At 36.4% G+C, this 72,089-nt stretch overlaps 2 protein-coding genes across 3 annotated transcripts; both read left to right on the forward strand.

Moving 5' to 3' along the window:
- Positions 1 to 5,030: 5,030 nt before the first annotated feature.
- Positions 5,031 to 53,017, forward strand: LOC127808332 (O-fucosyltransferase 10-like). Of its 2 annotated transcripts, XM_052346834.1 has the most exons (11): positions 5,856 to 6,216; positions 6,372 to 6,478; positions 7,264 to 7,339; positions 7,599 to 7,666; positions 17,437 to 17,525; positions 24,268 to 24,465; positions 41,791 to 41,995; positions 42,104 to 42,271; positions 42,530 to 42,697; positions 51,656 to 51,846; positions 52,203 to 53,017. In XM_052346834.1, exons 2-11 carry the CDS (start codon positions 6,377 to 6,379, stop codon positions 52,396 to 52,398), a joined length of 1,461 nt encoding a protein of 486 aa, XP_052202794.1. In that variant the 5' UTR covers positions 5,856 to 6,216; positions 6,372 to 6,376; the 3' UTR covers positions 52,399 to 53,017. The 2 variants fall into 2 exon arrangements, with proteins under 2 accessions (XP_052202793.1, XP_052202794.1); XM_052346833.1 differs by lacking the exons at positions 5,856 to 6,216; positions 6,372 to 6,478 and adding an exon at positions 5,031 to 5,629 and having other exon boundaries at positions 52,203 to 53,016.
- A 2,161-nt stretch (positions 53,018 to 55,178) lies between these two features.
- LOC127807163 (protein SRC2-like) lies at positions 55,179 to 56,070 on the forward strand. Its single transcript, XM_052344823.1, has one exon. It carries the CDS (start codon positions 55,372 to 55,374, stop codon positions 55,831 to 55,833), a length of 462 nt encoding a protein of 153 aa, XP_052200783.1. The 5' UTR covers positions 55,179 to 55,371; the 3' UTR covers positions 55,834 to 56,070.
- The last annotated feature ends 16,019 nt before the right edge of the window (positions 56,071 to 72,089 follow it).

A 72,089-nucleotide genomic window follows, 5' to 3' on the forward strand; every position in this document is an offset into this window, starting at 1 on the left:
AATCCAACCTTGAGCGGGTGCTTTGTTTGCAAATGTCGGGCGAAAGTACCATATCCACCTCCTTGCTTGAATTTGTATACTTGATTACAATAATTACAAGATACATCAAATTTACCATCTCCTTTTGGTGTTTTCTTGAAATGAATATTAAAAATATCAGAAGTAGAAATTTTTCCACCTCCCTTTTGTTGAGTTTCACTCTCTTGTGTTTGAAAATTTTGAGCTTCAAACTCAACATTTTCAACATTTCTACCTTCACTTGCCATTTTTTTGAAAAAAGTATGATAATAAAAAAATATAATAATGATAAAATAATATAGTAACAAGTAATAAATAATTAATAATATAATTGAATAAATTGATAAATAACAAAATGAGAAGATTGAAGAAATTGAAATTAAAATATTAAATGAGAGACAAAATTGAGAGAATAATAATAGCTTGAGACTTGAGAGAGAGAGAGAGAGATAGAGAGAAAGTGTGAAAAATGAGTGGGGGAGGGAGGGGTATATATAGATAGGAATTATAAAATTTAAAAAAAAAAAAAAAGTTTGAGGGGGGGGGGGGGCTGTCCAACGGTCCAATTTGGACCGTTGGGGGGGGGGGGGCGCGCCGCGCACGGGGGGGAGGGGGGGGGGCCGCGCACGGGGGGAGGGGGGGTGCACCGTGCGCGGCCGCACGCGCACGGGGGGGGGGGGCCGGTTCCGCGGAACCGGAACCGGCGGTTCCGGTTCAGCGGAACCGGCGGTTCCGGTTCCGGTTCCGCGGAACCGGCGGTTCCGGTTCCGCGGAACCGGCGGTTCCGGTTCTCCGGAACCTTGAACCGGAACCGGACCGAATTTCGCCGGTTCGGTCCGGTTCCGGTTCGGCCGGTTCCGGGTCCGGTTCCGGCCGGTCCGGTTCCGGTTCGAACCGCCGGTCCGGTTCAATTTTGGCCATGTCTAGGGCCGGGCGGCCCGCGGGCCGCCCGGCCCAACCCATGACAGGCCGGGCTTTGGCCCGACCCGTTACTGTTCATACGAGCCGGGCCGAGCCCGGCCCTCATTGGGGGGCCGGGCTGGGCCAAAGAAATTGGGCCCACGGCCCAGCCCGTCTAAGGGCTCGGCCCGTGGCCCGTTGGGCCCTTATGGGCCAGTAAGGCCCTTACTCATTTTTTTTTTAATTTTGTTATTCTTTAGTAGTTATTGATATTAGATACTAAAAAATTTAATTTCACAATATATATAAATAATAACCATCAATTAATTTATTTAAAAGTTAAATTTTTTATATATTTAAATTATAAATAAACATTCTCCTTTTTATATGTGCATTATTTTTCATATCAATTCACAAGAAAAATTATAAGGCATATAGAATTTTGAAATATAAAATAATGAAATAATATTTAAAACTTAAGAATTAAGATAGAAAATATTTTAAAAAGAAACAAATTAATTTTTATATATGTATTATTTTGATATTTATATATGTATATATTATATATATTATTTTTAAAAAAATTATTTTAAAAAAAGAAAAAAAAGGGCCAGGCCCACCGGGCCCAGCCCCCTAGGCCCTATGGGCTAAGGGCCCGGCCCGGCCCTCTAGCCCACGGGCTGGCCCGACCCGGCCTGGCCTTTTTGTAGAGGGGCCATGGGCCGGGCCGTATCAATGACAAAAGGGCCCGGGCCCAGCCCGGCCCTTTTAATAAAAGGGCCGGGCCGGCTCGTTTAAAAAGCCCGTGGGCTGACTCGGGCCGGCCCTTTTGACACCTATAGTTGGAGGTGACGATGTTGCTGCAATGTTAGCAATAGAGGTAGATAAAGAGATAGGAGAAGAAGAGAGTGTGTAATGTTGTAAGGGATATGAAGTTGTAAATATCTGAAATGTTTGAGGATAAATTTGTAATTCGTTTGGTTAATAAAATAAGCTACTAAGAGCTTATTTAAAAAATATGGGGAAGGGAGGAGAAGTAACTTATCTTAAATGTTGTTAAAATAGTTTATAACCTTAGCAATGTTTAAACTGTTAAATTTTAACAAATGCATAATAAAATATGTTATATAACTTATAAACTAATTCAATAACTTATAAGTGGTCAAATCGATAAGCCAAACACCCTTTGAGTTGGGATTGTGACTCCACCTCTAGCTCCGATCCCCAACTCATTACTATGTTATTGTTTTTGGAGTTCTTGAAGCTTACACAAGCAACCGTAATGATTTGTTTGGATTCGGTTTCCCTTTTGTTTTTTAAACGTTTCTTTCTAATCTTTCCAAAAAAAATAAAATTATCATTTTTTTAATTAATAGGAATTGTCATATTTGATTGAGTGTTTTTTTTTTTAAACAAATATCTCATTTTTTAAATGATCTTTAGTGTTTAGTTTTGTTATTGTTTGGATACAATAATAGATTTATTTGTTATGAAATTCGTTTTTAACTCTTCAAAATTCTTAAGAAATAAAACGATTAGATGACACATAATATTTTTTGTACAAACCCTTCAATATTTAAGTTAAATTATTGAGAATACTGGAGAATTTGTAGAACTTTTGAATTAATATTAAATGCGTACCATTTCTAAATGTGAGCTCACTTATTTTTAGAAGAATTTTGAGGATTTGTGATAAACATATTTGGTATTTTGAGATTGATTAAGATTTGAATTTTTGTGAATAAATTTTATCTATTACGAGATTCCATGAGAATTTTCAAAATTGTCTTATTTGCATTTTTGATTTTGGAAATATCTTATAAGTAGAGACGGATCCAAAAATTTATGTAGAGGGAGGCTATTTTTTTTTTTTTTTTTTGAAATGTAAAACTATACACCACATATTTGGGGGTGGATTGTAATTTTTTTGAGACTAATTTATTAATAAAATTATTTTTTTAATATAAAAAACTAATTTTAATTGTAGGTTGCCTTGGGCTTTAGCCCAAGACAACTCATGTTTAAATCTGCCCTTATTTATAAGGGAGGGCTCTCGAAGACCCTTTTCGTGAGAGTCTCTTAAGACTCTCTTACGAACCCTTGGGTCAAGAGGGGTCTTCTCGAATCTTTTGGTCTGAAAATCTTTTTATAATACTTTTACTTTATCTTCAATATTTAGATTTGTTATTTTGTGAACTGTTTTATTAGGTTGATATTTATTCAAATGGCGAATCTTTTTGTTCCAAGTCTTTTTCTCTCATTGTCTCTTTTTAGATTCTCCTTTGAGTTTCTCTTAGGTCTCTTGTTGGATTTATTTTATTATCTTGATCCATTTACATTAAATTTGTTGTGTAAACTTTATCTGGGCACTCTTAAAGATTTAGTAAAAAAATATTAATTATTTTGTTTTCAAAAATAGCATGAATATCTTTTTAAGTTAATTATATAATAATATTTTCCTCCAATGTCACTATTTTGATGTTATTAAAAAATTTAAAATTACAAAAATACCCTCAATATTTTCTCAACCCCAAGAAAAATATAATTTAAAAAAAAAAATGGTCATTGACACCTCTTTGCTATATTTCAAGAACGTTCTTTTATGTCCCTAAAATATAGGTCGAGTAGTTGGATGAACAATTTATCAATGTCAATTCGGTGGGTTGCGAATTTAATTCTCGCCCTATGCAAAAGTCAAAAATCTAACATGTGATTTATCTCCCTTGACGTAATAGAGAACACGAGCATCGAAGATTGCGTAACAACAATCATCCCAAGATGGCTCTTTTATTTTTTAACTTGACTCTTATAATAACTTTAAAATATATATTTTTATAGAGCATAAAAATCTAAGGAAACTTGGACATATATTATTGGGGCTGCAGCCGGTGACCTAAAAGCATGTTGGTTGTGACGTAATTTACGGTTAAAATTTGGGAGTCGTCTCGCTTCATCATTTGGGTTTTATGTTGCCTTATGTTATTATTAGTTGAATTTAAGCGACAAAGAGGTTTATAATGCTACAATAAAGTTTCAATTGTTGATTACATTAGTGTAGCAGACCGCTTGCCTTCTAACTGCATTTATTTTTTCATGATTGGTTAATTATCTGACACCCATAATACGTGCCACTTGTATATTGACACGTGTAAATATAAATTATTGTTAAGACGTTGAAGACAGAACAGTATCTATAATATATAAGAATAAATATCAACTTAGTTTGGATATAGATAATAGATTAAATATATAATATCTAATATTGTGTATAAGAATATAAAATACTTTTAATATTATATTTCAATATATTTGTAATGTTTACAATATTTAATAGTATATAATTTATTACACAATATTGAATGTTAAATATTATATATAGTATATTTAATTGAATATATAATGTTAGATAATATTTAATGTTTAATATTAAATATATCAAAATATTATCTATTTAATTTATTATTTTTCCCAAACTATTTATGATATATATATAATTGAATTGATATTTGATATTAATTCCAATTTAACGAATTGAATATAGGTTTGGAGTTGGTGACAGATATAAAGTAGACAAGTTGTCTCTAAAATTGACACTTTTGTATTTAGGCTTATTCTAATTTAAATTTAATATAAAATCTAAAATTTAAATTATTATTAAAAAATATTATATTACGTATGTTAGATAATATAATATTTACCTGATATAAACAAGTGTGAGATAGTGGCTATGAAGCCCCTTTTATTAGTTTGTATCTGACAAACTCGACACGAACAACATAATATATAATTTAATATCGATTATGTGTTGTCATTGTCATGTTATTTGTTAAATATAATGAATTAAATTAGGTGTTTAATGATTTTAATTACAAATTTAATATATTTAACTAGATGAATATACATATTATTTAAGATTGTTAACTTTTTAATAAAAGATATAAATTAGTATAAATTTAAAATATAATAATCTAAATATTTAAAAAAATAAAGAATGGGATAAAAAGTAAATATCGGATTAGTAATTAACCAAAAAGAATATTTTAAATCAGTGTAAAAGTAGAACCCGTTATGTGATGTGAGCCATATTTTCGTTGGCGTTTGATGCGATGGTAGCAGTATCAACACCGTCTACGGAGTACGGAAAAAGCTCCAGCATTCTCGCCTGCATCCCCCGGCACCCCCCTGCCCCCACTCTCTCTCTCTCTCTCTCTCTCTCTAAAAACATCACAGAAGAAAACAGTACACAGACTACATCACCGTCATCGCCATTTCCCATCACTTCAAACTCTCTCTCTCTCTCTCTCTCTAGAATTTTCTGTCTTTCTCTCTCAGTTGCATGGCCTCCAGTGGCAAAACCAAGACGCACCACCACCAAGGCGCCAACGGAGCTGCCAATGGCTACAGCAGCGACGGCAGTTCTCAGAGCCCGCCTCCGTCGCCTCGCCGTCAGTGCCGTCGCCGGCGCCTTCCCTACCAAAAACTCCACTCCTTTCCCCGCCGGGACAGTTTTCTCGCCGGAATAATCCTCCGGCGGGGCCTACGGTATTTGCTGTTGCTGTCTCTGCTCTATGTCTTGGGCCTGATCATGTGCCTCTGCCCCTTCTCTTCGCTAATGCATCCCCGTTCTCTTCCCGGCTCGCTCTACCGAAGCCACGAGATCTTCCACAAGCTTTGGGATGATATTCAGTCCGACAATTCGTCCTTCATTGAGGTTTGCTGATTAGGTTTTTCTCAATTTTGATTTCCGTGCTCTTTCTTTTGCCATTGAGAAAATTTACGGAAAAGAAGGCAACAGTTAGAGACTGGAATTTTTCCTTCCTTTTCAAATAAATGGTTATCTGATTGATGGATGGCCATCGGTCCTTTTCGCGATCTTATCTTTTTCTTTTTCTTTCCCATTTTTAATGAACCATTTTCGCATTCCTGTTTGGTTGCTGAGAAATAGTGGCAAGAGAAAACTAATTTGAATTTTGCCACTTTCTAATAATTGGCAATTAAGGATGATCCTTATGATCTATACGACTTTTTTCGCTTCTTTGATGTAGCTTTTGTTTTCTCATTGTTGTCTTCTACAGAGTAGGGACATAAAAGATGAAATCAAATACGTTTTTGTTCACTCGCTAAACTAGACAAAGTGCTAGTTAAATTTTGTATATGGAGTTCAGATGCAGTTTCTGATCATGGGTTTATTTATAAGTTGAAGCAAATCTGTAACTCTGCTAAAATTCTGCCCTGTATTGACTATGAAAAGCCTTCACAATTGGAGTTTCTGAATTTGTTTTCTTTACATAATTCGAGGTTTGTATTCATACCTGGTGCGACCTGTTTGGTGAATTGTCAATTGAGATACTGTCATGTACCAACACTTTGTTTTACTTCCGTCTCTTAGTTAATAATTCCTTTATCTCAGTCATTCATCTATCTTATATGTATATTTCATATTTTTTTTTTAGTTTGAATGCGGGAATTTATCGTACTAAGGAGCGAAGATAAAAACGCACACTTTCCTCACCAGGCTGCAGTATGGATGAAATTATTTGGAATGCCGTGGAACTTAATAGTAATGGGAGTTATTTGTCATGAAGTTTTTGTTTTCCAGTGTGCATGTATAACAAGTGCAAGTGGATTGCCAAAATTATTCCAAGATTTAGACATCTCAGAAGCCATTTTGCAGTGTTGGGATACAGAAATGGTTTAAATGATTTTACAATGCGGGTGGGTGGGTAGAGGGGGGGTGGGGGTGTTGTTATATGAGCATTGGAATTTGGGAAAAAGCAAGAAACAGAATAATTCGAAGAGGAATGAGAAATCAAGTAATGTTCTTATAGTTATCAAAAGATACTTTACAGTTGAGAATTCCAGTGAAACAATTACTAGTCATGGTTTCTTGCCAGGGAAAGTATCTTGTATACGTGTTTCGTGACTGTACTAAGATGTGCTGTTTTCTGTTTGTGTGTGAGCAGGGGAATCGTGGCTATTAACTGTATTAGAACCACGTTCTAGCTGTTACATACATGAATAGATTATTTATAATTTACAAATGTCATTTTTGACATCATAGAGTTCTTGAACTTGAAGTAAAAGGAAAAAGGAAAAGAAGTGATAATCAGATGAAGTAATTAACACTGGAAATTCAATGTCTGAAATATTCTTGTATTGTTGAAAGGAAGGCATCCTTTAAATCTCTTCTTACATAATGATACTCAAGTACCTCCATATTTGACAATCTTAATTCCAGGGTCATGCATATTGTTACAAGACATGGGCCGCCCAATAATGGTCTATTTTATTATAATATGATGATGTCCCTACTACTAGCTGAGTTCATATTTTATATTGTTGTAGTTGTCCTCTGTATGGAAATATAAGAGGAAGCTGAAAGAGCAGAAGCCTTGCCCAAAAACAACTGGCCAAAGATCTGGTATTCATATTTTAATTTTGATTATATTTCTTACTCTGTTTTTTCTTCTGGTATAGTTGACTTTAAGGATTTGAGCAAACAACTTTGTAATTTGTCCATCTGATAAACTAATGCTGGCCACTGGATAATGGTTCAATGGCATATAACATTTTAATTTGGTGATAATGAAGGTGACAACAACAACAACAACAACAACAACGTATCAAGCCTTAATGAAAATAAATTTCTCTTCATGAACTAATTATTCCATTTATTTTAGGGTCTTCTGCACTCAATCACTATTTGGTTGTTGAAGCTAATGGTGGCCTTAATCAACAGCGCTCCTCAGTATGTCCCTGTAACTAATTAACTTCTGTTCTAGAGTTATTGTCATATTTTAATTTATCTGGACTTTGAAATGCAATTGTTCATTTTTTACTCAAGTACTTTGTCACAAGCCTAATGGCATAAGTGTAATAAACCTACAGATACATAGCTATAGCTGTAATAACGGATGGTAGCATGTGATAGGCGGTTCCGCCTAGACCACTTGTAGGCAATCGGTTACAATAACAACTGAGGGTGTTAGCTTATAAAAGGCAGTGTATACCGAGGATGGGATCTATCAATGAATACATTCGGATCGTTCCCTCTCTTCTCTTTTCCCTCTAATTCAAATTCTCCCTCCCCCTCTTTCTCTTAAAACTCTCAGTTCTACCAGAATTGCCTAAGTTTTAGTCGCAAGACTTGATAATTGATATCAGAGCTAGTGGCCTCAACAGTGTTTGTAGGAGGAATTGCGAAGCAAACAATGGCAGATGGAACGAGACTCAAGCAAATGGAGACGAGAATGGAAGCGCTGGAGTTTGGAATGTCGTAGACACACGAAGCTATCACTCAAAGCAGGGAAGACGTGGCTGCAATGCGAGAAGGAATGCGAGAGGAATTGGTGATTTCTCATGAAGATATGCAACGCGAGTTGGAAAGGCATAGAGAGACGATGGACCAGTTCGGTCAAAGGATCAACATCATGTTCAATATGTTGTTGTCCTTTCCACAATTTTGTTTACCACCTGAATTTCCCCCATGATCTGGAGTTGGAATGAACTCAAATGGATCTAGTATACTTCCAAGGCCTCTAGGGGAATCGGAGTCTGAAGGAGTGCAAGGTATTGAGATGGATCTTCAGGTAAGAGATTTTCATTTATAATCTGGTGCTCACACGCTGATACCGAGGCTGGAGATACCATTGTTTGATGGAACAAGGCCAAGGTGGTGGATCTGTCGGTGTGAACGTTTCTTCCAATACTATAATGTGGCTGAGCCACAGCGAATTACATTGGCCACAACCTATCTTAATGATACGACTGATTCTTGGTTTCAAGGATGGTTCAAGTACAGAGGACTTGGGGTGAGATGGATCGACTTTGCCGAAGAATTGTGTAGGAGATTTGGAAAAAAAAATATAGCCGACGTGATAGAAGAATTCAATAAACTTAGACAAGAGGGGGTTGTAACAGAGTATCTGAAAAAATTTGAGGAGTTAGGAGCCTTAATGTGGAATGCTCAGCCAACACTTACTGAGCAATACTTCGTATCCAGTTTTATTAGTGGGCTTAAGGATGAGTTGAGATCAATGGTGAAGATGATGATGCCAACCACAGTTAGGTAGGCGGCAGAGAAGGCCAGGTTACAAGAATTGACATTAGAAGCAATCTACAAAAGGAATAGGGTCTCTCCTCGTACAGGTCCATTAATCAGTTTACCTCCTAGTGGACATGCTAGGGAAGTGGGAGCAACAGGGAGTACAGGTCCACCAAGAGAGAATCAACATACCTTGACTATCAGAAACCCCACTATGGAGCAGAGGAGGCAGATGAGGTTATGTTACAAATGTGGTGACCTTTACAGCCCTGGCCACTAATGTAGAAGGAAACTATTGAACATGGAAGGAGGTGAGGAGAAAATAACCAGGGAAGAGCAAGAAGGTATTGAGGAAATAGTGGAGGAGACCCCCCAACATGACCCTGCAGATGAAGGCGGGGAAATTTCGTTTCATGCACTTAAGGGGGGACACGCAGGGCAAATCATTAAAGTTGAAGGGAGAGTGGGTAAGAGAAGGATAATGGTGCTGATTGATAGTGGCAGCACCCGCAGCTTCCTCAATGAAGCAATTGCCACTGAATTAGGTTGTACACTCGTGGATATTGCCCCCTTATCCGTAACTGTAGCCAATGGTAGTAAGATGTACAACAATTACAAGAGTGTGGGGTTTAAATGGCTGATGCAAGGGGAGGAGTTCTCTGTGGATTTGAGAATTTTGGAGTTAGGTGACTGTGACATAGTTCTTGGGGTGGACTCGATTAGGATAGTCAGCCCTCTGACTTTCGACTTCAATAAACTAGAAGTCACACTTGATTTGAAAGGAAGAAAGCTGACACTAAAAGGGAGCCTCGAGGCAGGGGAATGTAAGGTGATCACAGGAAAAATGTTACAGAGGCTGTTATTTAAGGGGAAATGGTAGATATCTCAGATGTTTTCCATTCAAGCCATGGAGAAGGATAAAAGAGAGCAGGGGGGCCCTCCAGTCACTGATCTCTTTGCAAAGGTAACATTCCCTACTAAATTACAACCATTGCTTATGGAATTCAAAGAATTATTCGTGGAACCACACACACTGCCCCCAAATCGCCTGTTCAACCATTCCATACATTTGAAACCTAATTCCGAGCTAGTAAATGTCCAATCCTACCGTTACCCCCCTTACTAGAAGGCTAAAATTGAAAGACAAGTCAGAAGCATGCTCCATGCTTCCATTATCCAACCCAGTCAAAGCCCCTTTGCATCTCCCATACTTCTTGTCAAAAAGAAGGACAACACTTGGTGCTTTTGCATAGATTATTATAGACAACTAAATGACCTTACCGTGAAAAATAAATTTCCCATTCCCTTGATTGAAGACCTACTCGATGAACTAAATGGGGCTGTCATCTTCACTAAACTAGACCTGAGGGCAGGGTATCATCAAATCAAGATGAACCCTACTGATATACAAAAAACAACCTTTAGGACACACCAAGGCCTCTATGAATTCCGGGTGATGTCATTTGGGCTCACCAATGCCCCAGCCACTTTCCAGGCTCTTATGAATCACCTATTTGCCCCCTACTTGAGGAAATTTATTTTGGTATTCTTTGATGACATTTTAGTTTATAGCCCTAACCTCAAACAACACATATCCCACCTTAAAACCACATTTGAAGTCCTGAAAGTTCACCAACTGCATGTAAAGCCTTCCAAGTGTTCCTTTGCAAAGAATGAGGTGGACTATTTAGGGCATATCATCTCGGGCCAAGGAGTCAGTACAGACCCCAGTAAAATTGCAGTAATGTTGGAGTGGCCTAAGCCTTCGTCTATAAGGGAGTTGAGAGGATTTTTTGGGTTAACATGGTATTATAGAAGGTTTATACAAAATTATGGGGTGATCAGTAAGCCATTAACTGAGTTACTCAAGAAAGAAAATTTCGGATGGAATCCCCAAGCTGAAGATGCTTTCAGAACACTTAAAAAGGCAATGACACAAGCTCCGATTCTGGACTTATTGATTTTTCTAAGCCCTTTGTGATTGAGACAGATGCGTGTGACATTGGGGTAGGAGCAGTGTTAATACAAGAAGGAAGACCCTTAGCTTACATTAGCCAGGCACTGGCTGCTCGGCATCGGGGGTTGAGTGTGTATGAAAAATAATTGCTCACCATGATCATAGCTATCGACAAATGGAGGCACTACTTAAAGGGAGCCCCCTTCATAATATGGACAGACCACGAAAGTCTGAGACACCTTCTGCAACAGAGATTGCATACACATCTACAAAGGAAGGGGGTATCAAAATTACTAGGCCTGGACTATGTGGTACAATATAGAAAAGGGAAAAAGAACATTGTGGCAGATGCTCTATCACGAAGAGAAGAAGAAGGGACGTGTAAAGCCATCACAGCAGTGGTTCCTGATTGGGTCAAGGAAGTTACTGAGAGCTATGAGAAGTCCGAATGGACTAAATCCCTACAAACTCAGTTGGCAGCCAGGCATGTCAATGCACGAGGGTACTCTATATCCAATGGTCTAATCAGGTTTAAGGGAAGACTAGTCGTGGGGGATGACAAAGAATTAAAATCCAAGATCCTACAGGCACTTCATAGCTCTCCCTTAGGTGGGCACTCAGGGGGCAGAGCTACTTATTATCGAGTTCGGTAGATGTTCTTTTGGCCAGGACTCAAAAAAAGAAGTTACGGAGTTTGTGGCAGCTTGTATGATATGCCAATGCTGCAAGCATGAACAAGTGGCTTATCTGGGGTTGTTACAGCCACTGGCTATACCAGATTAGGCATGGGAGGAGATATCCATGGATTTTATTGAGGGCCTACCCAAGTTTGAAGGCTGAAACGCTATCCTAGTGGTAGTTGACAGGTTGACCAAGTTTGCTCACTTCATCAGCCTCACACATCTATTCACAGCCCAGGAATTGCCTGAGTGTTCATTGATACAGTGGCCAAACTGCATGGAATACCTAAATCCATTGTCTCGGACCGAGAAAAAATATTCACCAGTCACTTTTGGCAAGAACTGTTCAAAAACCTATGGGTGAGTTTACATATGTCATCTGCATACCAGCCCGAGTCAGATGGGCAGACCAAACGGGTCAACCAGTGCTTGGAATCCTATTTGCGATGTATGTGCTTTGCAAGGCCTAAGAGTTGGGGCATGTGGCTATCCTTAGCACAGTGGTGGTACAATACAAGTTACCACAACTCAATCAAGAAGACCCCTTTCGAGGCTCTATTTGGATACAAGACACCTACAATGCCCACTATGACTAGTGTCAATGAGGCTCGAACTCACGCAACATAATATTTACAAAGCAGATAGGAGATGCTCTCAATACTCAAACAAGAGTTGGCTACTGCTAACAACAGGATGAAACAGGTTGCTGACTGCAAATGAAGTGACAAAAAATTTGAGGTGGGGGATCAGGTCTTTCTAAAGGTTAAACGCTTCCTACAACCCTCCTTCTTTGCTATTACCCCCGCTAAGCTTAGTCCAAAGTACTTTGGACCATTTCGCATTTTGGAACGGGTGGGTAAAGTAGCCTACAGGCTATAGTTACCTCCCAAGGTGGAATGTCATCTAGTCTTTCATGTCTCCCTCCTGACGAAGTACATCGAGCCTAATGCTACTGTTAGCCTAGAACAGCCACCTGTCGCTCAAGAGGCCGAATGAGTAGTGGAACCTCTCACTATCATCGACAGAAAGATAGTCCATCAGGGCCCCTTGCCCCTCATCCAAGTGTTGGTCTAGTGGTCACACCGACACCCTGAGAATACAACTTGGGAATACCTACCCCAGTTGTTGGAACAAATTTCCCACGAGCTGCTCAATTACTCTCCTTCCTTGGGGACAAGGAAGATTTTAAGGGGAGGGGACTGTCACAAGCCTAATGACATAAGTGTAATAAACCTACAGATACATAGCTATAGCTGTAATAACGGATAGTAGCATGTGATAGGCGTACATAGCTATAGCTGTAATAACAGATAGTAGCATGTGATAGGCGGTTTCGCCTAGACCATTTGTAGGAAATCGGTTACAATAACAACCGAGGGTGTTAGCCTATAAAAGGCAGTGTATACCGAGGATGGGATCTATCAATGAATACATTCAAATCTTTCCCTCTCTGAATTCTTTCCCTCTAATTCAAATTCTCCCTCCCTCTCTTTCTCTTAAAACTCTCAGTTCTACCAGAATTGCCCAAGTCTCAGACTCGAGACTTGACATACTTGTCTCTTGAAATGCCCAAAAGCCGTGGCTCCATTCCCTCGCTCACTCACAACACAGGCTAATAGAAAAATGTTTGAAAGTAAATGAAGAACCAATTGCATGAATATTAACCATAACACTTTCCAAATTCTGAGATTTGATGTTACATTCACTATGAGATACACATGATACTTGAACTTTGAGTTTTGCTCGTACATGGTTCTTTATTTTTTTGTATCTAGGTGCTGATAAATGATTCTAAATCATGAGGTTTTGGTAAAATTGATAAACAATGATGATCCACTTGGACAATCAGGTTGCTTATGGATGGATGTACAAATGTAAGGATTTCATTTCAAAGTCACAAATGCAAATGGAATTTAGTTTTTTAGTTTGAGCATTGCTCCCTAAGGTGTAGGAAAGGGTAGATATGGTAACAAAAGATACCAAGTCTTAATCCTACTACATGGGGTCTGCTATATGAATTCTAGATCACCAATAAGTTCTATGTATGACCATATCATCTATAAGGCTGTTATAATCATAGGCTACCTAATGGTCTCTCACCAAATTTTACTTGGCCTTCCTCTATCTATTTTGCTAAAGATTTATTCCATTTTATCAACTCTCCTCATAAGAGCCCCTTTTGATTTTTTTCTAGCATAACTAAACCATCTTAATCTTATCTCTCACATTTTATTTTCAATAGGATCCACTCTAACCTTATTTGTAGCCATCTTATTGAACTTTTCTTATAGCTTTGATGAAATTTTACTACAATATAAAAAGCTAGATGCACTTTTCAATTTTAACCATCATCTCTTAATTCTACCGTAGTATCTTCATTAATCTCTCCATCTTTTTTGTACATTTGGTCCAAGATAAATGAATTGATCTTTTCTTGGGATGGCCAGATGTTTAAGGTTTATCACCCTTGTAGTTTTGCTAAACTTACTAATGGGGACAAGATAAGGAAATATTTTGTTATTTGTTTTAGAATATTTTTGTTTTTTTCTTTCCTAAGTAGTTTTTGGGAGATTATATTTGCATTCTGGTTAGGATACGACTTTGGTCTTTGATATGTTCCCTAATTAAGGAGAGATTATATTCTATATAAACCCCTTAGAGATGTATTGTTAGACAGACTTTGATTATTGAATTTGAATATTGAGAATTGGATTGAGTAATTGGGATTACTTTTGTGTTTTTGTTTTGGGTTTTGCGTCACTTACATTTCTAGATTCTAACATGTTCCTTCGTATCTTGAGTTTAGTATTCATGTCTTCTTTTATTTCATCCACCAAGATAATGTCATCTGCAAATAGCATACACTAAGATAACTTTGCCTAAAAATATTTTTAGTGAGTTAATTTATTACTACGGTAAAGAAAATTATAATTGGATCTTAGTATTTCCTAAGGGTGTCTTGACACCTTTTTTTGCTTCATGATACATTGTCTTTAATAACCTGTATATAAGCAATTCAGATTTTTTTTTTCTATGGGACCATCCATAAGGCTTCTTTAGGAATTTTATCATAAGCCTTTTCTAAATCATTAAACACTATATGTAATTCCTTTTGTTTAGATCTGTATTTTTCTGTTAGGTGCCTTGGCAAGTATATAGCTTCCATTGTTGACCTATCAAACATGAAACCAAATTGGTTTTTCTTTTTAATCTTTGCTCAATCACTCTCTCACATAGTTTAATAGTGTGGTTCACTAACTTGATTCCTCTAATTTTTTTTTGACTTTGAACAACACCTTTATTTTTATAAATAGGCAGTAAACTACTCTTCCTCCTCTTGTCCGAGATCCTCTTTGATTTAAGGATCAAATTGGGTAATTTTATTAATAAAAAAATGCCCTCTTATCTGCTTCTATTAGAATATTATTTGGTCCAATGGCTTTACTACTTTTCATCTTTTTCTATGCTTGCTTTACTTCATTTGGACATACATCTATAGAACATATTCTTCCTATCATCTTTAGAGTTATTAACTGTAATGTAACACTTGTTTCTCCACCTTCATTGAAGAACTTTTAGAGATACTCAGTTTACACCTTTAGGTTTTCATCTTTTATTCATTTTACTTGGCTCAAATTCCTGTCTTTTCTTCTCTTGCCTTAACTAGTTTATTATATATATATATATATATATCTGTTTCCCCATCTTTTTTACCAAGTCATTGGTGTGAAATTTCATAAGCTTTTGACTTTTCTTCACTAACTGCCTTCTTTGCTTCTTTTTTTGTTTTTCACCAAAATATGCACCTTTAGGTTTTGTTAGTACGATATTTATGTTAATTCTTGTTGTAAGTTCTCTTAGTTTTTGATTTTTTCTTATGCCTTTTCATTTCATCAGCAAGACTCTTTTTGATTTGGGACTTTTCTCTTTGATTCTCCTAGAACCATTTTTGGTATACTTCAAATATAGTAGCGATTTCAATCCACATTTGTTGGTTGGCCTCTCCTGCAGTCTAATCTCTTCTACCACGCAGTTTTTTTTTTTTTAATTGCTTGTTTTTTCACATTTTAAATCCCATCATCTGATTTTTGGGCTTCATTTGTATCATTTTCACCTCCATTTTTTGATATGGATGTCAATGATCATAAGTCTATGTTGAGTGGATAGGGGTTCTCTTGGTATAATGTTGCAAGCTTTACAACATAAGTGGTCCTCTTGTCTCCTAAGAAAGTAGTCTATTTGGGTAGTTGATAAGCCATTTTTATCTGTGATCTGGTGCTTGTCCTGTTTCTTAAACCGAGTTTTGGTTTTGATGAGCTCATTTGCATGGCAAAATCCAAAATAGCTTTTCTCATTATTTCTTTCTTGAAAGCCATAACCTCCATGTACATCTCTGTAACCTTTCCCTTCTGTACCCACATGACCATTTAAGTCATCTTCCGCAGTGATCTTATCCCTTTTAGGTATATCTTATACCAATCCCCTTGAGTCTTTCCACAATTTTGTGCTTATCTCCTCTCCTAACCCAACTTGTGGTGCATATGTGCTTACAATATTCATAGTCTCTTCCCTTAAAACAATTTTAGCTACAATAGTCTTATCTCCTATTCCCTTCACACCCACTATCCCATTCTTTGAAGTCTTATCCATACTAATCCTCACTCCATTCTTTGCCCTACCATTCCTTGGGTGCCAACATTTTTATCCAGATTCTAATAAGATTTTAGCATTTTCACCAACAAATCTTGCCCTTTGGAGACTCATAATATTAATTTTTCTCTTAATTTTCATGTCCAGCAATTTCGTATATTTTCATGTCAAAGTCCCCATATTCCATGATCTAATCCTTAATCTATAATCCTAAACTAACTTTACTTTGCATTTGTCCATGCAAATGGGGAACCCTTTCAGATTTAACACTACATCTGGGCATGTATGCTGCAATTTTAGCTCATTTTTCGTTGCATTTAGGTTTGATATTAAATATATAGGCCTTGCAGAAGATAAGGCATTGGATAAAAATGAATGCAAAATCTATAATTCATTTAGCCAGCCCCACATAGTGGGATAAAAGCTTGATATGTTGCTGTTTTCGAGCAATGCAGCACGTTGATAAGAGGCTTACACCCTACAATTTCCTTATTTGTCCAGAATCCATATTGTTTGATCCAACAAATTTTACGTTGGTTGTTGGATATCTAACAAAACCTTCCTTGTTTATCCGGGCTTGAGACTGTAAATAGGAATCTATGGGTGGATATAGGAAAGGGAAGATACAAGGGGTATTATTTATTTGAATACACCCAAATGAAGTTACAAGACTGTCTTGATCTAGTTGAACCTAAATCAAAGTAATTAACTCTACATCTATATTGCATCCCGAAAGTTGTCCCTGAAAGTTGTCAACACTAAATTCATATTTTTTACAACCTCCTATATCAATTGATAATCAATAATGATACATGTAAGGAAGAACTCATATAAAATATAACAAATGAAAAGAAGTCAAATTTGTACAATTATGTCCTGATCACTGTGTTAAGTTTGTCAACTATGTCCTGATCATTGTGATACATACCTCTGTATTTTTGTAAATTATTTGTTTATGCTTGGATTGTTTCTTGGAAGATGTGTGTGTGTGTGTTGTGGGGGGGGGGGGGGGGGGGGGGGTTAATTCAAAAAAGGGCAATTTTGCTTTCCTGTTTGCCCACTCACAAGTCTTCTAACACATCAAATTTAAATGCTGGTGATGTATCTGTGTGACGGCTCACTTTATCCAGAATTGATACTTCCCAAGTTCATTTGTTATTCTAATTGCTGTCTTTCTCTCCTGGTAGATCTGCAATGCTGTGGCTGTGGCTGCACTTTTGAATGCGACTCTGGTCATCCCTCACTTTGACTTTAACAGTGTTTGGAGAGATCCAAGGCAAGGAACTCTAATAATTCTTTCCTTATCGTTTCTTTTTTAAAATTATGTTGGAATAAGATTGTGAATTGTTTGATTAAAAATTAGAAGACAGTTGATTTAATAGTTTATTTATTGATGACAGGGCACAAGACAAATACATAATGTTTGCTTTAAGAGGTGGCACAAAAAAATCTAGATGGCGATATGCCTAGGAGAGAGTATTACAAGAGTAATGATGGGAGTATTATATACTCAGCAATGTTTGAGTTTCATAGTCAGATGGTCACTCACACTGTGTCCTCGAAACCACATGCGAATAGAGGTTGACCATGATAAATAGTTCTTTCCAGTCAATTTTCCAGTGGTAATAGCAGGAATATTAGAAAATAACAGCAGTCACAGGAGCATTTGCAGATGAAAATGAGCTCACCACTCTAGGATTCAATGATGCCATATCTCATAAAGTGAAGCAACAATAATAATCAACCCAAACCAACCAGAAACAGACCCAAACCAGATCTGAAGAGAATATCAACCGGGGACCATGACTGACTGAGATAGATTTGAATGCTGCAGATGGAGAAGGGATGAAATGAAGGGCAAAAGTCACAAGTTGCAGGTTTGGAAGTGGCAGATCTGAAGATCACAGATTTGGCTGCTGCTGAGTCGCTGGATGGGTCACTGTCACAAAGGGGGTTGGCGTTGGATGCAGGTCGTTGTCATCATATCGTTGCGTGACAAGGGGAGACGTGAGAGAGAGAGAGAGAGAGAGAGAGAGAGAGAGAGAGAGAGAAGCTGAAGCTGCAGCAGTAGAGAGAGGCGCGATAGAGAGAACCCACTGATGGTGAATAGGTTGTGGCGGTGCAGGAGGCGAGGCGAGGGCTTGGTCACTGGTGGCGAAGGGTGGCTGCTGCAGTGGCAGCACAGGAGGCAAGGTTAGGGTTAGGGTTTTTGTGACTTTCTCAGCTCTGATACCATGTTTTGAGAAAGAGACAAAAGTTAAAAATATTTTGTTCATGTGTGTTAGGTATATATACATTTTACTAGGTACAACTTAGGAAGCACCATGTACAAGTCTAAGCATGTACAATATTATAAAGCTAACAATGAGGACTCATGGTGTTATGGGAGGAAGGGAAGTAGAAATAAGTCACCTTCAGCTAGCCCGTTTGGTGAGGACCCATGGTGTTATGGGAGGGAGTTGGCAATGGTGCTGTGATCTTTGGGGGACAGAAAGGAAGCTGTCATACTCATAAGGAATAGGGAATTGTGAAATACACTGCTAAGAAGTTCGGCATTTGCAAAGAAAAACATGAATAGAAGAACTCTCTCCTTGGGTGCGAGGGGAGATTTGTTGGACTCCTACCCATTCTTAAATGCATGGAAATGTTGTAATTATGTTTCTATTGCAGTAGTTTTTTGGGGAAAGCAGGGCAAAATATGTGTAGTCCTATTTAGGTTTTTTATTATATATATTCTCTTGTTCTTGGATTAAGATATGTGTTGCAATAGTGATAAGAAAATTGTGATTGTGAGTGCAAGAAAAGAGCTCTGTCTTGAGAAAAGTATTGAGAGACCAAGGAACAAAAGTTTTGTAATCCCATCACATCATAGTTGATGTTTTTCATATGGAAAATGCTATCGGTACATCATTGTGTACACTTTGAGCTACACAATAATGTTAAATGTCTAAAATGCCTCTCACCCAAAACGGTGAGACGCATGACTAAAATATCCCTCATCCAAGGGGCGGTGAGATGTAGTGAGGCTAGGCGATAAGGCACGAGGGGTATTTTTGTCATTTGTGATGCTTGTGTAGCCCAAGGTATACACAATGATGTACTTATAACATGCTCCTTTTCATATGGACTAGGAGTTGTTTAGTTGTGAAAAATAACTGTAGTTCTCTAGAAAATTATTCAACAGAAAATGGAAGATTAGACAACTTGTTATAAAAAATTCTATTTGGAAAATGGAAATTTGGAAAAGATGGTATTCAAAAATTGAGCTAGACTTTCCTTAACTAATTTAGAGATTTGAAAAACACATTTTTCATAAAATTTTCCCAAAATCATCTTCATCTTCTTCTGCTTCACAAGTTTGACACAATAATAACCCCTATCTCTCATTTGAACATATATTCCAATTTTCTAAATTAGAAATTAGTTTTGTGCACTTTTATTATTTAAACTTGTTTTCCAAATTTTCAATAAAAAATGGAAACTATAGAGTTTATAGAAAAGTAGAGATATAAAACTAGAAAACATTTTCCACAATTAGATAGTGTCTCATGATTTTTCCCAATGTTACTAAATTAGCTTGGCCTAGCTGGTCGGAACTGGGGTTGGGCAACTGGCTGGTTTGGTCTTGCAAGTTAAATTGGAGTCGTCATATTTGTCATTTTTGTCCATGAACTACCAGTTGAATTAGGAACCAAATGAACTGAACCGATTCAACCATGGTTCATGGTTCTATTAGAGGGTGGAGAACTATGTTACATGGACTTGAGTACATGCCTCAGATATGGGTACGTACCTAGAGGTCGGACTCGTCAATTTTATGAATTTTGGGATATGGAAATATGTGTTTGAACATAGGACACTAGTACTAGGATACAGCATAAAGAATAATAAATCTTACCACCTTATCCTTACACACATAAATCTTTTTTATCTTTTAGTTCTATAACTAAACATTAAGGGTATGTTACCATACATATAAGATACAATGGTCATTGGTAGGTAGGCTCATGCAAACATATATTTTAAAAAGCTAAAATCAAATTAAGAGAAATAATAAATCAAAATAAATTGTTTGTTTTTATTATTTTAAAATAAAAATAAATTAAATAATAAAAATCAAAAAAATAATATAGACTCGAAAAAAAGAGTCCAACATATATTCCATACGCTAGTGTCATGTCGTGTCGACACTAGTATAATGCCTGAAAATGCATAGTCCATGTTACATAGGTGAAGAAAACAATGTTGTCCAATGTCGTCTTCGATTCCCGGGCCAACATCTTCTTATTCTTTACCCTTATTTTTCATCAGCCTCCTTCTTCGCATTCTTCTTCAGTAGCAATCTCCTTAAAATTTGAACAGTGAGGGTGGAAAAACTACAGCCGATAGCATTGGAGCAGCTGGCTAAGATCTGAACAGTTTCCATAGGCAGTCAATTTCTGCTCTCTCTCTCTGCTGGATCACTTAAATTTTGGAAAATGGAAAGTAAAAATGCTTATTTTGTTTGCCTTTCCAAACATCCTCCACACATGAGGGGACGAGCTTTGATCATGGCCTTTTGGTTGGAGAAGCAAGATTGTAAATGTGCATTATAATTATAATTTTAAATAAAAAACCTATCTGGTTGCTGCAACTTTTAAGGAGGTTTGTTTAGGGTTTGGAATCTGTTGATGATAATTTATTAGAGAGAGGGAGAGGGGCCGAAAATAGTTATTATTTTTCAAAAGATGAGCCAAATTTCTGTTTGGGAGAATTTATTGATGGGGACTTGTTTGAGAGAGAGAGAGAGATGGGTCAAAAATCTATCCAACTAGAGAGGGTGGGATTTTTTGAATATTCTAGAGATAACTTTAAGTTTGTAATATCATTTTTATTGTTTTTATATTCTCATTGTTTCTTATACATTTTTTTAATAATTTTTTGCATCTTAATTTTAATCATTATATATTTATTTATTTAATAAAAAAACCGTGCTGAGCCTGATTCAAAACTACTAAATCATGAACCTCTCCCTTTTTCGATTCATTACCTTGAAAATATTGGTTTTTCCCTTATTCATAGAGTTTTCTTGTTAAATCTGATCTTTCTTGTTGTTTGTATGTGATTATTCTTATGTCTTCAGATATGTGTGGCTGCATTTCTGTGCAATGTTTCTCAGAAACTACCACACAATCACAATATTATCTGTGTGCCTACATTCTTTTGACAAAATTGCACAAGAAAAATATGCAACAAATAGATTGTAAAAATAGACAAATGACACGCATCACAAAATGAGACAAGATTTTGGCATGGAAAACCCTATGGATAAGGGGAAAGCCACAGGACACCAGGTCAGATAAAATCATCAGCTATAAACAGGCAGGATTAGAAATCTTGTCCTTTGCTCTCTCTTTTGTTCACTGTCATAGCATTTACCATTTTTTCACTTTCAAAATTGCAATTTCAATATTCAAAGGAAAAGGAATATATATAAAAACACATTGAACAAGAAGGAAAATCTAATAAGTGCTGCTCAATTTGTACTACCATCCCCAAAATGCCCCTACAATAAAAGCATAATTGCTGTCACACCCTTATTTCTCCAACACTTGTATCATTGTCTTCCCTTGGAGTGACTTCTTGTGGAGATCCTTCTTTCTAAGCTTGGCCTTGGTGCAAGCAGTGTTTAGAAAGCGCTAAGTGCACTTAAGTGTTGAAAGCCTATAGAGCTTAAGCGCAAAGTGTAGTGCACACCTAAGCAAAGTGCAGTGCATATAAATAAAATAGAGTATAAAATTTTAGAAGCTTCAAAAATATAAATTATGTAAAAGGCAATCATTAAAAAAACAAAATAAGAATGGGGGTTTCAAATTTAACAAAAGATTAGATACCATTTTTCATTTATATTTTATATCCGTTTACGAGTTCATGCAACTATAGCAAAAACACATAAGAGACATATAAAAGGATAGAATCTTGTCGGCTGTTGGTCTTGATGGAACTATGAAGACAAACTGGTCTAAACTATTGGTTGAAAGGATTTGAATATGCTAAGGCTTCTATTTTTATTTTTGTTATTTTGCTGAGTCTTCTTTATGCCTTTTTGTAAAAGTTTGGCAAAAAAACCTATTCTATTTCATTAAGGTTATTTATAAGGAGGATTGCATGGAAGAATAAGGAAAAAAATCATTCCAAATTTATATCAATCCCCAATTAATCAACCCCTAATTTATAGAAATCTCCAATCAATCAATCCCTAAATTGCAATTAATCAACAATCCCTAATTTATGACAATCAAGAATTAGTCATGAATCCATAATTTACAGCAATTAGGAATCAATTAGCAACCTCAAATTTGCACCTAATTACATGTTTCCTTCAATATTTTTTTTGGTTTTCTTTTTTGTTTTAAATGTATATATGATAATAGCTTTCTTGGGTAAGGATCCCATAAAAGCTGTCACACCATTGCAAAATTTAAACAAATCCAGCCATTCATATTGTTATATATATATATATGTGTGTGTGTGTGTGTGTGTGTGTATTTTTGAAGCGCACTTTATAGCGCTTCGAAGCTCAGGTAAAAGCTCAACTTAAGCTAGCTCTAATCATGCTTAGCTGAAGTTGCTGAGCTTCACAAAAAAAAGGCCTCAAGCATGCTGCGGGTTGTGCTTAAAGTGCCCTTTTTCAAACACTAGGTGCAAGTTCCCTTGAGGAAGGATATGCCGATCCATTTTCAAACTCTAGCCTCCTAGCCACACAACCCATTAATTCATACAAAGATTACAAGGTAGCAATCAAGTGCTCCACAATTTCTATTTCAACTTAATGATACCTCTACTCCATGCTTTTGACCTGGGTTGGCTTAGGGGCTCTAAGGTGCCCATATTGAACCTTCTCTAGGTCATCTGAGTGTGCCTTGGGAGGGCCACTGGTAAACCTAGTGAATGTTGAAACGTGTTGGCATTGCTGGAGATTGGTCTAATAGGGTGGAGAATTCAGTTGAATAATTGGAAAGTTGAGCATACATCTAAGGGTTCCTCTGAGAGCAACTTCAAATGCATTGGGTTTGAACTAAGACACAACACTCACTAGCCTTGCCAACTAAGCCTACCATGGAAGGAGGATTAACATATGGTGCTGTCTAATTGGCTTAGGTGTCACTGTTAGAAGTTTGCCTTGAGTCAATATGATTGGTGAAGGCAATTGTGTTAAGCGGCTAAAGTATAGATAGGCAGTTTTTTTATTGTTCCAACTGTAATTTAGTTAAGTTGGGAGGTTAAAACTGGTAATATCTAATTCCGGTAATTTGTATTGGGATGTCCGCCCACTTAGTCTATAAATTAGGGGGCAGGGGGTTAGTCATTTACAGATAATTCCTTTTTTTATGAGAGTGCAACTTCTGTTTTCGTTCAGAGAGAAAAGGCTAGAAAGTGGGATAGTCCTTTGTAATCTTGGTGAGCGATTGAGGGTGTACTTGGGTATTGCTGTACTGATCGTTTGTCAATAGAGTAAGGCTGCTCTCGGGGGGATTCTAAGGCTGGATGTAGGCTCACTCCAAGAGTGAGCTGAACCAGGTTAAAATCTGGTGTTTTTTGTTGGTTTGCGTTTCTGTTTCTATCTCTATTTCAATTCAATATTCTGTTGTTTTATGTTTCTGTTTGTTTCAATCAATCCGTGAGTGTGTGTGGTTGAGAGAGGCTTTAATTCCGTCTAAGAAATCAGTTTCCAGTGATCCCTAAGTTAACAGTAACCTTACCAGGATGGCACATGGGACCAAGAAATATAGAGGAAGTGATATGGGATTGATGTGGCACTTTGTGCTTGTCATGTGGTACAAATGTGCCCATGTGCTTATGTATTCTTCAACAAGGATTTGGTTGGTGCAATTTATTTCTAGTTTCTTGTTATGTTGAAGTACTAACTTCTTGTTTATTGGGTCATGTATACTATGTGTACACTGTACAATCACCTGTGGGGCCAAGATGTGCATCTTTTCTTTTGCTTCACTAATTTCACTTTGCTTTCTTTGCAGCCAGTTTAGTGATATTTATGATGAAGAGCATTTCATAAACAGCCTTGGGCATTATGTGGAAGTAATTCGTGAGCTACCTGAGGAATTGATGAAATTGTACGATTTCAACATCAGTAGTATACCTAGTCTCCGTGTCCAAGCTTGGGCTACAGCAAAATATTACTTGGAAGAGGTGTATCCTGTCTTGAGTGAGCAGCGGTAAGTATCTAATTACTGCTTTCCTTTCTCTTTTTGATTTGTTGCATTATTACCTGATGATTGGGGTGGTGTAGAATTCTTGCGATATTGATAATCAGGGATATCAACAAACTGAAAGCTAAAAGAATAATTTGCTAATCAAACGTGAAATGGCTAAAATAAGAGACTACATGAACAATCTGTCCTTGGTTGTCATATCTTCCAAATTACAAACCTAGACTTTCTTCTTGTCAAGTCTAGAAAAATATACAGAAGGGTAGGAACGAACGTGTTCTACTGCTGATGCAAATAGAACCAGAAAATGCGAAAAGACACAAATATGTAGTGAAATCTTCAGGGTAGGAACTAGAATACTTCTGCAATGCAAACAACTTAAATCCACCAAAATAACCCAAATAAGGAACATATTGAACCTGGCACCATTTCAAATTTAGAAATGAACAAAACAGCAGCATGGGTAAGATGGTTTGATTATGGGAGAAGACCTAGCAAGTGAGGCGAGTGGATGAAATGGAGAAAAATTGTAGCTAGAGAGATGAAGAATTCCCAAAATTGAACTCAACTTGAGAAACTACTAAAAGGAGTTTTCTATGTTTTTTTTTTTTTTTTGTGTGGTTAATTTGGAGATCTGGAAAATGCGGTTTTGGAAATGCACAAATCATCTTCATCCCATTCTCTAACACAAGTTACTTTAAAAAGAAAAAAAATTAAAACATCTCTCTCTTTTTTCTTTGAACATATGGTTATAATCAGGGTGAATCCCAAACAATTAAATCTACCTTACTCAAAGATACAAATTACAAACTTAAATAGAAGAAAAATGCCTAAAATCTAGGAATTTAAAATACAAATACAACAACAGATAAGTAGAAATAAATTTCCTAAACTTTCTCCTATTCTTTCAGATAAGAAAAGGCTTCATCTTCTTTTAATTTTTAGGAACTGATAGCTGCATCTTTATCAGCTCTTCTTTCTTCTTTTTTGGCCCTTTATCTTCTTTAATTTGTGATTATATCCTCAACACTCTCCCTTAAACTGATGAATAGATATCTATCATTCCCTGCTTGTCTCTAATTAGCTCGAAACCTTGTTTATTCATGGCTTTAGTTAGAATATCAGCTTCTTGGATACCTGTACGTATATATACCAGATTTATATCACCTTCTTCAATCATTTGCTTAATGAAATGTCTATCTATCATCACATGTTTCATTTGGTCATGTTGAACCGGATTATTTACTATACTTATAGCATACTTGCTATCACAGTATAGCGTTGTAGGAGTAGAATTTTCAATTTTCAGATCTTCCATCAATTTTTGCAGCCACATGATCTCACTTATACCTTGTGCGATGGCTCAATATTTAGCCTCAGCACTACTTCTAGCCACTACGCTTTGCTTCTTACTTCTCCATGTCACCAAATTTTCCCATACTTTGGTACAAAAACTTGAAGTAGATTTACTATCTTCCAACGATCCTGCCCAATCAGCATCTACAAAGCATTGAATTCCCCAATCTTCATTCTTCTCGAACAAGATTCCCTTACCAGGGCTTCCTTTCAAATATCTTAGGATATGTTGGACAACATTAAGGTGTTTATTAGTGGGTGCATGTGTAAATTGACTCACTACACTTACTGCATAGGTGATATCCAGTCGTGTGAGAGTTAAGTAGATCAATTTTCCCATTAGCCTCTGATATCTCTCTTATCCACAATAGAGCCTGCTTTATTTTCCTTAGATTTCCAGTTAGGTTCCAAGGGAGTGCTAGCTGGTTTGCAGCCCAACTTACCTGTTTCCTTTAGTAAATCAAGTATATACTTCCTTTGTGAGATATAGATACCTTCCTTACTCCTTGCTATCTCCATTCCAAGATCTTTGATTTCGAATAACTGTTGCAATTGGCCCTTAAGAGTCTTTATTTCTGGCTGGTTGTCACATGTGATAATGATATCATCAACATACACAATTAGAATAGTTTTTGAGCCATTTGTAGCATGTTTAGTGAACAGCGTGTGGTCCGAATGACCTTGCTTATATCCTAGCAGGTTCAAGGTTGAGCTAAACCTTTTAAACCATGCTTTAAGGGACTATTTTAGCCCATACAGTGATTTCTTCAACCTGCACACCTTTCCATTTTCTTCAAAACCAGGAGGTGCCTTCATGTATATCTCCTCCTCAAGGTCTCCATTGAAGAATGCATTCTTTATGTCTAATTGATGCAATTCCCAATCTAAATTTACTGCAATTAACAGTAACACACAGATAAAATTAAGCTTTGCAACTGGTGCGAAAGTTTCATCATAAATCCTTGGGCCACTAACCTGGTCTTATGTCTAGCAATACTTCCTTTAGAATTATATTTAATTGTAAAAATCCACTTGCTGCCTACCACATTTTTATTCTGAGGTAAACTCACCAATTCCCATGTACCATTCTTTGCAAGAGCTTCCATCTCTTCCATCACAGCCTGTTTCCAAGGAGGGCTTTGAAGAGCTTCATTTATGTTCCTAGGAATAGACCTGTTTCATCAATTTTTGCTATAAACATCCTGTAACTTGGAGATAATCATGAATAGACCAAGTGATTAGAGATTGGGTGCTTAGTACATGATGTTAGCCCCTTCCTCCAAGCAATAGGAACGCCCAAATGCTGTAATTTTGGCTCCAAATTCTCTGTTTCATGTCCACTCTCTACTGTAATAGCATCTGGTAGTGACCTGTCATCCTGTCTTGGTTTAATTTCGGAATCCTCCATCGGGGTTGATGACTAGTTTTGCTGTTGCAGGGTCTTCTTGTGTGAATACACCTAAAGAGGAGGTTTAGGCAGGTGCATTTGCAAGTTTGAGGATGGATGTTCTCCCCCTTGATTAGGTACATGATTAAGAGTACTATTTGGGACTGTCTCAGGCAAGAAAAAACTAGCACCGACACTAGTACTCTCACCTTGCTCTGCACTTGGTGGCTCCCCCTGCAATGAAGGGTGAGACTAGTAGAATTGATTCTTGAAAAATGAGACATCACATGACACAAAAAATTTCTTAGTGCTAGGACAATAGCACTTGTAACCTTTTTGTGTGGGAGAATAACCAATGAATACACATTTCAATGATTTTGGGTGTAATTTGGAGTGGTAATGATGTACAAAGACAGTGCAGCCAAATACTCGAGGGGGTAAGGGATTGAGCATTTGAATAAGGAGTGGATAGAAAGAAATTAGAGTACTCAATGGGGTTTTTAAGCCAAGTACCCGAGTGGGAAGTCGGTTGATTAGGTAGGAGGCAGTGAGGATGGCCTCTCCCCAATAGGAAAAGGGAACTTGGCTAGTGAGCATAAGGGTTCTAGCAGTCTCAAGCAAGTGACGATTCTTCCTCTTGGCCACCCCGTTTTGTTGAGGGGTATAGGAGCATGTACTTTGATGTATGATGCCATTCTCTCTTAGATAATTATCAAATTCGGCTGAAAAATATTCCCTACCATTATCCGAACGAAGGATATGGATAGAAGTTTGAAAAATATTGAGAATCATATGATGGAACCGCTTGAAGACTATATAAACATCCAATTTTTCTTTTAACAAGACCCAACACACTTGGGTATTGTCATCTATAAAAGTGACAAACCATCGAGTGTTAGTAAGATTTGGGATTTTAGTTGGTCCCCACACATCACTATGCACAAGATAGAATGGTTTTGTTGATTTATAGGGATGTATAGGATGAGGGGTTCTTGTTTGTTTTGATAAAATGCACTACTCACTAAAAAAATTATCCCTCTTATTGACAAATAAATGGGGATACAAGAGTTTCAAATATCTAAAGCTTGGATGGCCTAATCGGTTGTGCCATAACCTAATACTAGAATCTGAGACAATAGATGAAAACAAGGAATTATGTAACATAATCAAGGTAGAACTACCATTAGCCTCTTTCATGTAGTATAAACCTTCTTGTTCTTCAGCATTGCCAATCACCTTCCCTGAGGTGACATCCTGAAATATACAAGAAGTCGGAGTAAATATCACCTTACAGTTCTGATCCCTTGTAAGTTTACTGATTGATATGAGATTACATCTCAAGTTGGGCACAAAAAGTACTGATTTTAACCATAAACCATTTAGATAAACCGAGCATTCTCCTTTAGCATGTGAAATTGTACCATCTTCCATTATCACCTTGACACCTTTATCACACTGTTTATAGTCAATCAGTTTTTGTAATACTTCGGTCATGTGATTTGAGGTCCCAGTATCCACAATCCAATCATCATCTATCAATTTAGATACAAAGCATATGTGAAGATTACCTGGTTTAGAGATAGTGGCTGCCAGATTAGTCCTTTCTTCCAAATCTGAGGTTTTTGAAACCTTTGTTTGGTGGAATAACTGCTGCAATATCTCCACTTGGTCCGGGGTCAAAACAAAGGACTTACCTTCTCCTTCTTTTGTATCTGTAGTATAAGCAGTCTGCTACTTCTTTTGAGTCTTTCCTCTCCAATTAGCAGGATTGTCATGCAGTTTCCAACATGTTTCTCGGGTATGGTAGGGCCTTCGGCAATGATCGCACCATTGCTTCTCCTTAGAAGGATCTCCACGATTTGTTCCTTGTTTTGGTTTGGTGACAAGGGCTGAACCCCCCTGGATAGGAGCGTCAGATGATGCTGAAAGCATCTCCTTCTTCATACTTTCCTCTCTCCTAACTTCTGCAAATGCATCCCTGATAGAGGGAAAGGGTTTTGAGCCTAAGAGGTCTCCCCCTATCTAAATCAGGATTTAGTCCATGGAGGAAATCAAAGACCCATTCTTTCTCTATCATCTTGGAGTAAGTTACACCATCCTTAGTGCATTCCCAACGAACCTCATAGAATAAATCCATCTCCTGCCACAAACCAGAAAGCAAATTATAGTATTTGGTAACTGAAAGACTACCTTGGCGAGTTGTGCGTATGGCCGATCTAACTTCGAAGCACAGGGCCGTGTTTTCCATGTCCGAATAGAGGTTTTTTACTACTTCCTAGACCTCATTGGCTGTCTTATAAAATAAATAGGTTCTTCCTATCTTTGGCTCCATTGAATTAATGAGCCAAGACATGGCAATGGAATTTTCCACATCCCATGCATTATAAGTAGCATCCTTTGGATCTGGTTGTAGGACTTCTCCGGTAAGGTATCCCACATTTTCTGTCAATTAAAGATGAAATATGCTAGCAAATACACCATGCAAAAATGAGAAAATATGACTCTTCCAGAATTCACTGTTAAAACATAATCATCTTTCCATTGCATTCAAATGAGAGTTTCAAAGCCATTTATACTAGTAACGTAATATATTAGTGCTATGAATGTAGACTAGAACATTAATAATAACTCAAATTCCTAAGAGACTTAATACATACATCCAGAGAACTTATCAACTTCCTAATCAATTAAGCTTTATCTTCAAGATACATGGAATAATTCTCAATTAACATTCTCCTCCTTGGGAATTGTTCCATGTACCCCCAACATGCTTCTCATCTTCTCAAACCTTGCCTTTTGAAGACTTTTGGTCATGACATCTGCTACTTGAGCTTCGGATGGACAATAATTTAGCTTAATTTCTTTATTAGTCACCATTTCTCTTATTGCATGAAACTTGACCCGAATATGTTTGGCAATGCCATGAAGAACTGGATTTTCTGCAAGAGAAATAGCAGATTTGTTGTCCACATTTAAGACCACAGGTGAACTGACATTTATGCCCAAGTCTGAGAGTATTTTCTGAATCCAAATAGTTTGATTTGCAGCATTTACAGCTGCAATATATTCTGCCTCAGCAGAGGATTGAGCAACAATTTCTTGTTTCTTTGAACACCATGAAAACACACCATTTCCAAGGGTAAATGCATAACCTGAAGTACTTCTGCTGTCAGCTTCATTTCCAGCCCAATCTGAGTCTGAATATCCCATTAACTCCCCTGAATTTCTGGAGTTGAACCAAATACCATACTTTATGGTTCCTTTCACATATCTCAGAATCCTCTTAGCACATTTAAGATGCCTTTCACATGGCTTATGCATAAATCTTGATAAATAGCTCACAGGAAACATAATATCTGGCCTGGTGTGTGCGAGGAAGAGAAGACCTCCAATGATGCTTCTGAAAAAGGTTGCATCAACCATTTCACCTTCATCATTTTTTGACAGCTTCTCATTGCAAGCCATTGGAGTTGAGATTGGCTTGCAGTCTTCCATCTTACATCTTTTCAACAGATCTTTAGCATACTTGGATTGAGACATGAAAATACCTTTTTCTGTTTGCATGATCTCCATTCCAAGAAAGTAGTTCATAACTCCAAGATCTGACATCTCAAATTGCTTTTTCATTTCAGCTTTGAATTTTTGGAGTGCATCCTTATCATCACCTGTTATTAATAAATCATCAACATACATAGAAACAACAAGAGTTCTGTTGTTAGAACCCTTCTTGACATATAATGTTGCCTCATGTAGACTTCTTTGAAAGCCACATCTGGACAAATAAGCATCAATCTTTCCATACCAGGCTCTTGGAGCCTGTTTCAGCCCATACAAAGCCTTATGAAGCTTTAAGACTTTATCACCTTCTACCTCAGCTGGAAAACCTTGAGGAATATCCACATAAATATCTTCTTTCAAATCACCATTGAGAAATGCTGATTTTACATCCAAATGATAGATTTCCCAGCCAAGTTTTGTAGCTAAAGCAACCAGTAGCCGAACTGTGTCCTGCCTTGCAATAGGAGCAAATGTTTCCCCATAATCCAAACCAGCCTTTTGAGCACATCCTTTCACAACTAATCTTGCTTTTAGCTTGTTGACTGAACCATCTGGGTTTCTTTTCACCTTGTAAATCCATTTCAAACCAATTGGCTTTCTTCCTTTAGGTTTGCTTACAAGACTCCAAGTTTGGTTCTTGTTGATCATGAACAGCTCCTCCTCCATAGCTTGAATCCATCTAGGATCTTGAGAAGCCTCTTCATATGAATCTGGTTCAGAAATAACCAAATTACAGCTCTCATATATATCAACAAGACTTCTGGTTTTTTGCTTTAATGGTTCATCTTGCCTATCAAATTCATCTTTGGCATCTGCATCTTCATTGCTTTGCTGTTGAAATTGCAATTCCTGAGTGGGTTCAGAAATGATATCTTTATGTGGCTTTAGTTCATTCTCATCAAAACTCCAATACGAGCCTTCATCAATCACCAAATCTCTAGTGATAAGGACCTTTCCTTCTTGCACATCATAGACTTTGTAACCTTTAGTCATAGGAGCATAACCTAGGAGTATCCCAGGTCGAGACTTTTGATCTAATTTGGATCTCTTGATTGCTGGCACATGAACATAACATCCAGAACCAAAGATCCTCACATGCTTTACTGAAGGTTTATGACCTGTCCATGCTTCAACAGGTGTAACTCCCTTTAAGGCTGAAGTAGGAAGTCTGTTTATAAGATAAATTGCTGTGTAAGCAGCTTCTGCCCAGAATTCATTTGGGAGCTTCTTTTCAACCAACATACACCTTACCATCTCCATGACAACTCTATTCTTCCTCTCCACTACACCATTCTATTGTGGGGTATATGGAGTTGTGAGTTGATGCGAAATACCATACTTGCTGCAGAATTCTTTAAATTCTGTGGAGTTAAACTCAAGACCGTTGTCAGATCTGAGAGCCTTGATCTTGCAACCACTTTGTGCTTCCACCATCCTTTAGAACTTCTTGAAAACATCAAAAACTTGTGACTTACTTTTGATGAAATAGATCCAGGTACTCCGAGTGTAATCATCCACAAAAAGGACAAAGTATTTATTCTTGTTCAAGGATTCCTTCTTCATGGGACCACAAAGGTCACTGTGAATGAGTTCAAGCCTGTTCTTTGCTCTCCATGTGGCTTCAGCAGGAAATGGAAGTCTGTGTTGCTTCCCCATTTGACAAACCCCACACACTTCATTTGGGATCATTACATCTGGCATATTTCTTGCCATGCCTTCCTTACATAATTTAGAAAGAGCATTATAGTGAAAATGACCAAATCTACAATGCCACAACTTGGATTCATCAACAGTTACATTACATGCATCTTCCTTTTGGATATTAAAATTTAACATGAAGGACTTGTTGATCATAGGCATCCTTGCAGTTATAGAGCCTTCTTTATCATAGATGTAACATGTATTTCCTTTGAAAAGAATCGAATAACCATTCACTAGCATTTGAGGCACACTTAGGAGGTTATGAGAGAGTGAGGGGACATAAAGAACCTGATTAATATATCTTGGACCAACCTTGGTTTGAACCAAAATAGTTCCCCTTCCAGCAGCTTCAACAAATTGACCATTTCCAAGTCTGACTTTGATCTTTACAGACTTGTCCAGGCTATGAAATAGACTCTCCTTCTTTGCCATATGACTTGTGCAACCACTATCAACCAGCCATGTATGAGAATCAGTTTCAGATAATTGAGAGGCAAGAAATACCTTTGCTTCGGGCTCATCTTCTTCTTCTCTTGTGATATTTGCTTGTTGAGTTGCCCCTCCTTTGCCTTGAGCTTTTTTCAGTCTGCAATGTTTTTCAAAATGGCCCACCTTGTTGCAAAACCTACATTGAATGGGAGGCTTGCCTTTGTATCTGCAATCTTCCTCTTTGTGGTTTGTTCTAGTGCAATGTTTGCATGGTGGATAGCTTGACTTTGTGTCTGAATCTGCAGAAATCTGCACGCCTTTCCCTTTGTCTGAACTTCTTTTTGCAGGTTTCTTGCCATATCTTTTGTCTTGCTTGCCTTTGTGCCTTGCTTGGAATGCTCCTTCGACATCATCTTCTTCATTTCTAATGCTTAGCCTTTTTTCAAAGGCATAGAGCCTACTGATCAGTTCTGAAATACCAAGAATCTTGGGATCAATAGACTCTTCGATGGCTGAAATCTTTGATTCATACTTCATTGGTAGGCTGACAAGAATTTTTTCAATAATATTTTCATCTGGAAAATCTTGGCCCAAAAATCTGATCTTGTTTGCCACATCATGTAGCCTTGAAGTATATTCTTTAACACTTTCTCCTTCCTTCATTTTCATGAGATCAAATTCCCTCCTTAAAGTTCTTAAATTGACAGACTTCACTCTGTCATTGCCTTCAAATTCCAGCTTCAGTTTGTCCCACACTTCCTTTGGAGACTTAATATTGATAATTCTTGTGAAAACTGCCTCAGAGACAGCCTGGTGAATGCAGGTCAAAGCTTTTGGTTTCCTTTGCTTTGCCTCATCATGAATTTTAATTTGATTGAGAGTAGGATTTGCAGGTAGAGGAGGTGGATTAGAATCAAGCTCCACTAATTCCCATAGATTGAGGGCTTTGAGATATGCTTCCATCTTGAAAGCCCATAAATGGTAGTTGTTGCCATCAAACCTTGGAGGACCAGACCCAATCTGCTCACTTGAAGACATTTTGGAGTTAAATGAACAGATCCCTCAAGAATACAGCTCTGATACCACTTGTCAATTAAAGATGAAATATGCTGGCAAATACACCAAGCAAAAATGAGAAAATATGACTCTTCCAGAATTCACTGTTAAAACATAAACATCTTTCCATTGCATTCAAATGAGAGTTACAAAGCCATTTATACTAGTAACGTAATATATTAGTGCTATGAATGTAGACTAGAACATTAATAATAACTCAAATTCCTAAGAGACTTAATACATGCATCCAGAGAACTTATCAACTTCCTAATCAATTAAGCTTTATCTTCAAGATACATGGAATAATTCTCAATTAACATTTTCTCTGCCCTTCATAACTAATAAAACTGATTGCGACCATTCCCGGTAATTCGTCCCATTGAGGCGATGTTGGGTGATTTGAAGGTTATGTTGATTAGAAGCCATCGGTGTAATGAGTGACGGCATAATCTGAGAGGTTGTAGGACAACATGATGAACTTTTGCTAGAGGTTGAAGAACCAGCCATCAAGCTGCAGGTTTGTTGTGAAAGGAGAAAGGAAAAAACGGAAAAAGGAATCAGTCACCAGATCGGTGGCTCTTATACCATTAACAAAGTTGTTATGTTTAGGAGCACTCTTGACAACTCAATCAATGATTCCTAATGCCAATTCTCTCAACTCCTCACCCGAAATCAATCCAACCAACAGAAAACACAAGACAGAAAGCAAGAATAGAATTTAAATGAAAGAAAAACAGAAACAATCAAGACACAAACCAAACAATAGGCGCAAGATATATCCTGGTTTGGATTGCTTTAAAGCAATCCTACATCTAGCCTTCAAACACCCCAAGAGCAGTCTTCTTATTACCAAGGATGATCAGTACAACAGCTTGAGAAAAAACCTCCTATTCTTCGAGTACAATCAACACTCACTCTCCAAGATTACAAGGCAGTCTTGAACACTAGCCTTTCTTTCTAAATGAATGTTCACTCGGTACAATAGAATAGAATAGTAAAATCTATCCCCTTGCCCTCTATTTATAATAGGAGGCAGAACCCCAATGAAGACTTTCAAATATTTACAGTTTACACCCCCAACTTATCACTAATTACAGTTTGGGTTACAACTTCTATTTAATACCTCATTGGCCCTCAAAAAACACTGCCATAACTGATCTTATTTAACCTATACTCTAGACAACATTTTAACAATTCTCCACCATTGTCTTGAGTATACTTCAACCTTCATCCATCAAGTCTTGGCCTTCCAATAGATGAACTTGACTTGCTCTCATGGGTTCTTCCTGCTGCACCTGATCACTCAAAGAACACAAACACATCAAAGAAACAAATCAATGCTGTAAAACATAACAATGGATCACCTTTGGATAAAATCAGCTGCAATAACTAAACCTGCAACTCTCATTAGATATTATCTACCTCCTCAGGGGTCTTCCTAATGAGTAACTTTTCCTAACATCAATATGATTGATATACTCCATGGTGGGACTAAAGACTAAGCCAAATGGACTGCCCATTGGCTGTTTCAATTCCTCCTACCTAGACTATATTTTAGGGTTCCTGCTGCATACAAAATGCAACATATACACCCTAAATGCATAACTTCCAGCTAGGCACACTCTACCATAAACCAAATCCATACATGATGTTACTCATTAATCCAAAGTGTCCAAACATTTTATACAGCATCACAACATAGTGAACCTTACCCGGATTGGCCTTAACTTTACTAGACTTCCTCCTAGCTCCCAAAACCGGCCTTTAGGATTTATCACTGACTTTCTCTAATGTTTGCTTCAAACAATCAGAACTGCTCATCTCTACCTATCAGTCTACCAAGATATGCTTAAGACTAGGGTAACCTAGGCTGCCATAAGCTGTCCTATTCTTATTCCAACCTCTATGCCTTATCATTCCAGCTTCTCCTCCTTCCAACAATCTCAAACACTGAATTACCACCTCAGCTACACCTTGAGATTCCCATTGGATAACTATCAATGAAGCTGCCTTACTCTTCCTAGGCATACCATTGAAATTGACACAGCTACTCCTATGCACTCAATTTTAACCCCTTGGACCATCATAAGAGACTCCAATTCTTATAATAGTTTGGCTTAGGAATTACTTAACTCATAGAGAAACCTTCTAAGCAATAAACCTTGCTTACCTTTCCCTCTAACCTCTAATCCCTTGGGCTACTCTATAAGATCACTTTTCTCTCTTAATTTTTCATGGATACTAGCTGATTAGTGACACCTATTTGATCCAAATTAAGCCTTCATGTGCTGCTATAACCAATGGCCATGTCTAGCCATTTCCCTAGACTTTTCCCATTTCCCAGCACTTCGTTAATTTACAAATAGACACTGCAACAGCACTCCACCCCTTTAACCTAAGGGATATTTCACCTAAGTCCAAGCCTCTCCCCAAATTTACATGGCTCCATGCCATTCATTTGGACATGAGTGCATCACCTTTTCTTATACAACAGGTTCTATATCCCAGTCTATCCTTAGCACTCAAGGCAGTGCATAAGCTTCTTAAACCCAGCATTCCATACCTCACTGGAGCCTAACTTAAGACCTATCACTACCCATCCTAGGCAGCACTCTAAACCTTCTATTCCCTTGCTCATTTCCTGCAAGATGATTCTATTTCCCTTTCCTTGCTTAATCCTGATTTTGATCAACATGGACTACACCATACAAGACAACACTTGCACACACCCTTTTCCCCTCATTGTTTACAAGGACCCTCACTGCAAGAGCCAAAACTATCTTAAACACTAGCTTCCTCCCTCTCACAATTCAGCCCAAGCTTACACAATGAATCTGATCAAAACATTTTCCAGATTTCCCTATTGCTATATCCTGGTTCATAGGTTAGTTCAGGACATTCCCAAAGGTTTCTCTTTGCTGTTTTCTTTACACAGCATCCCAGATTCCATCCTTTGCCCTTGGAATCAACTAATTCCATGTCCTATTAGTAGAGTTTTCCCTCATAGGTAAGAACCCTATCTTTAGGAGACCTAGGTATACCTATTACACAACTCTACACACCTAACCCTTCACACCAGAAGCAATTTCCAGCAATCTTCCTAAATTCCAGCAAGCTCATATACGTTTGGGAATTCCTTAGGAACACACCATCTTCACTAGGTTCACCTCACCTAGCTCCACCATGAGACAAGGCTTAGATATGTTCCCAAAACATCCTAGAAACTGATTTCTAATGGGATTTACTGATTTTGGAGACTTCTACATCTGGAGACCTAGTCAAACTACCTGGTTTCTATTCCTATACACCTGCAAAATTTCCCCTCTCCTAATATCCCTAGCCTTAGATACCTTTCCTAGTCCTTGCTCACCATTGTGAGCCATCCTCAACAAATGACACAGCCTAACCTTATCATAGGCTATCCTTTAGTGGCTGCATCTTATCCACATATAAATGTAAGCATGCACCACATAACCTTCATTCTTGAGGGTTGCTACCATCTCTCTAAGAGATCCTTGCAACTCTTAGGACTTCAATTCTCACTATCTAATTATTCCTAAGGACATTAGGCTTTCTATTACAACAGGGATATATTTTACAACTTCTTAATAATCTGGAATAGCTCCACCATGCTTCCTAATTTCTCCCATCTCCAAATTCCCTTAACCTTACTTTGATGCCTAGACAAACCATTCCCCCCTCCACCATGACTCTATGGGTAAATACCCTTTTCCTATGCGAAGAACACCCTAACCCTAGGACCTATGCTATTTTTACTGCATACCTAGAAAAAAAAACTATAGGACATCCGCACTCTCATAGCCAAAGCCACACATGGTGCTTGAGCATTCGGGGTTGGTTTCTTCCTGGGTTTCTTTCTTCCTATTTGGGCAGTTTCTCTTGAAGTGGCCCTCCTCATGACAGTGATAACACTTAAACTGTTTCTTGCCATTCTTAGACTTGCTTCTTGACTTCCCCTTTGATTTAAACTCTCTTTTCTCAGGTCTGCTTCTTGCTGTCAAAACATCACCAGCGGAACCTGTTCCTTCTAATTTCTGCTGCAACTCCTTAGAGTTTAATGCTCCAAAAACATCTTCTAGGGATAACTTTTCCCTACCATGTTTTAATATATCAACAAAGGTTTCATATGTTTTTGGCAAAGAATGCAATAATACAAGGGCTTCTTCCTCATCATAGTTAATATCTATGTTCTCTAAATCAAGACATATTTTATTGAACTCATCTATGTGATTATTCAGTTTCTGTCCTTCTTGCATTTTGAATGTGAAAAACTTTGCTTTTAAATACAGCCTATTTTACAGGGTTTTTGTCATGTAAAGACTCTCTGATTTAGACCATAAAGCCTCAGCCGTTTCCATCCTTAAAACTTCCCTAAGAACTTTATCTCCTAAACTTAGAATTAGAGTATTATAGGCCTTCTTGTTGATTTCTTTCCAACGCTCACTGTAATCCTTTTTCTGTTCTTCTAAGGCATTCTTGGGCAGTTTTTGTTCTGCCTCTAAAGCTTCTTCTAATCCCAAGTTTCCCAACAGCGCCCTCATTTTAATTTTTCATAGACCGAAGTCATTTGATCCATCAAACTTCTCTATGTCATACCTAGCGGAAGAAGGTGCGGAAGCCATAACAGGGATTAAAACTAAAGATTTCTAGGGTTCTTGGCAATTCTTGAAAGGGTTCTTGGCTCTGATACCCAGTGTTCGAAAACTCGGCCTAGGCGGCGCCGAGGCGCTAGGCGGACACAGACTGCCGCAATTATGGCCTAATCGGCCCTCTTAGGCGCCGGCCCGGCTAATTGGTACCGGGCGGCGCCTAGTCGGCCAAGGCGGCCGCCTAACCGCGTGAATCGCCTGGCCGATTAGGGTTTTTGTTTCCCCTTACCTTGTTGATTTCCTCTTCTCTCTCTTGCACACCACCGCCGCCTGTCTCTTGTCGAGTCGCCGTTGCCGCTTGCCCTTTCTGTCAAAGCCTCTCTCATCGCACGCTGCTGCTGTCTCTTGCGGAGTCGCCGTCGCCGCTTTCCATTTCTGTTAGCCTTTTCGTCTCACGCTGCCGCCACCGCCGCCGCCGCCGACCTTCATTGCACTCTACCTTCTAGCTTTCTCTCTCGTCTTCCTCACCCTGCGGTAAGCAATAAGCAAGCAGCAAGCGCTCGCGCTTGCTGCTTGCTATTGCCTTGCCTTTTTTTTCTTTTTGTTAGTTAATTTATTATTTATGTTAATATTTATTAATGTGTGAATTTGTTATTTAAATATTTATTATTGTTTTAAATATTTTAATATTTGTAACTTGTGAGCAAACAAGTTAAATGTTATTTATATTTTAATATTTGTTAATGTTATTTAATATTTATAACAACTTCTTGTTGCTGCATCTTGTTATTGTTGGTTCTTGGCAAACAATAATTTATTTTCTCAAGCTTAATTTCATTGTTTCACTTGTTTCAACTTTAATTTACTTAAAAATAACATCAAAATGTTTAAAATAAATAAATAAATAAAAATTTCTAGGCCCCGCCTAGTCCCTGCCTAGGCGCCCTAGGCGCTAGGCCCTAGTCGGGCGCCCGACTAACGCCTAGCGCGTTTTAGAACACTGTTGATACCAATCTGTTATGTTTAGGAGCACTCTTGACAACTCAATCAATGATTCCTAATGCCAATTCTCTCAACTCCTCACCCGAAATCAATCCAACCAACAGAAAACACAAGACAAAAAGAAAGAACAGAATTTAAATGAAAGAAAAAACAGAAACAATCAAGACACAAACCAAGCAATAGGCGCAAGATATATCCTGGTTCGGATTGCTTTAAAGCAACCCTACATCTAGCCTTCAAACACCCCAAGAGCAGTCTTCTTATTGCCAAGGATGATCAGTACAACAGCTTGAGAAAAAACCTCCTATTCTTCGAGTACAATCAACACTCACTCTCCAAGATTACAAGGCAGTCTTGAACACTAGCCTTTCTTTCTAAATGAATGTTCACTTGGTACAATAGAATAGAATAGTAAAATCTATCCCCTTGCCCTCTATTTATAATAGGAGGCAGAACCCAATGAAGACTTTCAAATATTTACAGTTTACACCCCCAACTTATCACTAATTACAGTTTAGGTTACAACTTCTATTTAATACCTCATTGGCCCTCAAAAAACACTGCCATAACTGATCTTATTTAACCTATACTCTAGACAACATTTTAACAAAAGTAAAAACCTTAAAGAGTTTTAGAGATTAACACTCTTAAGGAAATCAGGGTGAATCCCAAACAATTAAATCTACCTTACTCAAAGATACAAATTACAAACTTAAATAGAAGAAAAACTCCTAAAATTTAGGAATTTAAAATACAAATACAACAACAGATAAGTAGAAATAAATTTCCTAAATTTTCTCCTATTCTTTTGGATAAGAAGAGGCTTCATCTTCTTCTAATTTTTAGGAACTGATAGCTGCATCTTTATAAGCTCTTCTTTCTTCTTTTTCAGCCGTTTATCTTCTTTAATTTGTGATTATATCCTCAACACTTATCATAGCTGGAGCTTCACTAATCTTGCATAATCAGCCCCATTCATTAAGCGCTTAATCTACTTTCACTAATTTTAATCAAAATTAATAAATTTTGTGCCATTACAATCCTTCATTATGCCTAATAACATATCAAAGTAAGCTAATTATCTCTTCATTTAGTCTCCCAAATCCGACTTTAAAGTTAGATGCTTACTTGAGTTTTAACCTGCCTGCTTTCCTAAGTTGGTCAAAAGTCATTTGATGGTCAACTTTTCATTCTTGCACATCATTTCTCCCTACAGTTGACTGTATCTCAACTCTCATTCTTCCCGTCAACTTTATTCTTCCTCTAATCCCCAAATAATGTTAGCCAAGGATTTTTCCTTGCAAAATAACCCTTAGCTGATCATGATTATAGTAGTTCACTCCCTCTTTTAACTCTTTTCTTCTCTGTTTCTGCATAATTTCTGTTACTCTCTTGAACAATAGCTACTTAATCCCAGAAGGCGAACCAACTGCTCCCGTACCATTTGTTAGGGAAAAACCTTGTAGCTCTTGTACCGATTATTCTAGGATCTAATTAATTAGAGAAATTATACACAAATCTAGAGAAAGATGATACGGAAAATTAATGTGGTTTAGTCTCTCAATATACCTGTGTCTTCAATCCTTGTGATCCACAAATCAATCAAATTACAATTTTTGAATGTACAAAACTGAAACTTTTTTATCTCACAACAACATAATAATCTGGTTACACCTTCTTTTACATAACTGTATCTACTTAAGTATGGGTACATCACAACCCTATACTAGGAGGCTATTTATAGACAACAACCTCATTTGGTTTTTCTATTCCTACCTATAATTGGTTCTTTTGAAAAAACGATTCCCATCTGATGTGGGATTTGAGGGAGTTATCTTACAAGGAATGTAGGTTTGTGAATATTTTCATGCATTTTAAAATTATTTTTGTCTAATTTATGCTTTCCAAATGTATGCTGTCATTCCCTGCCAACTGAAAAATAAATTAAAATAAAAGCCTGATGCTTGAATAGTGATTGCCGTTTTGGTTTTCTGAGAACTAAAGCTGTCCTACGCATATGCTGATAAATATGAATTAACAAAATATTTTATACATCTCATTTAAGTTGCTCATGAATTGGCTTCTGCATGTGGACCACTCTTCTATTTGTTAAAATTTTACTAGTCAATCCTAACCTCAGAGTTTTGGGAACTTCCATCTATTTTATAATAACTGAAGTTTGTGATTTTATTGCACGTAATTGATCTTCCTAATAATTATATTTTGATGCAGAGTTATTCGTATTGCTCCATTTGCAAACAGATTGGCAATGAATGTTCCACCTGATATTCAATTCTTAAGATGCCTAGCCAATTATGAAGCGCTGAGATTCTCTCTTCCAATTTCCACACTTGCAAAGAAAATAATCAATCAAATGATAGATAAGAGCTCAAGTAATGGTGGGAAGTATGTCTCCATCCACCTTCGATTTGAGGAGGTACTGATTTGCATCATGGAGTTTTATTCAGAGTCACCATTATATGTTATGTAATATTTGGATTGGAGTATAAACCTTGTAAAGGAGTAATTAATATTCAATGTATAGGACATGGTTGCCTTCTCATGCTGTTTGTATGACGGAGGTGAGGCAGAAAAAAAGGAAATGGATGCTATAAGGGAAAAGGGTTGGGGAGCGAAGTTCAAACGCAAAGCACATCTCATTGCACCTGGTCTCAATCGGATCAATGGAAAATGCCCTATGACCCCTTTGGAGGTTAGTTTTCGGTACTCAAATAAGGTATTTTGACTTTGGGTTCTGTTTTTCTTTTTTCTAAAAATCATTTGAGGAAATGGACAATGGAAGGTTAGTCTTAGTAACTATGTTGTCTCAATTGCTACTTTGTTGGCTTTCTTTTTCTTATGCAAGAAAAAAGGACAGCTTATGGTGTTGACACTCTCTCTCTCACTTAAACCCTATGATCCTGTCAGATAACAACTCTTTATGTTTTTATGTTTTTCTTTGTCAGCATAGGTTGGTATGATGCTGAGGGGTATGGGCTTTTCCAACAATACTCCAATTTATTTGGCCTCTGGGAAAATTTACCAGGCTGAGAGAAATTTAGCTCCTCTATTGAAGATGTTTCCCTATTTGGAGACCAAGGAGTCCCTTGCTGCCCTTGATGAGCTTGCTTTATTTGAGGTAAACATTTTTAGCGGCTTATATTTCAAAATGTTTCCCATAATATGTGGTACTTTGATCCCTCCCAAAGTCCTTACAGTGGGGCATCCTGGTCATGATCATGAACTTGGAATCAACTTAAAGTTCTCTTTTCCATGTGATTCCCTTAACTGCATCCTTACCATGTCTTTTCGATTTCTTATAGCCTTGTTCCCCTTTTTAGCCTCAGCTGCATTGCTGACCAATGCTTCTTAATTGAATTTAGAATGCAAAATTAAGGGCAAATCTGATTAGAAAGTTAAGATTGTTAAAGCTTTATAAATTGTCTGCTCAATGCTCAAAGCAACTAATCAATCCTATTTCTCCAATTAGTCAGTTACCGTGGCTGTGTGTGTGTTTTCAAATGTGGCCATGCTTTAAGGGATTTTTTTTAAAAAAAGGTCAACTTGTAAACTAATAGGAACATTATACTTTCATTTTCTCTGAATACAATTACACTTTTTTTTTTTAAACTCGTGTTAGCTCTGCATATATTTGATGTATTTATTCATGGGCCTACCTCAGTCCTTTTCTCGTCAGTCAACAGCCTTCTGGTAAGAAAAATAGGGTCATCCATATCTATATATTCTAAATGACTAGTGATTTTGTATTTTTAAGCTTAAATTTTATTACCCCCTCCCTCCCTGTGCATTTTGTGCATTCCCATGTGTTATTTCTTTTAATTGTTGCTAAACAAATACAGCTATTCATTTCAAGTTGATCAGGGTTCTGCCTTTTTGTTTGCAAAATGCTGCAAGGATGGCCACAGTTATATCCACTTGACCACCAAGCTATGTTATTGAGAGTATACATACAGTTTGCAAGATATGTGAAGAAAAAGATGATTTCTTTTCTTACAAATAGCCGTACATCATGGATACATATATATACAAGCAACGAATCTCATCTAATCCCTAACTGATTTGAATCTCCTACAAATCATCAATCAACCAAAAAGGAAATAAGGAAAACAGAGAAGATTGACTAACTGTACATTCCCTAAATAGAGAAGATTTGTGGCATTAATGCTGAAATATCCATAAATCTGCCCTCCCCCTCAAGTTGGGGTTACGATATTGTTCATCCCAAGCTTGAAACTTAGATCTTCAAAGCATTTTTGTGGCAAGGCTTTTGTTAGGATATCTGTAACCTGAGAACTTGTTGGTGTATAGACTATCTTGATGACATTCTCTTCAAGTTTCTCTTTGATGAAGTGACGATCAATTTCCATATGTTTAGTCCTGTTATGGTGCACAAGGTTCTTGGCAATACTAATGGTTGATTGATTGTCACAAAAGAGTTTCATAAGACCTTCGGTCTTGACTTCAAGTAGTCTTTTTATTCAAATCTTTTCACATATACGATGTGTCATGGCATGAAATTCTGCTTCTGTACTACTCTTGGAGACTTCTAATTGTCTCATGCTTCTTCAAGTGACAAGGTTTCCCCACACATAGGTGCAGTACCCGGATGTTGACATTCGATCTGTGATTGAACTAGCCTAGTCTGTATCACTATAGATTTCTACTTCTTAGTTGGAGCCTTTCTTGAAGAAAAGACCTTTACCGGGAGTTAGTTTCAACTATCTCAAGATTCTGTAAACTGCCTCCATATGTTTTTCCCTTAGATTGCTCATGAATTGGCTCACAACACTAACTAAAAACCCAATGTTTGGTTTGGTGTGAGAAAGATGTATAAGTCTACCAACTAACCTTTGATATCGACCCTTATCCACTGGAGCACCTCTCTCTTTTTTCGAGCTTGGTGGTGGCTTCAATTGGGTTCCTAGCAGGCTTACACCCTAGCATCCCACACTCCTCTAATAGATCCAAGACATATTTTCTCTAAGATACAGAGATTCCAGTGCTAGATCTAAGCCACTTCCATTTCTAGGAAATACCGAAGATTTCCTAAGTCTTTGATCTCAAACTCCGTGGCAAGCATTCTCTTTAGACCAACCATTTCTTCTGTGAAATCACTAATGAGAATGATATCATCAATGTATACAATTAAGATGGATGTTTTACCTTTAAGAGACCTCTTCACAAATAGTGTGTGGTTGATTTGACCTTGGGAGTAGCCGTGAAGCTTCACCACTCTTGTAAACCTCTCAAACCACGCTCTTGGTGACTGTTTGAGATCATATAGCAATCTTTCTAACTTGCACACTTGTTTGTTTGTAGTCTGTGTCTCAAAACTTGGTGGAATCTTCATATATACTTCTTCTTCTAACTCACCATTTAAGAATGCATTATTCACATCCAGGAGCGGAGCCAGGAATTTTAGGTAGGGTGGGCAAAAAAAAAAAAATAACACAAAAAAATTAAAATAATATAATAATAAAAAATATATTGAAAATTAAATTTAAATAAAAAAATCAACATAATTTCAAATATGTAATTGACAAATCTTATAATTTAAATATTTAATTAATTTAACATGTTTAATTATTAAGATAAAAGAGGAGAGTTAATTAGATGTGTTTAATTAATTGGGGAGGCAAGCGAGGGAGGGGAAAAATAGTTAGCCAAGAGGAAGAGATAGTTTGGGGGGGGGGGGGGGGGGAGAGTCTGTGAGAGAGAGTAAGTGGGGGAAGAGTTGAGAGGGAGAGAGTGTGAGAGAGAGTAAGTGGGGGAAATATTAAAAAATTTATGGGTAGCCTAGAAGGTAGCGCAAAGGGGGAAGGGGGGGGGGGGGGGGGGAGAGTCTGTGAGAGAGAGTAAGTGGGGGAAGAGTTGAGAGGGAGAGAGTGTAAGAGAGAGTAAGTGGGGGAAATATTAAAAAATTTATGGGTAGCCTAGAAGGTAGCGCAAAGGGGGAAGGGGGGAGTGAGAGAGAGTAAGTGGGGGAAGGGGGGAAATATTAAAAAATTATGGGTAGCTTAGAAGGTAGCACAAAGGGGGAATGTAGCATTACTCATTAAAAATTGAAGGGTGGGTAATTACAGAGTGGCTGGTGGCTTGGTGCTTAGAAAAAATTAAAAAAATAATAAATTATACATGTATACTGAGAATTTTTCAAATTGAAGGGTGGGCAATTGCCTACCCTTGGCTCTATGTAGCTCCGCCCCTGTTTACATCAAGTTGAAATAGTGGGCAGTCTAGGTTTGCTATTATGGACAGGAGAATCTGAATAGTATTGAGTTTAGCCACATGAGCAAAGGTCTTTTGGTAGTCAATACCATAAATATTATAAGACTGTATGAACCCTTTTGCAACAAGGCGAGCTTTATACCTATCAATACTCCTGTCTTCCTTATACTTAACTGTGAAAATTCATTTGCATCCAATCGGGTTTTTCCTTGAAGGCAGATTAGTGATCTCCCAAGTCTAATTATTCTCTAAGGCACACATCTCATCCAGAATTGTTGACTTCTATGAGGGGTATTTGAGTGTCTCTTGGATGTTGGTGGGGACTTGAATTGTATCCAAATTGCCAACAAATGTGCAGAAATTTGGTCAAAGAATCTTGTAAGAGATGTAATTATGAAGGGGATTATCATGACCCTAGGAGCAATAGAGGGGCATTATTGTAATAGGGTATAATAGTTTGTTAGAGATATTTTGTAATTTGTTAGGAGCACATGGATGCTATTAGAAATCAGTTAAACAGTTAGCTTTGCCTATAAAAAGGCCAATTGGAAGAGGATGGATATCATATGTATTGAAATGAAAATTCTATATTCCTAATTCTCTCTATCCCTCTTTTGTTTCTTCGCTAATTCTCCCTCCCTTTTCTGTCGATTTCTCTCCCTCCAATTCTAACATTCTGATTTCTTCCCCCAATTCCAATCACAACCCTAGGTAACCCTAGGAATGTGACAAATGGTATCAGAGCCAATCGTTCCTAGATTGAAAATTCAATCGTTCTCTGGAAGTTGTAAGTGAGTTGGTTATTTTTATTTTTTTTGTCGGTTATAATTCCCGTCGTCGATACATAGTGGAGTTGACGACCTCTATTAATCGCAATAGAGCCGACGGTCTAGGTAGCTGGACAGAGGTGGGTTGATCGACGAGCACACTGGAGGCAACGCGAATGGACGGTCGTTCATGAGAGGCGATAGTATGTCGAAGGTGACGCGAACCAACAGGCGTTCGTGATTGTAGCAGACGAAGAGTGTGGATGTCCTGAGGTGATCTCGAGTACATCGGAGGTTGATGCGGACGACCAGTAGGTTGTGACTGGAGTGGGTGACGCAGTTTGGTCGGGCGATTGGAGTGGGTGACCAGAGGTTGACGCGAACGGCTAGTTGGTTGCAATTGGTGCAAGAGTTCCAAGCAATCGCGGTTGTGCAGCGGGTTTTTGGCGATCGTGGTTTGGTCGGGCAAGGAAGTGGGTGATACGGCCGAGTCAATTGCAGTTGGTTTCTGGCGATTGTGCAGTGGGTTCCTCACGGTGGTGTAGTGGGTGTCGCGGCCATTGTCAAATTACGATCGGTGATTGGGTAGAACTAGGGGAAGGAGGAAGCTTTGATGCATCACTGGCTAGGTTGTCATTGGTAAGAGGTTTGCGACTAGTAGTGATCGTGATTGGAGCGAACAGACAGTGAAGCTGTCGATCGGTGCGTTGCAGGTGCTGTGACTGACTTGCCATAAGTTAAAGCGAATTCGAGGCCAGGCAATTGTGAACTGGAAGGCATAGCAAGTGAGTGATCCTCAGCCAATAATTTCGATAATTATTATTTGGAATTGAAGGGAGAAGCAGGGTTTGGTGATTTCCGATCACCTCACGGTTTGAATCGAAAGGAGTCACAGAGCGAGGTTATCCTCGTGGCTATAATAGACCAGTGATCAGAATTTCCGTCTAAACTTTCGGAGGCGAGTAGGCTAGCATTTCCGTTGGTGATTCTAGCAAGTATTAGGTATTCTTGTAGCAAGTGAGACAAGATATTCGGTAGCCCTAGGTGACTCTTGAAGGTTGATTAAAGTTGTTGTAACGTGCAATTTATTCCGGTCTTGAAATAGAATCGACTCCGTAGTAGAACAATGCCTACAATTTGTCACTTCTTGGATCAATTTAGAGGTGACTGTTGTGAAGCAGATACAAAAAGGAAGTGTTGGATTAAGGATGTACAAAGCTCTTGTTTATTGGCCTTCGGCTTGTACTACTCATGAGGTCTGCCACGGGGAGCAGTGCATGCACGAGACCATTGGAGTCTCAATTGCAGCCGAAGGATGCTGCATTTTCAATGGGATGTCCTGCTCGTGAAGCCTTGGGAAACAGTGCACACATGAGACAGTCGGAGCCTCAATGGAAGCAGAAGAAGGCTGCATTTTCAGTTGGAAACAACAGGAATCATGAGCAGTTTAGCCAGAAAAATCAGGCATGGGAAAAGTTGGATAATGAGTCCAGTCGAGTTGACAAGGAAACAAGCAGTTGGATACATGGAGCGTGCAAGGAATTCGACCGTATGTTGCATGAGCAGTTGTAGGAGTTTGCGATGATATTGATTAAGAAGTATCACTACACCTTTCTCGCCGAATTTTTCAATGATTATTGTGGAAGTCTTAACAAAGAGGACTTCCTTAAAATGGAGCAGCCGAAAAAGGGGTACCCTGATTTAGGCAGCGGAATTGACAACGAAGGTGGCTATAACGACAATGCTAGCAGCAATAGCAACAATTACGGAGGTTTGGTCCAGAGTGAGTGGGCAAAAGGAGAATTAAAGGAACACACCAATTCCTTTGGAAAAGAAGTTCTCGATGGTGATGTTTTTGGGGTTCTGCAACAAGATAAGTCCAACTTTAAGGAAGAAGGAGAAGAGAAAGAAGAGGAGGTGGAAGAAGAGATTGAGGAAGAGGAATTGGAGGACGATATTCAATTAGTTGACAGTCTTTCAAGCACTCCCACTGGTGCTGAGACTCTTGATGCTATTGATTTACGAAAGCAATAGAGGAAGGAGCCTGAATTACCTCTTTACCAAGTACTTGAGGAGAAGGACGAATGGATTACACCAGGCACCTTGCTTGGAACATCCCATACGGATGTTATTGGCTCAGGCACACAAGGTAGGACAACAGCTGCCAAAAGCGTTGATTTGCTTAAAGAGAAGTTTGAATTTCTTCCTATAATTGGAAATAATATGGTTGCAGGACTGATAACTCAATTGAAACCATTTTCAATGGCAATAAGGAAGAAGTGGATGGCTGGATTTGGTGTTGTAGCAAGTCTGAGTACTGTTATTGTTGAGGAAAAAGAAAAGAGAAAGCAAAAGAAGAGGGAAATACAAGATAAGAACAAGAAAAGGCGAAGAAAAAATCAGTTGGTGAAGACAGGCATTGGATGAAGAAACAACAGGTCAGTTGTAATAAGTTTCTTAGGGACAAGAAACCTTTCAAGGTGGGGAAATTGTCATAACCCTAGGAACAATAGAGGGGCATTATTGTAATAGAATATAATAGTTTGTTATGGATATTTTGCAATTTGTTAGGAGCACATAGTGTTGTTAGAAATCAATTAGCTTTGCCTATAAAAATGCCAATTGGAAGAGGATGGATATCATATGTATTGAAATGAAAATTCTATATTCCTAATTCTTTCTATCCCTTTCTCGTTTCTTCTCTAATTCTCCATTCCTTTTTTGCTGATTTCTCCCCCTCCTTCAATTCTAACATACTAATTTCTTCCCCCAATTCCAATCACAACCCTAGGAATGTGAAAGGGATATTGTGTGCATGATCTCACTCCCTTCCTTAATGCAATTGGCCAATTCAAACCATTCTTAGGTGCCTCACTAGGAATATTTTTAGAAAATGTGTTGCCCATTGAATCTGAATTGGGCTCACGGTTAGGTTTGGTCAGATATTGTTGTTCTCCCTGATTTTGAGCATTTGTTCTCCTGGAGTAGACACGAAACTTTGTATTTGTTGGTAAGTCTTATGTGGCAGGGTTAGATTCAGGAACATTTGACTCAAATTGAGAGGGAAGCTAGACAATCGTGGGAGGTTTAGTGACACCAGAAATAGGAGACAAGGATGTAAGAGGTGTATGAGTAGAGAAAGTCTTAACATCCCAAGATTGACATTCCTTTGTTGACCCACTCTCACTCTGAATGGTAGGATTGGGATAAAAGGGTTGATTCTCAAATAAAGTAACATCCATAGAATTGTAGTACCGTCTAGTGGAAGGTGAGAAACATTTATACCCTTATTGATTTGGTGAGTATCCTAGAAAAATACACTTGAGGGTCCGAGGGTCTAACTTTCCATGATTATGAGGGTGAATGTGGATGAAAATGGAACAACCAAAGACTTTAAGTGGAATGGTGGACACAAACCGAGAATGTGGGTATACAGTGAGGAGTGCTTGGAGTGGAGTTTGGAATTTAAGGACTCAAGAAGGCATCTGAATAATCAGGTAGGTGGTTGTGAGAATGACATCCCTCCAAAAATGTTTTGAAACATTGGTCAATAGCATGAGAGATCACGCAACTTCAAGGAGGTGTATTTTTCCGTTCAGCAATACCATTTTATTGAGGAGTGTCGACACAAGAGGTTTGATGGATGATTCTTTGGTTCAAAAAATAATCACCCAAGACAGAGTTTAAGTATTCTTTTGCATTGTCTGTCCTTGGAATTTGAATTTTCGTATGAAACTGAGTCTGAATCATGATGTTGGAAGTTTTTGAAGACTTGATTAACCTCAGATTTTTCTTTTAAAAGGAATACCCATATTAATCTAGTGTTGTCATGAATGAAGGACACAAACTATTGATACCCCAAAATATGTTTTGTGCGAGAGGGACCCCATACATCAATGTGAGTCATAGCAAATGGATGAGACGGTTTGCATTGCATAACTGCTTTGCAAATGAACTACGAGTATGCTTTGAGTGATAATGAGGTCTCCTTGCTGCTGATCATGAAAAACATACTCAATTTCGAACAACTCGAATGTGTTCTCCATGTGCGAGTATGCCTCCCTTGCAGCTTTCCAAATCTCTGCAGCTATTTCGTAAAGGAGAAAATTTTCTCCAATCTCATTTGTCATGGAATTGAGGAGCCATGATATCACCAGGTTGTTTTCTTTTCCCTCTTCCACAACCAATACGTCAGATCTTCCTTCTTTGGCTGCACGGCTTCACCGGTGAGATAATCATCTCTCCCTTTCCCGGAATTAAAGATCAGGACTGGCTGGGACCATTGAAGGTTGTTTTGGCCATTCAGTTTATGGCTGGTGATGGTGAACGATGTGCTGTTGCACGGCTCCCGTGTGACTCAGGATGATTTCCGATGATGAGGAACCCTTCTCGACGGCTATTTTACTGCCAGATGATAGGCTTTCAGAGGTGGCTTGAAGACTGGCTATAGCGGAGGAGGCTGCAGCGATGTAGGGCAGGGGCTAGAATGAACAGGAACAATGATGGTGGACGACACTGGAGATGAGCAATGGACTGGGGAACAGTCCGTGACTGACTAGTTTCTTTATCTTGGTCAGAGACTGAAGGGATGCCGACGATAAAGGCCAAAAAAGACAAAGGAACAAGAACCCTAAACCCGCATTGATACCATGAAGAAAAAGATTATTTCTTTTCTTACAAATAGCTGGACATCGTGGATGCATATATATTCAAGCAAGGAATCTCATCTAATCCCTAACTAATTTGAATCTCCTACAAATCATCAATCAATCTCCAACAAATCATCAATCAACAAAAAAGGAAATAAGGAAAACAGAGAAGATTGCCTAACTGTACATTCCCTAACTAAACATTGCCTAAATAGAGAAGATTTGTGGCATTAATGCTGAAATATCCATAAATGTACAATATGTTTGATAGATTTGCTAGAAATTCTTTTTTTTTTTTTCTTGTTAAAAATTCAACTTGCCTAAAATTTCATCTTGATCTAGTGAAATTATCCTGTTTCTGCTAGAAATTAAAGTAGATGAGGTTCTAATAACTGCGATAAGTAAATATTTCATTTCTCTTATGTTTAATAGGGATATTCTTCAAGGTTAGCTGCTCTGGACTATATGGTATGCTTGTATAGTGAGGTGTTTGTCACAACTCAAGGTGGAAATTTCCCGCACTTTCTAATGGGTCATCGAAGAATCATGTACAATGGGCATGCTAAAACCATCAAGCCTGATAAAAGCCAGCTTGCTTTTTTATTACAGGACACCAACACAAGGTAATCATCCAAATACCTTAAGCAAGGACCTTACTATAGAACATAATGTAGTATTGATGCATTTGCGAAATTACTGGATGAAAGAACAAATGCTTTTCAGTGCTTGGGGATTCTGTTTGTCTATGATCAGGTACATACATTTCAAACACCCGTAGACGTGGATCAATTTTGAGTTACAATTATTGAAGAATTACATAAACTGTCTATAAGCTGACTACAGACTACAGACTACAGTTGTATATTCATGTATCATTGGTAGCATGCTTGACCAATACTTTTACAATTGAGTTCTAGCATTTTGAAAAATCCAAGGTGTATGGTCACTGAAATGAAACTGTTCTTTTGATGGTCCACAGTTGGAAGACTTTCAAGGATCAAATGGAAGCGATGCTAGCTGAAAGTGATCGCAAGGGGATAATGGTACCTAGAGTTAGAAGAAGCAACAGAAAAGCATCTATTTTCACATACCCTCTGCCTGAATGCAGGTGTCTGTGGGAATCAAAAAACTCAACACTTGAATCGGCCCAATCTTTCCACCTGCCCAAAAGCTGACCCCGTCTAGTTATACAGAACAAAAACTTATCAAACTACTATGCTTGTTGACACAGTTATGTACATCCCAGTACATTTTCCCAGAGCTCAAGTTGCCTTGGCTTCTTCATGTGCCGTTGCCACCAACTACGCAATACGTTGACATAGCGACACATTAGTGGCAAAGGCAATGGGGGGTTTTGAAGTTTGATCACCAGCAGAGAGTTGCCTCTGCAGAATTCTTCTCATCACTGCAGTCCGAAGAACCTTATCTCTGCTTCCGGTGCCATTGACTGATGCCTTAAGAGGCACTTAAATCCTTTTGAGCTGAGGACATTACTTTTGAGTCTGTATCTGAGAGCTTGGAGTAGTCGGAATTGGACATTTAGACATTGGGTTGATTTAGCTAAACCGCCAACAATCTCAAGATTATGGACGATTCATTTTTTATTTTTTGAAGTTCCTTGTCTGGGAAATTTTTGAGCGTGAAAAATTAGAATTTCAGCTGTGTTTTCAATTGCTGATTGTGTAAGCTGATGGTAATGTTTTTGGATTGCCAAGAACTTCAGTTATCTGTGTGAAGTTTTATCGAAAGAATACTTCCGTGCAGCCGAGTTGCCATTCCTTCTGTTTCTGATTAATATTGAAAATCTAGAATTTGAAACTTTGACAAAGTTTTTTCCTTTATCCCTCACTATACTGTATTTTGTAGGTGAATTGAACAAATTTATCATGCACCTAATAAGCATAAGCATGCAAATATTTATGTCAGATTGTCTGCAATATCAAGAAGATTAGAATCATTGACCTTGAAATTGAAATAGAGGAGATTAATATAATTCCTTATTATTGCTTCAATTCACCTATTTTTCTAGATTCAACTTAAGGAGTTTTTGGTGGGTCAGGTCAAACACAAGTACAGTTTCTAGTATCATGGCCCCCTTTTTTTTTTGGGTTCTTTAGGGAAGAGGTGACTTACCCTTATTTTACCAAGTCTTCAAAAGTGGAATGGAATTTTGAATAGCGGATAGTCTGTTCAAAAAAATTGGTACACCGTAGAAATCGACCAAATTAAATTAAACCAAATCGAACCGAATTGGTTGATTTTTTTTTTTTTGCGGTCCAAAATGGTTTGGTGGTTATACAAACCGCACGATTTGCAGTTTGTATGGTTGGCGGTTTGGTTTAAAACCAAACCACCCAAAAAAATATATAAAAAAATATAAAAAATATATTATTATAAAAATCACCCCTACAACCCTTATTATTATAAAAATTTTATAATAATATATAACAAGTTTATAATAATATATAACTATTATAATTGTCAACAGATTATAATAGTTTATAATAATATATAATTATTTTTTTTAATATTTTTATACTATATTATATGTTAATAATTATTTTTAAATCACGGTAAATCGTACCAAATCAGACCGCAAATGCGGTCTGGTTTGGTGTGGTTTGGCCGCACCAAAATCAGATCGTGGTCTGGTTTGATCAAAAAATCACACTAGCGATTTAGCTTGCTGAAAATGATTCAGACCGACTAAATCGTACCATGAACACTCCTGATAGCGGATGGAATTGTGAAATTAAAAAGGTTTGAGTGAACAATTAGGAGAGACCTTCACCGCCACTTCTTCTTTCTTGGTAGTTGTTATGACCACATCACATCTTAATCACACGTAAAATCAAATAGACAAGGTGGTTCAGTCTTTTCTATAATTAAAAATAAGATAATCTACTAAATCATTAATAATCCATTAAATAAGATAATCTACTAAATTGTGGGTTTTCTGGAATTGGTTTTCTTAATATTCTTGTTTGGGTTTAGTTTTTTGAAAAGTCAATTGCCACCGTATTAGACGTAAAGAGTCATTCACGACATGTTGAATAATTTACAATATTAAATGGAAGAAAGAAATTTTGCTTTAAATTTTAAATAAAATTAATTAATTATTCTCAAATTTTAAAGACAATCACTTATAAATACGAATAATTATGTGTATACAACTAGTTCTCAATATATATATATATATATATATACCTACTTATATTGGACATGACTTTAATTAGGTTGTGTTTTGATGAAGTCATTTCCCAATCCTTTGTTATTTGAACTCTGGAATTTTTACTCATCATTCATCTTTGAGGCTTGAAATTTTAAATCGTATGTTTGGATGCAATTTTATAGAACGGATTTGGATTTGAATTAAAAAAAAATTTAAATGACACCACAAGGGGTCATTTTGGATTCAAGATATTTAATTTCGCATCAATAAAATTAATTTATAAAAAATAATTATATATATATTTATGTTTGTTAAAATATTTATATAGGTATATAAATCGAGAATGTTATATTATTCGAGAAAAGTAAACGTTAAAAGGGAAAGCATAGCTCCCCCCAACCCCTCCTTCCCCTTGTATATCTGCACTGGAGAAACTAGATTGGAAAACAAATTTAAGTATACGTGTAGGAATAATCTTTTAACATAGCAACAAGCCTTTGACCTGTAATAAATAGGTAAGCACGGGTTAATAAAATCACAGCAATCAATTGGCATTTCCTTAGGGAAAAAACAAAGAAAGAAAAAAGAAAGGTCTATGGGTTTGGTACTGTACGTAGTACGTGTCACTGCTAAACAAGTGGCATTGATGAGTTTCCAAGCAGCAAAGCTAAGATGAACTCGGAAATCAGGCCAAGGCTGGGAAGCTTCCAAATAATTCCTATGGTCATACTTTTTCATCCGTTGGTTGCACTTAAATTACGTCTTGTCTTCTTCATCGTCATCATCCCTGACCAGGGGCGGAGCCAGTGCGGGCCCAGTGACGGTCTTGGCCCGCCATTAATTTTGGCCTGCACTCAGGTCCGGTATAAAATTTGGAAACCCTCCCTCAGTCCCCTCTCGCTCAAGCGCCCCCTCCCTGCCTGCCCTTCTCCCTCTCTCGCTGCCGGCTGCGGGCTCTGCCCCTCTGCATCCCTCCATGGAGTGCAGGAAGTTCGAGCTGACCTTGATCTCTGCAAATGATCTGGAAGAAGTGAGAAAACTGTTCAAGATGAAGGTTTACGCTAGGGTTTCCATTGGGGGCAACCAGGAGACGGAGAAGAGAACCCCAGCGGACAGGCATGGCGAGGCGAATCCAGCATGGAACTTGACCATGAAATTTACGGTCCCGGAGTCTTGTCTACAACACTATGGTGCCATGCTTCTTATCAAGCTCTACTGCAAGCGGAAGCTCGGCGACCGGTACATTGGCGAGGTCTACGTGCCGATGAAGGAGCTCTTTGACCAGGCCTACGCACGCGGCGGCAGCAGGGTCGTGGACTACCCGGTGAGGAGGGGATCGCTCAACTCCCAGGGGCTGCTCAGGTTTGCTTATAGGTTTGGACAGTGTGTGGATGTGGAAAAGCTTGTCTTGGCTGAGGGTTTTGCGTACTGGCAGTAGGTGTGTTGATTAATGGCGGCTATATGCAACCGTAAGGCTGTGTAAATGCTAGGCTTCTTCTTCTTCTTCTTGGGTTGTGGACTGGAAATTATGTACTTAATTAGAATAGAATAAATCATAACTGAGGGATGAATCTATTATTGATCATAGTAAGGTTTAATTTCGACTAATAGTTGTGTTTGAAATATGAAAAGGTTTGTGATATATGATTATTATAATTATTATTGTTGATTTTAATTACATAAATGTCGATTCAGTTATCTTTATTGTTGATTTGATGTGTATATTAAAATTTGAAATATTCGCACTTGTATATATTTAGTCACACCATGTTCTTTAAAGAAAGAAAGAAATGATCTTGTCGGTGCTGCATAATTCGGTATATCCTCATACATCTCACCAAGTCATTTACTTTATTATATAATAATTTGTTTTGGGTTTGGTTCCGATTCAGTCTTTTCATGCACTTGCGACGTGCCAAGAGTTCACTTTCTCTCATTTTCACAAATTATTTTGTGCCCTTATATATTGTGTTAATAAAAAATATTTTATTAATTCAATATAATTCAATCCTTTCAATTTTAACAATTTAATCCTAATTGATTTAATTAGGTGTAATTTTATCCGCTATGTAATATGTGGAACCCATATATAAAATAAGCAAATATATATATATATATATATCTTCGTCGCCACCATCATTGACCATTGTCAACCTTTCGCAATTGTTATCTACAACATCAATTGTAGTTGCCAATGACTACCTGTTCGTCTTCTAGAACTGTGATAGTTGTCTTCAAGAGAGAGAGAGAAAAGATGAATAAGAGAAGACGACCATCACGATCGCCTGTTCATTTTCTCCGATTGCAATGATCGTCTTCAAGAGAGAAAGAAGATGAATAGGAAGATGACTATTCAAGACAACCAACACGACCGGAGAAGATGAATAGGCAATCATAATGGTCAAAAATTGCAACTAATGTAGTCGATGGTGATAGTGAGGGGCTGACAGCGGTCAACGACAACAACAATGACAAAGATATATATATATATATATAGTTATGTATAGATGTGGATCTCACGTATATTGTTAATTTATTACACCTGTCATGTCACTTAAGACACATATCACCTAAATCGATTTTATATATGGTAGATAAAATTACATCCAATTGAGATCTAATTATCAAAATTAAAATGATTGGATTAGATTGTAAATTCATGCGTGAAAATGTTTGGATTTTTTTGGTTATTAGGCCAAAAATTTAATATTTTAAATTATTCAAATATTATCATGTTTAAATAATAAGTTTAAATTTATAAATATATTTAAAAGATTTTATATTATTATTGTTTGGAGAAAAAAAATAAGATTATTAAATAATATAAAAGTAAATACCCTATCTAATTGTTGTGGTGATATAATGAATCACTAGGTAATGACAATAATAATTAAATAAAATAGAATAAAAGCAAACAACCACGCATAAAAATAAAGAATTTAACGTGAAAATCTTTAATGTGAGGGAAAAATTATGGGATAAGCTTTGACTAAAGTCAACGGTTACAAGAAGTTACGTATAAAATGCCCTCACAATAATTAAATAGCTTTTCCTGATAACCCTATACTCCCATAGTGGATATAAAAAAATACAAGGTAAATTAAAACAATCTCACTTAATTAATCAAAAGATAAATAATATCACAGAAACTTGATAATCTACATTCAGATTGCTGGGTTTGAACCCAAATATGTCATATTTAGGCTCAAGTTCTACAAACCCAAATTTTATTGGGTTTGAACCAAGATTCATCTAGGCTCATCCAACCTACCTAGGTGTCTATGGGACAAAAGAACTTAGAAGAGAGAGAGAGAGAGAGAGAGAGAGAGAGAGAGAGAGAGAGAGATGAGGTGGGAGAAACTTACCAATCTGAAACTTGGGTTTCGATTAGAACTTACCAATTTGGAATTAATTTGGGTTTGGATCAAAACTTAATCCATGACAAAGAAGGTAGATATGGTGGCAACCTATAATAATGAAAGAAGGTTGGTGGCGGTGAAAAGAGAAATGGTGGTGGTCGATAGTGCATGTGAAAGGAGATTGGAATCCAGCTAGTGGCAATGATAGGATAGGTGGTGGCCCCGGACTATGAAAAAGAAATGCATTGGTAAGGGGGAAACGAGAGAGAGAGAGAGAAGAAAGAAATGAGAGTTTAAGAAGAGAGAAAATGAGGTTTTTATATATGTTAACTAACTACAAGGGAAAAACTGTAATATACTATAAAATTTTAAAGGTATTCATTTTATTTTTTTAAATATAAAAAATAATTATTGCAATAATCTTAAATTTTATTAGGAGTATCATATACAAGTTTTCCTTCAATTTATATTAAAAAAAAAAAATCTCTATTAAATGTTTTATCTCAAATTTTCAATTAAAATTAGATATATAACATGGAAATAATATATATACATACATATGAAATACCAAATACTTTAATAAATACAAGCACATAAGTATTAAGAATAATTTATAATTAATGTGTACTTAAATATTTTAATCCAAATGACACCCATTTTGGAATCATTTGAAAACCTTCCATTTTTAACTTCAAATCCATGATAAATTTAGACTCTAACCCAAATTATTTCTATAAAATGATTGCTAAACATTAAATTTAGGATTCCAAATTTCAAATCTCAAATAATAGGGTGGAATAATTAATAACCCATCCAAACACAATCTAATGAGACTCATGTATAACAACAAAATGATAATTATACCGTCATCTTTCTGTTATTACTTACAATCATTAAGTTAATCACATTTGCAATTACATAAATTCCTAATAAACTTACTTCTGAAAAGTCAAGTCTACGAATGAAATAATAAAGAGACAAGCTCACAAAGAATAAGAAATGAATTATTTATATTATATAAAAGTAAATATTATATTTTAATATTACAAAATTATGACTCATTTTTTTAAAATTTTATTTAAAAAAATAGAGAATAAACTATAACTATCTAATCAATCACCTAATAAACTTTTTTTTTAAATTTTTTATTTTTTTTCTCATGTATAACATAGAAAACCCCTCTAATAAATAAATATATATATATATATATAACTAAGAGAATTACAAGAAAGTCCAAACGACACCTAGCTTTTGGTAAGTTGCAAGATGACAAACTCAAGAAGGGGGCAGGAAAGTGAGGACAAAAATGCAAAATGTTGACTTAAACCCAAGTCTTTAGACTAGCAATTGACTTGAACCCAAGTCTTTAGACTAGCAATGCCTGAAGTTAATTAAAGTTCGGAATTAAAAATTTCAACAACCCCACATTTGTTTTATGTGTGCATGTAAATAATTTTTCACTTTGTTAAATAGTATAATCCTAGATCAGATAGAGGTTTATAGTTTATTAAAGGGTTATTTACAATAAATTTTAATAATATTTTTAATTTTAAATTGATTTTTTTTAATTTTTTCAATCGTCACATTCAACTTATTTTTTTTTGCTCATGTCAGTTACATGAAAAATTATCTTTTACATAATTGCAAGTATCAACAAAATGAGTTATGCATTAAAATGATATAAGTTTCTTCAAACCCAATATGTGCAACGGGTTAATTAATATTAATTTTTCATAAAAAATTAATAAACCATCATGCCAGAAAGTAATCCCAATCACCAAGATTAAGAGATTGTTAAGGTAAAATTCATAGAGAATTGAAGATTGAGAGACCGAGAGGCAAGAGATTAGGGCAACAGTGAGACTGGCAGTATATAAGATTGAGAGTTTAAGAAGGTATAAGGTAGGGTAAAAAAATTTAGAGGACCTTTAGATGGTGCGATTGATTTAGGTCAAGTTTATGGACTCAAAAGTCTAAAACTAGACCAAAATTGGGGCCAATTGAGCTCAATAATCCCACTCCCAAAAATTTCGAGATTGGTTGAGAGGAGATTCCTGGAGAGTTAAAGATTGAAAGATTCAGACCAAGAGATGAGATGAGAAACCAAGAGAGTGAGGGTGGTAGTAGAGAATGAGAGTTTGAAAGGGCATAAGATAGCGACTTACATTGTATTATGTTGATAAAAAATGGAAAATAGTATATCTGCATTGGTTTGTATTTTTTTAAAAGTTTATATGAATATGTAATATGTGATTTCTGATCCTCTTCATTTGTTGAAATTGATTATTCATATCATATATTTTGTGTAAAAAATTGATTACTAAACTTATAAGTTTGTTACATCATACTGACGTGATTGACAATTATATTTTAAGATTTATAGGGTACGGGTTAATAGTTAAGTCTTATTCATAAGTTTTTTGAACTCCCATCAAGGCCAGTCTAAGGTGGCCTATGCCTATGGCCTCCAAAAAGTGGGGGGCCGCCGCAGACCACCCAAAACCTTTCCATAATCCCACACAACATTGAAAGAGAATAATGGTTTACATTAAAGCGAGGCGTAGACTTGTCCCCAGAAATTAACAGCACCATCCAGTTCTTAGAGTTTCTTGAAGTGTAGTGGTTAAGCTCAGGCGCAGCAGATGGACATTGAACATTGAGTTTATCAAAATTACTAACTGAAGGAGCAACATTTGTAATACATGAGGCGTTTGACATACATAGTTAAAGATACAACAATGCAAGTGATTTGGAAGCTTCCCTCTTTCAAGAGGTCGCTGACCACCTAGGATCGGGGAGAGGAGACCCCAACCAAGCGATGAAGACGGGAGGAGACTGTAGACATTGACGGGACTCGGTTGCCAACAAAAAGAAGGAGACGGCGACGGATGCGCGATTGTCGATCAAGGTTTACGCAGACTCAAGATGGTGATCGACGTGAGAGAAAGAGAGAGTCACCTGAGGCCTCACCAACCCTTAGGCTGACCCTCACTCTCATTAAGATTCTATAACAATATTATTAGTATTCTTTTTCAACCTAATCAAATATTGTGAAAAATCATGCAAAACCTAAAATTTATATCCAAAACTTGGATACGATGCTCCTGAAATACTTACTACCTCCTCCACCTCAGTTTACTAGTTGGAAAAATATTTAGGTATTTTAGGGTACAGTGGATTATTCAATAGTTATATTTAACTACTTTATTTAATAATTTTAGATTTAATTAAATAAATCAAATCTGTAAGTAATATGTAACAGAATCTTAATTATTAAATATATAAATTCATCCATACATTAAATATAGTTATATATTTTCATACTAATCCAATGGTAAAATTGAAATTTTTAGAGAACTAGTTGTATGTAGAGTCGCAAATGATTTGAGTTATTTACGAGTGACTCAGTGTTTAACTTGATAAAAACTTGTTTGAATTCATTCGTTAAGGTAAACAATTCGAGTTTGAACCTAATTTTAAAACTCAATTTATAAACGATCTGAACTTGAACTTAATAAAAGTCGACAGGTTAAGATCGTGAACACATTAGAGACTTGAAATATTAATAGATTTGATTAGAAACTCATAAACATACTCGATTAGAAGTTCATGAATATGTCACGAAAAAACTCATTTACAAATACATTAATATATTTATTTATAATTTTATAAATATATTATTTAACATAAAGTTATCAAATTTTAAATTATTATAATAATATATAATTAAATTAAATATATTTAAAAATATTATATATATTAATTTAATTATTTAATATAATATAATATATGTTTATATAATAAAGCGACATAGCATATCATGTTTAGTCAAACACTATATAAATAATTGTCTAAATTAAAAACTTAAAAAGTAAGAAAGATTGAAAACTAAAGAGGAAAGAAGCCAAAAACAAGAGGCAAGCATGGGTATCGCCCATGGTTAACACCTGTCACTACTGCAAGCCTCCATCTAAGATTGAACCACCACCAGTTATTGTCATCGCACACTTCCTTCTATTGCTTTGTCGTCACTTGCTGTGCATTGTCTTCTCCTATTGTTGTTGCACACACCATTGTTACGCTATCGATGCCTGCTGCCACCTCCCATCTTCGTTGCCACTTGACATCGTACACCCTATTTCTTCACTTGTTGTCGTCACTTCGAACCATTGTCTACTACCATTGCCCTTTGCTGTACACCTTCTTCCCTCTATGTTGCCGTTGCATACCCCCTTCCTCTCCATCGCCATCATTGCATAGTCTCTTTTTTTTTTTAAATACCATACTAATATTAAATTCCATTGTTATCTAAATTTTTTTAATATAACTTCTCAAGATTTAAATTATGTTATTCATATTATGTGTCATCTTTTCTTTTACAGTTGATATATATATTTTTTGCATTACTTAATTTTAGCTTTGGTTACTTTTTTAGTTTGTATTTTTTTCTTTTCTTTTTGCTAAATCAGCATCCATTTTTAGTAAACCTGATCTCAAATTTGAGCTTAAAAACTAGCTCATCGAACTGAATTTAAACTTAACAAAATTCGATTCTACTCAATTCGATTATAACCTTAAGTGGGCCTAGTGGGAGAAAATGAGATGATAATTATTTTTGACATCTTATTATAATAATTGGGGAGTTTATCAAATTTGGCATAATAATTAGTTTAGATAAATTTAAATATTAAAATTTATTAAGAAAATTAGTCATATCTTTTAAGTGGGATGGAGACACCACCAAATCCATGAGGTTTATCCTTATTTTGGGGCCTCGGTCACCTTTAAAAGACATAATTGTGTCCCGATGCTAGGTTGCTTTCATCTCCGAAAGCAATCATTGCTCCTTGGAGAGAGAAATTCAACAAGGGCGGGGGCGCCAGCTTCCCTTTTATTCTTTGTCCTACTTTCTACTTTCTGTTCTTTTATGGCACAAATTATGATTGATGACTTTGATTTCTTCTCTTAATGATGTGATAAAATCTTTATTTAGAATTTATTTTTTTATTTAAATCAAGAACGATAATCTAAAAATTAAAAACCAAAATATTTCAATGATAAGGATATGAAATTGATAGTGCCCACATCTATCCTATACATCATCAAGCTTCTTTTTGTGTTGTTTTGTAAAATAATATTAAGGATTATAACGGTATCATGAGTCATATAACATCTTGTTATTAGAGAATGTTAAAAAAATTATATGTCATTATCTTTTCTCTTTAATATTTTTTTTAATAAAAATACGATAGATGGCTAATGACTAATGACTAATGTTATTGTTATCAATCATAATTCATAATATTAGTCTTATTTATCATGTATTAATAAAAAATAGTCAAATTGTGCAATTGACAGTACACGAGTTACTTGAATGAAGTTCTGACAACACATATTTGTTGAATTAGTGCGTCTACTTTTCAGTCATGATATAATTAACAGTCACACATTATTTAATTAATTTAATTTTTAATTAAGCATAATTATTTTGGGTTAGGTACTGATCTATTATTCATAGCAAGTATGAGACTATTTTGGGTTAGATAGTGATCTATCATTCATAATAACTATGAGATTATGAATTTAAGACTTTTTATAATAATAAAAAAAAAAAGTTTTCCTTTTTCGGACCTCTATTTTGTATACACCTTGATTTTGGGGTGTAAGGAGAGAAGAAAATATTTTTATAAATATGTTTTTCAAAAAAAATAAAATTATGTTATGTTTATTTATGCTTTATTCTTCCCAAATAATGAAAAGTTAATAAATTTTACGTTATTTCTTTTACCTCTGCATCATATTTTATTATCTATCGTTTTGTTCTTACTCACATCTTTTCGAAACAGTGTTAAAAAATTTGATGTTTTAATTTAATGAAAAAATTAGTAAATTTGGTTAAAGAATGATGAGTAAAATAATTAAAAATAATATGTAAAGTTTTTGAGAAAGTCAAGCTATAATCAAGTATTTTTTAAAATCAACTCAAAGTTAATCAAAAAATTAGTTTAAAGTAACCGAATATGTAAATAATAAGAAAAGGCTTAAGTAGTTTCCAACCTCTGGTTAATTGAGTAAAATGATTGCATAATTGATTGATTCTCTACTGTCTCTAAAAATAATCGATTTCATATGTAGATGTAGTCGAATAAAGAGGAAGTATACTCAACTAAACAAGTCTTTATATTCGAGTATATAATGCACTTCTCTATCGAGTTAAAAATAATCGAGTAATAGAATTTGTAATCGAGTAATGTGTCTAATCTATACTCGAGTAAATTATTTTTGTAATGGAGTGAAGATCGTTTTGTACTCGAGTAGATTTTCTTTGTACTCGAGTAGGTTGAAAACAAGTTAGGTCTCAAGATCCTAAGTTTAATTGAGTAAGAAACTTTATAATTGAGTAAATAGTTTTATGTAATCGAGTATATAATGATTATTTGTGTGACTCAAATCTAATTGAGTAAAAGTATCTTTGTACTTGAGTAGATAGTAAAAGTAATCGATTACAAAATGTATAAAGTTAAGTAAAGATCAAACTTAGTTGAATAATGTCTAATTTGTACTCGAGTAACATGTGATAGATTTTGAAAAATATAGCCACTGTTGTAACTCATTAAATGTAGTTTGTTTTTACTTTTTAGTGCATTAAATATTCTTCAAACAACATGGAGATATTTTATGAATTTCTAACTGATTGGTTGAAGTTTTTAGAGACAAAAAGTGACACTTGTGAGACAAAACAAACATTCTAATTGTTTAACACATGACAACAACCGCATTCAATACCAGAAGACTATAAATAGAAGCTGAAGCCTGCTGAAAAATGTTACACACAGTCAATTGAGCTAAAATCTTTCTACTCTCATGATCTCTCAAGCTTTCATGTTCATTCTACTTGAGCCATTTAAAGAGAGTGTACTCAAATTCCTTATTTTTCTTTGTCTCTCTGTATTATTAAGAGAAGTTCCTAATTACTTGAAATATATTTCTCTTTTCTTGAAAAATGCTTTTCACATTTTACTATGAAATTTGTAAATGTTAAACCTTACCCTGTAAAAGGCATTGGTTATGATTGAACCAAGATTAAAAAGTCATTGTGTAAAGGTTAGTAGCTGAACTTGCTAAAAAGTTACCAAGATAAAATTGGTTTGTCAATATCTTTGGTGAGGAGTCAAGTAGTGGACTAGGCTTAAAGTTAAACCACTATAAATTGTGTGTATTGTATTTTTAATTTCTTTTCTTATTCAAGTTCTTAATCTTTAAAATGGTGAAAAAACTTAATTCGCTCATGTCTCTTAAGCTAACATATTTTACACACAACATTAGAGTTTTGATAATTTAGAAATGTATTTTTATCTCTAATGCAAACAAAAATGTAAATTATTAATGGAGTGAATTATCTCAAAAATGTTATTATTAATGTATTTTTATATTATTTATTTTTTACTAAATATATTGTAACCTTGACATATCAACCATTTTTAACTTAATAAAAATCTACCAAAAAAATTCTATAAAAACAGTAGAGAAAAGAATTGATGAAATTACAAGCCTGAAATTTTTTTAAGGAGTTTTAGGTATTTAAAAAATTAATTAACTTTTTAATACCTAAAACATCTCAAATGATATTTTTTAGGCTTATAAGTTTGCACTTTGTTTCATCTTTAGGAAATGTGTTGATTAATTTTTTTAAAATTTTCGCTATGAAAATCAATACTTAAAATAGCTCTTTATTAAATTAAAAAAAGATACAGGTACATGTAGGTTTTATAAATTTAATAAAAAAATTAATATTATGATAAATGTTAAATAGATTTGTGTAATTATTTCATTTTAGAATCATGAATGTAACTACCTTGTGAGACTAAACTCGGTTAAATTTTATGTGTTTAAACTCAGTTAAATAGATGTAGACCATGTTAGCTGCAAGATTATAAGAAGATCAATTAGTGACTTTCGTGTATATTTGGGTAAAAATTTAGTTGCATGGGATTCTAAGAAGCAATCTATGGTAGCTTGATCGGTGGAAGAGGCTGAATATCGAGCTCTGGCTCTAGGTGTTGCTGAACTTTTGTGGCTTTGGTCTTTACTTTCTGAATTGGGTTATGCTTGTTCAACCACATCTATTGTGTGGAGTGATAATTTGGCTACTAAAAACATGACAGAGAATCTTGTTTTTCATTTTCGGACAAAACATATAGAGATTGATGTTCATTTTGTGAGAGAGAAAGTTGAAAGTAGTGAATTCGAGATTCGATATGTGCCTACTACTCATCAAGTTTGTAATCCCTAAGACATCGTGAATAATAAAAGTAATTTTGGTATTTTAAGACCCTAGAGAAATTATTAGAATTTTAGTATTTATCAGTAAATTTAATAGGGTTAGGTATGTATAAATTTATTTACATAGTTAAATTCATTTATATTGTATAAAGTATATAGTTTAATCATAGTTAAAAATATAAAAAATTATATTATGTATTAAAAATTGGGATTTTCTTATAATATACTGTTATATAAATTCATATATATGCTTATTATATATATGAAAAAAAAGAAAAAATCAGAAAGAATCGAAGCAAACGCAATGGCCATGCTCTGGCCGCGCCTGTAACAAGCAATCAGAGGAGAGGGGGAGCATTAATGCCTCAATGGCCGTTAGTCGTTAGAGTGGTCTTCAAGACACGTGACCGCCCTTGATGGGACAAGTCACGTCGATTTTGGGCTATAAATAGTCGAGTTCGAGTGAGGCTTTTCATCAGAAACTTTTACTTCAAGAAGCGGGTGATTGGGGCAGTGTTTGAGAGATTGGTGAGTGGGGTTTTAGTCCTTGAGTTGTGGGCAAGATTTCTAGAGCGTTTGGTGGCCAATGGAGCAGAGGAAGAGGAGAAATGAAGCTCGTCAGAAAATCGCGACTTCGTCGGAGCCAAGGCTTCAACCAGCAAATCGAGGTATTTTTGTTGTTTTTCTCTAAATTCTAAGGTTATATTCGGGTTCGGGAGATTGAAATTAAGGGGTAGGGAAGCTTTTTTTGAAGCTTGGGTGCTCGGGAGGCTCACCGGTGGCGAAGTGGCCACTAGAGAAGATGAGCCAAGCTCGGGAGCGTGGCTGCACGCGCCAGTGCGTGAGGAGGCGGCGCGGGTGCACTAGGTGGAAAAGAAAAGAAAAGAAAAGAAAAGAAAAAAAAATAAAATAAAATAGGAAAAGTTTTGCAAAAATTTCAGAAAATCTATAATTTCATTTATACCTTATTTTGGGAAAAAGTTTCTGGAAAATACTAAATTAATTATTTATTTAAGTGATTTTGTTATTATGGAAATAAGAAAAAAATAGGAATTTAATCTGAAAAATTACAAGAAAATTTCAGAAGGCTAGAAATGTTATTTTAAAAATATTTGTGAAGAAAAATTGGGTTAAATGAGGGTTTAGATATTTATCATGAATTTTTGAGAAAAATAAGACTTAGGAAATAAGGAGAAATTGTGGAAATTATGAGAATTATGAGAAAAATAGTAAATTGATATTCTGGAATAAATTTAATGTGTTAGGAATCCCTGGGGCACAAGAATTGAGAAATAGCTCGTTTGACATGTTTATCGAGGTCATCACGCTTATTGGCTTAATTGTGAAATTTAAGTGTACTGTTACAAGTTTAGTACGATTATAAATGTTTATGTTTAAACCCGATCTTCGAGAATACTTTCATCATATTTACATGCTCTGATATATATCCATCACATAGACTACACACAGGACATGCTATGAAATGCATATGTACACGTTGATATGATTAATCACGTGCATCGTAGCCGTAGGGAATACGAACTAGCACCGCTACTGTACCAAGGGTGCCCCTATACACCTTGGCTTCGAAAGAGGTGGCCGTAAAAATAGTAGGTAGCATGAAGGGTACAGTTAACACCTACTATGAGTAAGACATTGCATACACACATGATAAAACATTTTATACCCTTACTTAAATAGTTCATCATCTAATTTGAGTTTTGCCCCTAGAATATTCAACGTTCCAGTCGGGACTTGCAGTGATGGTACGAAAGTCGAAGATGTGTAACGACACGAGTTGTCGAGGAATGAGCAAGTGTACTATGTTATGTTGTAGAATGAATATTTCAAATATTATGTATAGCAAGAATGTGCGTTTTAAATTATCTTTGGAAGCTTATGTATCGTGAGAACTTTGTAACAAGTACTATGTTCGGTTATCTATATATGAAATGCTATGATCAGGTTCGATTTTAGCTTCTGCTTTATAAGATTTTATTTATATCTAGTGTATGAATTATTTTGCCGAGCATTATATAAGTCTAAGGGAATTTCGGGAATAATGTAATTTGGCATAAAAAAAATAAGTTCCAAAATTTCGTAAGACATATATAACACACCCTGAGTAGGCGCGATGTTACAAAGTTGCTGATATTCTTACTAAGGGATTGTCAAGAGATCGATTTCTATTTCTTTGTACGAAGGTTGGTTTGGTTTTATCTCATACACAACACAATCCTAAATCTACTGTCAATATTTCAAAAGTAACTCACTCCATGGAGTTTGATTTGAGGGGGAATGTTGAAGCATATATCGGATAAGCGGATAAATGGTTGTTTTCCTTTTAATTGTTGATGAATTATATTTGTGTAGGCTGTTATATTGTTATGTTTTTGTGCGGTTCATATATATTTCAGCTTGCTATATAAACTGAAGCAAGACTGTCATTTGTATGTTTTGATTCATTCTCAATAATTGGAAGTTTCTCCCTCTCGCATTTTATTTCTTTCGTATTCAAGTTTTATTATAGATTGGAACGTAGTTTTTGTATTTCCAACATTTGAACGTGTTCTCCAATTTTTTTATAAAAAATGAAAACTAGAGATTTATAGAAAATTAGAGATATAAAATTGAAAATCATTTTTCACAAGTAAATAACCCCTTAATTGGAACATGAGATAAAACAACCTAATAGAGAATATGGCTAGGGGTAGAGTTGATTGTAGATCTAGATTTCATGTAGTCAACTCCACCTAATGGGATTAAGGGTTCTTATTGTATATATTTTGTATATAATATCCAAAAACTAATTATGCACAAAAGGTGTGGGCATGTGAAACTATTGGCATATTAATTGTGTAGTTGTATAAAACACTTAGTTGTTATGGGTATGCAAAAGTTGAATGAAAGAAATAACAAGAAGAAGATTAGAAAAGATGAGAGGTAAAGTATCAACATTTTAATGCTATGAATGCCAAATTACTATCTCCCTAAGGTAAAAGCTCCCTAATTATATAAAAGAACAATAATATATTCTTTTTAATAAATGATTTTTGCAATGGATAAGGATATTTGTCACCCAAATAGGTTTTATTCTAGATATTTTTATCCCTTCCAACCCATTCCTCAAATGATCAAACAAGAACTCTTTCTCAAATCTTAGACCAAGGATTTGGGTCAATTGAAATATTTTCTTGGTATTGAGGTGGTACAATCAACTGAAATATTCCTCAAATGATCAAAGTATACTTTGGATATGCTAGAAGAGATAGGAAATGCTTGGATGCAAGCTGGTAGATACACCTATGGAGTTGAATATTAAATTGTTACCGGGATAGGGGAACCTATTTCTAACCCTGGGCGCTATTTTTGATTTGTTGGCAAACTTAATTACTTGACAATCACTCATGATATCTCATTTTCTCTAAAGGTGGTAAGTTGGTTTCTAGATTCATCTTGTGACAGTCTTTAGGACATAATGATTCACATCCTTTTGTATTTTTAAATGTGCCCTTAACCAAGGTGTGTTATATCAATATCATAGACATAGTTAGATTGTGGGATATACAATGTTGGTTGGACAGGATCTCCTAGTGATAGATGATCACATTTGGATATTCTATATTTGTTTTTGGCAACTTAGTCATTTAAAAAAGTAAAAAACATAGTGTGGTTGTTAGGTCCAGATGCCAAATACAGGGCAATGGCCCCAATATGTGAGTTGATGTGGTTAAAACAATTGGTTGAGGAGTTAGGAGTCATTTAGATCATGTCTATTGTAATACCCAGTATTTAATATCAAGAGTATTTTTGAAAATTATGGGGTCAAAATGAAATTTACTATAGTTTCGAGCTAAAGTGTAATATTCAAAATATAGACAAAAGGCGAGGGTCTATGTCAAAGCAATCTAATAAAGGTAAATTTTCCTAAATAAGTAATATTCAACAAAACCAAGAGATTTGCGAAGGTTTGAGGTCAAAATCACGCGATTAGGGGCATCCAGGCAAAAGTACAAATTTCGTAAACTGTCCGAAGGTGGTCGAATTGACGAGTTTCTTAGAAATTCTTGAGAGAAATGTATAATTTGAAACTTGTGGTCAGTAGTGGAAGTGTTAGAAAATCTAGGGGTATCAAGGATAGGGAGAAAATGAGATTGGAAATAACTTGGTGGCAAAAGTGCAAAATTGGAAAACTTCAAGGTGTGAATGCGATCGCCGCACATGGCCGCCGGCTAGCCACCTCTGGGTGTCGGGAAGGTCGCCTGGAGGCTCCAGAGTAGCCTCCAGGTGATGATGGTCGTGTTGAGGGTCGCCATTGGTTGAGATCGGCCAAGATTTGACCGGTTTTAATGGCGGAAGTGACCGTCGATTTGGCCGAATTTTTTGAAGACTTCATCACGTGATTTAGGGCCATTTGATTGGTTTGAAAGCAAGATTTGGGGCTTAAGGGATAAGAGCAACCAAGATTTGGTGGAAAATCGTATTAAAAACGGGTATAAAAGGGGTAGATGGCCGAGAGTTTAAAATCAAGTTGATTGAAATTACTCTCATTTTGGCTAGAATCGAGCAAAGAGGTTAGAGAGATTTTGTTCTCTAGGTTGAGGGGAGCATTTCTAGAAAGTTTGGGAGAGAATGGTGTGTGTTTGATAGGGTTTTAGCAAGTTGGCCGAAAAATCGAAGGCCAGCGGACCACGACTTGCAACAAGGTTTTAAACCCCTTTTTGGTGAATTTTTCCGATGGGTGAAGGGTCCATTGAGGTCGCCTCAAAGAGATCTTCAAGATCCTGAAGTTGTTTTGGCCAAAGGAGTACGTAAAAAGCCACCATCGCCGGAGAAGACAACCAAATTGGCTGTGTGTGGGCTCCACTCGCCGAGGCTTGGGGTGACGCGTGAGGTGAGGTTTTTTTCTGAAATTAATTTTGTAATTTTGCTAAAATCATTTTAGGAATTTTCATGGAAAAATATTTGGTGAAATTTGACGTTAGGTATTTTTTTTATGAATTTTTGAAAGTAAGAAATGTTTAAAAATAGAGAAAAATGAGAAAAAATAGGAATATTGATTTCTGTAGCCATAAATGTTAAGCAGGAGATGGTTGGACTATTTGAGGGAAGGATTGCACGATTTTCGGGGTGTGGCATGTTTTTCGGGGCAAAAATATGTTTTTTTCGAATTGAGGTGAGTGGTCTGATTCTAGTCTTACCCTTGCTTGGAGGTGTCTTGGTGTGCATGTAGTGAGTTCAGATGAGCAGTTAAACCCTCATGAGCTTAGGTTGCATGTAGTTGAACCAGTCCAAGTGAGCGGTTATACCCTTCAGAACTTGGGATATTATGCTTAAGTGTTTTACTTATGTACTTATGGCATCGTATGCATATTGAACATATGGTATATTGCATCTACTGTTTTTACTTATAAAAGAGTCGGTGCATGGCGTGTGATTTTCATATCATCGGGGTGTCGATTTTCGTGTCGTTGTTATATCCGTTGGGGACGGGATGGCGTATTCTTGAGAATGGGGTAAGGTTAATCCTGGTGATCGAGTGACACGGTAGGGCACTCATGGATTAAGTATGTCATGGTAAAGTCAACCCCAAAGATGTGTGGAATGGATTTTCCACGAGAGGTTGAGTATGCTAGGGAGATTTCTCAAGTTAGACGTGTTATTGTCGTTGTCTGTATATGCCATGCTCATATGTCTTTCGTGCATTCTGTAAATTGTATCATGCCATCGCTTAGATATTTTTATCATCTAACCTGGGTTATGCCCCTAGAACATTCAATGTTCTAGCCAAGAACTGCTGCGAGGGCAAAGACATGGTCAGTTGAGGGCCAATGGTGTTTAGTGTGATAGTCGTTGTATCATTTTGAGGCGATAGTAACTATATTGGTATATGTATGTATGATTGTATGATAATGTTGTTATAATTTGGTAGTTTGTAATACGTATTTTGTTGTGAAAATACTATGTAAGAACTATGGTATTTTGATGTTAATGTATCCATTGCGTTGTACTATGTTTCGTTTAGTTGTAAGATTATTGATCTTGTTAGTTA

The sequence above is a fragment of the Diospyros lotus genome, chromosome 8 (genome assembly GCF_014633365.1).
Source record: "Diospyros lotus cultivar Yz01 chromosome 8, ASM1463336v1, whole genome shotgun sequence".
Classification (NCBI taxonomy): Eukaryota; Viridiplantae; Streptophyta; class Magnoliopsida; order Ericales; family Ebenaceae; genus Diospyros; species Diospyros lotus.

Excerpts from the sequence above, each read along its gene's own strand:
- LOC127808332 (XM_052346833.1), top strand. The coding sequence starts at position 5,255 with ATGGCCTCCAGTGGCAAAACCAAGACGCACCACCACCAAGGCGCCAAC. Across the intron at positions 7,667-17,436 it reads TTAATCAACAGCGCTCCTCA|ATCTGCAATGCTGTGGCTGT; the intron begins GTATGTCCCTGT and ends CTCTCCTGGTAG. Across the intron at positions 24,466-41,790 it reads CCTGTCTTGAGTGAGCAGCG|AGTTATTCGTATTGCTCCAT; the intron begins GTAAGTATCTAA and ends ATTTTGATGCAG.
- LOC127807163 (XM_052344823.1), top strand. The coding sequence starts at position 55,372 with ATGGAGTGCAGGAAGTTCGAGCTGACCTTGATCTCTGCAAATGATCTG.